This window comes from Juglans microcarpa x Juglans regia, chromosome 1S, assembly GCF_004785595.1.
Source record: "Juglans microcarpa x Juglans regia isolate MS1-56 chromosome 1S, Jm3101_v1.0, whole genome shotgun sequence".
Classification (NCBI taxonomy): domain Eukaryota; kingdom Viridiplantae; phylum Streptophyta; class Magnoliopsida; order Fagales; family Juglandaceae; genus Juglans; species Juglans microcarpa x Juglans regia.
The window spans coordinates 20175617-20229140 of NC_054595.1; the positions used below are offsets into that span (position 1 = coordinate 20175617).

The 53524-nt window shown below is 37.0% G+C and overlaps 2 protein-coding genes across 3 annotated transcripts; both read left to right on the forward strand.

Annotated features, from left to right (window-relative positions):
- Window positions 1-20569: 20569 nt before the first annotated feature.
- LOC121245936 (cyclin-T1-3-like) lies at window positions 20570-29543 on the forward strand. 2 transcript variants are annotated; one of them, XM_041143862.1, is made up of 7 exons: window positions 20570-20879; window positions 21607-22173; window positions 22343-22424; window positions 23152-23286; window positions 23634-23809; window positions 28839-28984; window positions 29266-29543. In XM_041143862.1, exons 2-7 carry the CDS (start codon window positions 21992-21994, stop codon window positions 29295-29297), a joined length of 753 nt encoding a protein of 250 aa, XP_040999796.1. In that variant the 5' UTR covers window positions 20570-20879; window positions 21607-21991; the 3' UTR covers window positions 29298-29543. The 2 variants fall into 2 exon arrangements, with proteins under 2 accessions (XP_040999796.1, XP_040999797.1); XM_041143863.1 differs by lacking the exons at window positions 28839-28984; window positions 29266-29543 and adding an exon at window positions 24301-25242.
- Window positions 29544-32469: 2926 nt separating this feature from the next.
- Window positions 32470-42985, forward strand: LOC121246668 (long chain acyl-CoA synthetase 6, peroxisomal-like). The gene is made up of 23 exons (XM_041144901.1): window positions 32470-32910; window positions 34846-34906; window positions 35000-35077; window positions 35323-35394; window positions 35489-35570; window positions 35724-35829; window positions 35920-35996; window positions 36506-36550; window positions 36632-36718; window positions 37349-37438; window positions 37555-37634; window positions 37751-37844; window positions 38460-38548; window positions 38640-38728; window positions 39097-39226; window positions 39345-39463; window positions 40253-40376; window positions 40465-40551; window positions 41458-41561; window positions 41689-41774; window positions 42340-42426; window positions 42527-42613; window positions 42700-42985. The coding sequence occupies exons 1-23, from the start codon at window positions 32796-32798 to the stop codon at window positions 42793-42795; spliced, it is 2085 nt and encodes a 694-aa protein (XP_041000835.1). The 5' UTR covers window positions 32470-32795; the 3' UTR covers window positions 42796-42985.
- The last annotated feature ends 10539 nt before the right edge of the window (window positions 42986-53524 follow it).

The window sequence follows — 53524 nt, forward strand, 5'->3', positions numbered from 1 at the left end:
CCTGTTAATCTCTTTGTAGGTGCACACAAAAGGAGATCCTTGAACCCAATATAAAATGACTACAAACCAAAGAAAGAAAGACAAAAAGAAGAAGAAAATATTTCTCTTTTAGAGAATTTGGAGTCAATAAATTTGTGGGTGGGGTTCCCTATTTATAGAGAATGGAAGGACACTTGTGAAAAGTTACAACTGAAATGAAATGACATTTGTGAAAAGTCACAACTTATTTAAATGAAATCGTACTTGTGAAAAGTTACATCATAGAAATGAAATGATACTTATGAAAAGTCACAACTTATACATTGAAAATGTTTCTAATTCACCAAAGGACACAACCCTTTGTTTGGTTGGCAATCAGTTAAGACTCCTATCCCCAAAAAGTATACATTTGTTCAAATTACTATGACACATTTTCATTTAAATCTAGACAACCGAACTGATACATTGAACAATAGTAATGATTCACATTATTTTTTACTTTACATTAAATATTTTAATCATTTCTAAATTTTAAAAACCAACAATCCCCACCTGATTAAAATATTTTAAAAGATAGAATAAAATAAAATTTTCTTTGGAATAAATACTATGCATCAATAGAGCTAGCTTGCGGCTTTGAACGTCTACCTAGTGTTAGCGTGTTTCTATCTGAAGATCCATGGTGAACCAAGTCTTGAACTAGAATCTTTTAGCTCAGGTTTATCCACATACACACATAGTACGACATATATTAAGTTCCTTTCAAGGTGGTGCATAAAGGTCGTGCACCGTATCTTGGATTCATGAACGCTTTAGGGAATATCCCAATTACCATTGACTACGGCCCCACAGTCACACTCATATATGTGAGTCCTCCAAGAGTATTTGCAATTCAATACCTCGCCTTAGCCTTGGTCTCATTCAAACTATTTTGCTTTTCCTTTGCCATTGCATTTGTAGCACTTACACCCTAGGCATAGACCTATTATAGTACTTTAATAGTACTATCCAATCACTCAAATAGTTTGTTCTTCCTATTGAACCTTCTTCTTGGGATCTCCAGTCAGTAAGGTTGGGTTGCCGCTACCAGTGACCTAATTAATGGGCTTCAGTCCCATCCCCCTTGATGTACGTATAACCTTCGACTTTGCCAGTCCATTCGTCAAAGGATCCGCTAGGTTATCTTCTGACTTTATATATTTCAAAGTCAGATATCCATTTTTTATCAGGTATCTTATCGTAGAATGTCTAATACTCAAATGTCTCTTCTTATGATTAAAGTGTTTATTATTACAAACAATAATCACAGCTTGATTGTCACAAAGAACAAAAATAGCTGGCATTAGTTTTTTAACTAGTGGAATTTCTGATAATAAATTCTTAAGCCACTCTACCTCATGTCCGGTAGTATCTAAAGCTATTAATTCAACCTCCATAGTAGATCGTGAAATCACGGTTTGCTTGAAAGATCTCCAAGCCACAACTGCTCCACTGAGAGTGAAAATATATCCACTCGTTCCCTTACGATCTATTGTGTCAGTTATCCAACTAGCATCACTGTATGCTTCTAATATTGTAAGATACCTAGAATAATGGATACCATATATCATGGTTCCTCTCAAATATTTAAGAATTATGTCCAATGCCTTCCAATGAGAATCATCAGGTCTACTACTATATCTGTTAAGTCTACTCACTACATATGAAATATCAGGTCTAGTAGAATTAATAATATATAGTAACGTACCAATAATCTACGAATATCTAGTTGTGACACACGATCTCCAAGATTCTTACTTAAATGCAAACAAGGATCAAGAGGAGTACTGACAAGTTTGCATTTGAATCTCTCAAACTTTTTAAGAATCTTTTCAATATAATGAGATTGATTTATATTAATACCATCACAAGATTTCATTAATTTAATACCAAGAATTACCTGTACCTTTTCCTTGTCTTTCATGTCAAAATTCTTAGATAAAAGTTTTTTAACATCAAGAACAATATCTATATTGGTACCAAAGATGAAAATATCATCAACGTAAAGACATAGCATTGCGCATGCACCACCAACTATTTTAGTGTATAAACACTTATTAGATTCATTTATCTTGAAATCATGAGATAAAATTATTTCATCAAACTTTTGGTGCCATTGTTTAGGGGCTTGTTTTAAACCATAGAGAGATTTAATAAGTTTACAAACTTTCTTTTCCTGTCCTGGAACCACAAACCCCTCTAGTTGATCCATGCATATCTCTTTTTTTAGATCGCCATTAAAAAATACGGTCTTTACGTCCATTTTGTAGACCTCAAGTTTATGGATCGTTGCTAGAGCAATTAGAACACGAATTGTGGTTATTTTAGTAACAGGAGAATACGTATCAAAATAATCGATAGCCTCTCTTTGTGTAAAGCCTTTTGCAACCAACCTAGCCTTAAATTTATCAATAGTACCATCAGGTCTCAATTTTTTTTTTTAAATCCACTTAGATCCAATGGTTTTGCATCCAGGAGGAAGATCACATTAGTTCCAAATGCCGTTAGTCTTAAGAGATTCCATCTTATTATTTACTGATTCTTTCCAGAAAGTAGAATCAATGGAAAGCATAGCATCCTTGAAAGTCAATAGGTCTTCCTCCATAAAATAAGTATAAAAATCATGTCTAAAATCCTTTTCCTTTCAAACTTGTTTTCCTCTTCCAAATTCATTTTCTAATCCAGATGCACTATTAGGATTAGAGATAATGGTACGTTGACTACTAGTGGAATGAAAGCTTACTATAGGTAAAGATTTTTCTAACTTATTTTTGAAAAGAAATAGATCTTCAAAGAATGTTGCATCCCTAGACTCCATGATGGTGTTAGGATCAATACTTTGGACTTCTGATTTGATAATAAAAACCTAGCATACCCAACGAATACTGCATCTATTGTGTTGGGACCTAATTTCCTTTTCTTAATTTTTGAAATATTAACTTTTGCAAGACAATCCCAAACTCTAAATAAATTAATATTGGGTATTCTATCATTCTAGAGTTCATACGATGTCTTGTCAGATCCTTTAAATAGTACTCTATTCAAGATAAAACAAGATGTAAGTATTGCTTCCCCCCACCATTGCTCAGGTAGGCCGAAACTAGAAAGCATGCATTTGACCATATCTACCAAGGTTCTAATTTTTCTTTCAAAAAATACCATTGGATTGAGGAGAATATGGAGCGGTTTCCTAATGTATAATATCATTCTCCTCATAGTATTGAACCAATTGATTAGAGGAGTATTCGCCTCCTCTATCAGACCTGATAATTTTAATCTTTCTCTCCAATTGGTTTTAAACTTTAGTTTTGTAGACGACAAATTTACTAAATGATTTATCTTTTGTTTTCATAAAGTAAATATAACAAAATTTGGACATATCATCTATAAAAGTAATTAAGTATTTATTACCATCTTTAGAGGAGACACCGTTTAAATAAAAACTATCACTATGAATTAATTCAAGTAGCGACAAATTTCTTATAACAGATTTAAATGGCTTTCTAGGTTGTTTTGATTGAATACAGATTAAACATTTTTCATCCAAATCAACATAAATTCTAGGAATAATCTCTAAATCCATCATTCTTTTAACATTATAATAATTAATATGGCCTAATCTAGCATGCCATATTGAAGATGAACATGTAGAAAAAATAAATTTATTATTAAAATCAAATTTGTCTTCTATATTATTATGAATATTTATTACAAACAAACCACAATTCACATAACTTTTCCCCACAAATGATCCATATTTAGTTACAATAACTTTATTAGATTGAAATAATAATGTGTAGCCTGCTCCATTAAGTAAAGATCCACTAATTAGGTTTCTCCACGTCTCTGGTATGTAAAATACTTCTTCTAAAGGAAGAGTATTCCAGACATTAATTTGAGTTTAATTTTTCCTACTCCAAATACTTTTGTAGAGGTGGAGTTACCCATAGTCACTTTCATCCCGCATGTATCCTGATATGTTGAAAAAATATTACGGTTATAAGTGACTTGTACATTGGCTCATGTGTCTACTATCCACTCAATAGCACTACAAGCAAGATAAACTTGGGGACTTATGGTTACATACCGTTCATTAGTTCCAATAGAGTCGGTCCCGTAAAGCATCATATGAGCCTGTGGGTTAAGCGATCTTGGTTTTTCATTGCCTTGATTTTTTCTCTTCTTATAGCGATAATTTTTGGCCAAATGATCCGGTTTGTTACAACTAAAACAAATGGGTCTTTTATCATATTTGTTGATATAAGATTTTGGTTTCAAATTATTCCCATAATTACTTTTACCCTTATTGAATTTAGACTTCTGATGTAATGGGTTCTTATGTGTTTTATGACCTTCTACAATATTTGCTTTAGACTGAAAATCAGAAACCAATGGTGGGACATGATCATTTTCTAAGTGTTGTTCTTGGATCCTAATAGTAGAGATCAAGGCTTCCATGGTCATATCTTCAGTCTTATGTTTAAGAGATAGACCAAAATTCTTCCATGAAAGAGGCAACTTGTCTATTGTACAAGCAACTTGGAGATGCTCAGTAATATCCATTCCCTGTTGGCCCAATTCATGATAAATGATAGTTAACTCATGGGCTTGGTCTATCACAGATTTGGAATCATCCATCTTAAAGCCAAGAAATTGGCTTGCGGTGTAATTATCCATTCTAACATCTTGTACACCATATTTATCATTAAAAGCATTCCAAATATCTTTACCAGATTTAATGTGTAGGTAAACATAAAAAAGTGTATCACTTAAATAATTTAAAATTCTACATCTACACAAATTATTATTTTTTGTATATGTTTGCAATTCAATAGTAAGTGCGGGCTCATGTAAATTATCAGAAGGAGTATCATTTTCAATAACAAAATATAATCCAAGCATTGTAAGAAATATTTTCATATTTTCTTGCCAACGCTTAAAATTCATTCCTCCAAATTTCTCGGGTGCAATAGGTTCGTTTGAAGTCATGGTGGCAACTAATAAATTAAAACACACCTCTACTTAAAAAAAAAAAAAAAAGAATTCTACTCTAAGATTATTGTGAAATATTCTAAAATGGTTTGTAAACTAGAGTATATATAAAATAACAAGAATAAATTAGAAAGAGAGAACCCAGTGTTGAAGCACATTGTGATGAACGCTTTCCTTAGAGTAGATTCTGCCTCCTCCAAATTTAAACATACACTAGGCTTCTTGATAGTCTACTTCCAAGATACAACAACGTCGGTTCCCGTTAATCTCCTTGTCGATGCACACAAAAGGAGATCCTTGAACCCGATATAAAATAGCCAAAGCCTAAAGAAAGAAAGACAAAAAGAAAATGAAAATGTTTCTCTAATTTTTATAGAGAAATTGGAGTCAATGAATTTATGAGTAGGGTTCCTTATTTATAGAGAATGAAAAGACACTTGTGAAAAGTCACAACTGGAATGAAATGACACTTGTTAAAAGTTACAACTTATTTAAATAAAATGATACTTGTGAAAAGTCATATCATATAAAGGAAATGATATTTATGAAAAGTTACAACTTATATAAATGAAAGGGTATTTGTGAAAAGTCACAACTAAAATGAATGAGGACTTTTGAGAAGTCACAACTTCTCAAATATTAGAGAAGTAATTTTAACATTCATCTAGGTCACCATTTAAAAAAGTAATTTTAACATTTATTTGGTGAACTAATAGATGATTGAGAAATGCAAGAGAAATTAATATTCTAATAGTAGATATTCTAGCAAAAGGAGCATATGAATCAAAATAATCTATACAGTCATGTTGTCTATATCCCTTAGCCACTAAATGAGTTTTATTAATAAAGCCATCGACATTAACCTTTTTTCTAACAATCCACTTAGATCCTATTATTTTTGAACTAGGAGGTAAATCAACTAGTTTCCAAGTTTGATTTGAAACTATTCATTCCATTTCATCATTTATAACCTTTTTCCAGAAGGTTACATCTTGTGATAACATAGTTTCTTAGTAAGATGAATGATCACTTTCAACGTTAAAAATGAATTTAGCTTCCTTTTTCACCTCATTTCTATCTCCTTCTACAAGATAGATAAGGAAATCAGGGCCAAATGATGTTTCTTTACTAGGCCTTTTGCTCCTCCTTAGTTCAAATTCACTAGGATGCTCAATTTCATTTTCAGAAGTGCTAGGGACATCAACACGAGTAGTATTCTTTTGAGAATCAGATTTAGTCAAATTTTCAAAAAAAAAATCAACATCTCTAGATTCATATATCTCATTTGAACCTAGGTAAAAAATGCAAGTCCTGCTATTTTGAGAATATCCAATAAAAATACACCTATAGGTTTTAGAACCTAATTTTTGTCTTTTAAGATCCGATTTTCTAACATAGGCGAAACACCCACACACTTTTAATCTTTTCAAATATGGAGGATATATATGCCATAATTCGAAATGAGTTTTTAAAACTTTCTTATGGGGGCACTCTATTCAAAATATAACAAGCGGATAAAATTGCTTCACCCCATAAGCTAAGAGGAAGACCGGATCTTAAAAGCATAACATTTGCCATCTCAACAAGAATTCTATTTTTTCTTTCGGCAATACTGTTTTGTTGAGGTGTGTAAGGGGTCGTGACATGGTATTTTTTCCATGAGTTTCAGAGAATTTAGGAAACTCATTTGATAAATATTCACCACCACGACCAGACCGTAAGGCCTTAATGTTTTTGCCCAATTGATTTTCTACTTCGGCTTTATAAATCAAAAACCTAGAAAAAGCTTCATCATTACTTTTGAGCAAATAAACCGATGAATATCTAGTACAATCATGAATAAATGTAGAAAAGTACTTATTACCACCACAAGATTCCACATTTTTAAGATCACAAACATCACTATGAATAAGTTCAAGAATTTCACATTTACGCTTAACATTTTGAAAATATTTTCTGGTTATTTTTGATTAAGCACAAGTCTAATATTTTTTAACATTATCATCAAAATTAAAAATGAAACTAAGATTAGATATATATTTTGTGGAACCATAATTTACATGTCCTAATCTATCATCTCATAAATTTAAAGAATACACAATATAAGCTAAATTTTCATCCATTATATTCAATTTAGGAAAATACTTATTACCACCACAAGATCCACATTTTTAAGATCACAAATATCACTATAAATAAGTTCAAGAATTTCATATTTATGCTTAAAATTTTGAAAATATTTTCTGGTTATTTTTTATTGAGCACAAGTCTAATATTTTCAAATTTAAAAAATTAAACTAAGATTAGATATATATTTTATAGAACCATAATTTACATGTCCTAATCCATCATCCCATAAATTTAAAGAATACACAATATAAACTGAAATTTCATCCATTATATTCAATTTAGTCATTCCATTACAAGAATAACATTTTTTTACAAATATCCCATTATTGGATAAATAAATTTATCCGATTCATTCACAAGCTTGAAACCCCTCTTATTTAAAAGCTCACTAGAAATTAGTTTATTTGCCATATCTGGAACATGATGTATATTGAAAAGAGTCAATATTTTTTCGGAGGTGAACTTCATAACGACGGTTACCTTTCCGACAACTTTGGTTCGAATGTTGCTACCCATTTTCACCTCAATTTCATCATCAACCATTTCATAAGTCTTAAAAGACTTCTATCCTTCATGATATGAATAGTAGCTCTAGTATCAAGCCATCATTCATTCTCGGATGTCATATGGTTGGCTTTACAAACCATCGCAACGAGGTCTTCAGTCACAATATTCGCTTCTTCTTTCCTATACTGACATTGATAGGAGCAATGCCCATGCTTGCCAGTAACAAAACATTGATCTTTCTTCTTATTGTTTTGATATTTGGGTTTGGGCCATTTTTTATGAACTTTTTTTCATTCTTGGCCTGTAACTTTTCTTCTACTTGGTTTTGTTAACATTAATGACGTTAACTTTTATTTTCATCTTGGATGATCATCTTTTCTATCTTTATTCCAAGAATCTTCTTCAATACATAAATGATGTTGAGGAGTAGGGGTGTAACTAGTCCAGTTTTGAATATATTTTAGAACTAAATCGATATATACCGGTTTTGAGATTTGAAGAACCGATACCACACCGGTTATACCCATAAACTGGTAACTGTTTTACCTGTTCCGATCCGATTAGGTCCAATTTTTTCGGTATATTATATAGGATATATAATAAATTGTAGTATATTATAATATATAGTGATATAGTATTAGTATAACTATTAATACAATAGACTATAGTGATAATATATAGTTATTTATATAGTATTTTAAAATTTAATATAATATTAATGAATAATTTATCATATAATACAAAATTATTTTATATATAATTATATATTATATATAAAAATTATATAAAAAATATTTTATACAATGCAAAAAATAAATATATAGATTTGAACCGGTCTGGTGTTAGAAAAAGGAAAACCGGAACTGAACTGATTTTGACCAGTTTTGAGAAAAATAAAATCGGTACTGGACCGAACCAAACCTGATATCAGACCAAACCCACTGGTTTGGTTCAATCCGGTCCGGTTTACTAGTTTTTTTTCACCCCTTATCGAGGAGATTCTAAGGAATATTTTCTTTCATCATGTTTGAGCTTTCTGTTGTAATCATTCCATGATGAAAGCAATGTATTAACAATTGCTCCTACCATGAAATTTTCAACAATGTTAATTCCCATTGAGAAAGGGATTTACCTCCCTGCTTGGGCCATGTGGGATTTGGCCCCCACTCAGGGCCCAAATCGGCCAGAAGATAGCCCAGTACGAAACTAATGAAGGGAAGAGGACTAGACTAGGCTTGAGAAGGCCCTTCAAATACGGTTACTGGTCACGTCACCCGCTCAGACCACAAACCACATCGTCGAATAGCAGGCACGTAGTATTAAATGTTCTGGGAAACAACACGCAATGACAAAGCCAAACGTCCACTCACCTCTGTGAACAAGGAAGTGCACCCCCCACCCTTTACCTGCCAAAGGGGACAAATTGGCAACCCATGCATGATGTGGCAAGGTGAAGAATTACATGGCAGAGGAGGAAACCTGCCACCAGTGTAGTGTCTCATACACCATTCCACGATCTGCTAGTAGTGTGGCGGAGACCACCATGAACGGGTATATAAATACATCTCGGGCTCAGGTAGAACTCTCTGAACATTTTCTCCTTACATTCCAACACAAAGAGATAATTCTAACTTAGGCATTAAAGATGTTCCTCACCACACCGAGCCCTAATCTTCTTAGGTCTTGCAGGTTGAACGGAAGAATTGCTGAATTGCCTAGGTTACAAAATACGACATCAATAGTGACGCCGTCTGTGAGATCTTTTTTTTTTTTATTAGCGTGTCATTAATATATTGGCAACGACACGTTCACAAACCATGCGTGGATAGAAAGAATTGTTGAGGAACATGGAAGCAAGGTTGGTCGAGATGAAGTATGTGATAAGGAAGTTGATTGCGGAGGTGCGAAGCCTTCGGTAGGAAAACGAAGTATTGTGGAGGGTGAATGATGAGTTCATAGAAAATGTAGGGCCAAGTCAAAATGAGCACGCTGAGTCGCGAAGTGCGGCGGAGGTAGACGCAACGGGAGAGGAAAGGAGGTAGATGCACCATGAATTGCGGGAGCTCATGGACAAGTACGTGGAAATGGCCAAAAGGATGGATGCGTGATCATCTGTGGACCAACTGCTCACTAGCACTGACTTACCATACAATGCGGAAGTCATGGTGGCACCGCTCCCGCCCAAGTTTGAAGTCCCTCAGATGGAGATGTACAAAGGGTCTAAGGACTCTCTTGAGCATTTGGAAACGCTTAATGCCCATATGACTCTACACGGGTTCCTAGGTGAGATTGTATGTAGGGCCTTTCCCTTGATGTTGAAGGGTGCAGCAAAACGGTAGTTCGGGTCGCTGCCCCCAGGGTCCTTCGACAGATTCGGAGTGTTGGACGCCTGTTCCTGACACAATTTATGAAAAGGACGAAAATGAGAAGGTCTGTGGCGTACCTCTCTACCGTCAAACAGCGAGACGACGAGAGTCTAAAGGCGTACCTATCCCAATTCAACAAGGAATGAATGAAGACGGACGACCATGACAAGAAATTCACCCTGGTCGCTCTACTAGGAGGCATCTGGCTAAGGAACTCGTTCATGCAAGAGTTGGCGCGAAAAACCTCCACGAAGTTGTGGGAAATCATGGACCGTGCAAACAGCTTCATCAATGCAGAGGACACCCTGGGGGCCCTTACGCCTCCCAAGGAAACTAAGCTGGAGCAAGCCAACAAGAAGGCTAGCGGGTCGACAAAAGTGAAGGCCCATGAAAGAGTTGGGAAAGACTCACAAGATGTCAGGCGGGAAGGCAATAAGTCAACTTGGGCGCATGGTGGGAAACACATGCACACCAGCCTTGTTATGCAGGAAGAGTATGAGCTCATCCCTAGAGAAACCGCCTCACAAGGCCAGAGGTACCACCGATAATGTTAGTGCCACAAGACAGATATATACCAGGCCGAAGACTGCTACATCCTGAAGCGAATGGTAGAGCATTTGACGACCCAACACCCCATAAGGGATCAGGGTCCCGCGTACCTGGAAAATGGGTGTATAGGGCAGTGACAAAGTGAGAGTCTTAAAAGAAGCAGGGCCGAGATGGAAGCACCACATAACCCCCTATGTTGAACCCCATCCCAGATTCCCAACCACGAAGTCCCTTGGACGAAATTCGTACAATAGCAAGGGTACACGGGTGGTGGCCCCACCTCGTCAAGACAAAAGGCCCACGCCCGCAGAGCCTGGGACAAGGAAGTGCTCACAACGAGGGGGCCCCCGATTGATCAGGAACGACGCAAGGGAGGAGCTGTTATTACATTCAACAAGGAGGATGAGGAAGGCATCATACACCCCTTTGATGATTCCTTAGTTGTGACCATGCGCATTGCAAAATTTTTAACATGGAGGATCCTGCTTGATAATGGTAGTTTTGTTGATATCTTGTTCTGGGATGCATTCGCCAAGATGGGGATCATCCCCAACCATTTATGCCTGGCCCCAATGCCGCTCAAAGGATTCTCCTGGGATATAGTCCAGCCGGTCGGAGTAATCATCCTGTTGGTATTGGCTAGGAAGTCACCTAGAACCTCGGTGACCATGATAGACTTCTTGGTGGTAAAGGCCTTATCATTGTACAATGCGATACTAGAGCAACCGATATTGAACAACCTCAAGGCAATCACATCGACTTATCACCTGAAGATGAAGTTCTCCACCCTTCAGGAGTTAAAAAAGTCAAGGGCGAGCAAGTCTTTGCTCGGGAGTTACGCCCAGGAGTTGAAAGGTAGAGGACATGAGGTGCAGGCTCTCAGTGAGGTGCTCAGCCCTACAACCCCCACCGCCACCCAGTCTAAACGATCTAGATGAAGAAGTCTGAGCTGAATAGACCCTTCGGTAAGTAGAGCCGAATGAGCCCCTAGAGTTAATTCTCGTGGATCCTACAAAACCAAAAAACACGGTGCAGATCGGGACCAGGATGAGTTTTGAGGTGAGGTAGTCCATGAGGCAACTCCTGGTTGAACACCGAGACATGTTCTCCTGAAGGCACGACGTAATGCCCGGGATCGACAACAGGGTCATCGAGCACTGACTGTGTGTGGACCTTAAGGCCAAGAAGGTCCAACAGAAGTGGAGGAGCTTCAGTGTTAAGAAGTACGCCGTAATAGCCAAGGAAGTTGATTGCCTCCTTGTGGCGGGGTTTATTCGAGAGGCTCACTACCCCGAGTGACTGTCAAACATCATGTTGGTAAATAAACCAAACGACAAATGTAGAATGTGCGTCGACTTCACCGACTTAAACAAGGCTTGCCTGAAGGATGGCTTCCCACTACCTCGCATCAACTTGATTGTTGATTCCACCTCGGGTCATGGCCTACTCAATTTCATGAATGCCTACTCAGGATACAATTAGATTCGAATGAGTTCGGACGATGAAGCAAAAACTATGTTCATCATTGACCAAGAGCTCTATTGTTACCGAGCCATGCCGTTCGGCCTGAAGAATGCGGGAGCGACTTACCAGTGGTTGGTTAACCGAATGTTCAAAAACCAAATAGGCCGCAACATGGAGATGTATGATGACATGCTAGTCAAGAGCAAAGAACCAGAGCAACACCTATCCGATTTACGAGAAGCCTTCACAGTCCTCCAGTGGCAAGATGAAGCTCAACCCGCTAAAATGCGCATTTGGAGTAGAGTTGGGAAAGTTCTTGGATTTCTTGGTATCCAAACTGGGAATTGAAACTAGCTCGAAAAAGGTTGCGGCTATAATGAACATGCCTCGTCCTCGGAACATCAACAAGGTGCAAAAGTTGGTCGAGCGAGTGGCTGCACTGAACCGATTCATCTCCTGCTCGATGGATAAATGTCTGCCGCTCTTCAAGGTCCTAAGAAAAGTGCAAGACTGGAACACGAATCCAACCAGGCATTCGAGAAGTTAAAGGAGTACGTAGCTTGTCCACCATTCCTCAGCCAGGTAGAACCAGGAGAAGATTTGTTGGCATACCTGTCGGTGTCGCCACACCCCATGTCGGCAGTCCTAGTTCAAGAAAGTGAGGGTCGACAACAGCCTGTTTACCATACGAGTCGCACATTCAGAGGAGTTGGGGCGAGGTACCCGCAGATGGACATGATGGTTTTTTCCCTGGTAATTGCTGTCAAACAGTTGAGGCCCTACTTACAAGCTCACCCAGTGAAAGTACTCACAAATACTTCCCTCAAAAAGGCCTTGCAGAGATCGGACACCTTGGGCTGTCTGATGAACTGGGTCGTCGAACTGAATGAGTTTGACATAGAATATTTCCCTCATACGGAGATAAAAGGACAAGTGTTGGTGGACTTTGTGTTTGAGTTCACCAGCTTCCCAGAAGAAATATCGATAGCACCTGTAGGAAAGCCCTGGCAGGGGTGTAGCAGTGTACATCATCACGGGAACTGGCGAAGAACACAACTACGCGATTAGGCTCGCCTTTATGATGACTAACAATGAAGTCAAGTATGAAGTATTAATAGCCGGATTGGCGATGGCTAGAGCATTGGGAGTGACGGAAGTGGAAGTCAAGGAGGACTCTCAAATAGTCGTCAGCCAAGTGCAAGGTGAGTTCGACACCAAAGGTGAAATTGTGAAAAAATACCTTCAGTTAGTGGGAGAGGAGCGCGACTTCTTTCGCTACTTCCACATCTGACAGATACTGAGAGGAGAGAACCATGAGGCAGATAAGCTGGCACGAATGGCCTCGGGGAAAGAAGACTTGCTCCTACCAGAAAACACGGTATCTTGGACAGTAGACTTCTCGGCTATAGGGATCAAGGTCTCAATCATTGGTCCAGAAACACCGGAGTGGGCATCAGATGTAATGAAGTATCTTAACACCAACGAGTTGCCAAGTGATAGGGAAGAAGCTCGGAAGGTTAGAAATAGAGCATCACGCTTCACGGTAATAAATGCCTATACAAAAGGGATTTCTTTGAACCACTCTTGAGGTACGTCTCATAGGTTGAGGCCAATATATACTGAGCGAGGTACACGAAGGAGTCTACATTAACCACTGGGGGGTAAAGCGCTAGCCTCAAAAGTAATAAGGGTGGGGTATTACTGACCCTACGCCCTCAAAGACGCCGGGGAGTTCATAAAAAGATGCTTGAAGTGCCAAGTACATGCACAGGTCCCATATTGCCCGCTAGAGGATTTGACATCAATTAAGTCCCTATGGCCATTTACGCAGTGGGGATTACCACTTCCTCCGGGAAAAGGCAGAGTAAAATTTGTAGTCGTCGCAATCGACTATTTTACCAAATAGCTATAAGTGGAAACTATGGCAACTATCACCGCAGCTACTATCACAAGGTTCCTATGGAAATTCGTGGTCTGCCGATTCGGCATCATCCTCAAAGCATCATATCGGATAACGGCCGACAATTTGACTCCTCTCATTACCGAGAGTGGTGTGAAGAACTCGGGATTAAGTTCAAATATTCTTCCCCGGGCCATCCACAATCCAACGGACAAGTCGAGGCACCAGGGGTCCCATGGAAACGCCTTTCGCTTTAACTTATGGCAACAAGGCAGTGATACCAGTGGAAGTGGGCATGTTGCCTTACCGAGTGCAACATTTTGATCTGGATGCCAACGACAAAAGACTAAAAGAGCAATTGGACTTACTGGAAGAAAAAAGGTTGGAGGCAGAGACGAAGACAACGAGTTACAAGAGAAAAGTTGAGTTGTACTTCAACAGGCGGGTCAAACCCAAATCCTTCAGAGAGGGTGATTTGGTGTTAAAATAAACTAGAGTCACAACACAAGAAGAAGAGAAGTTGGGACCACGCTGGGAGGGGCCCTACATTGTGATAGTTAGCAACAGGCTGGGGTTGTATCGACTAAAAGACGGTAGAGGAAAAGAACTCCCCCACCCGTGGAATGCCGAGCACCAAAAGAAGTATTTCTCCTAAAAATTGTAATTCGCCAATGTATATGTAAATGCCAAGTTATGGAAATGAATGCACATTTCTCTGAAGATATCTCCCTCAAGAAAAACAACCAAGCCGAGTCTCTAAACTCACCGCGAAATCAGGCGAGGCACAAGTCCCAAGACTTATCCAAATGGCTCATTGGACACAAGTCCCTTAACTTGCCGACCTTCATGCACCAAGCCAAGTCCCTTAGACTTGCCACAAAGTCAGGCAGGGCACTAGTTCCAAGACTTGCCCAAATGACCCTTCAGACACAAGTCCCTTGACCTGCCGACCTTCGTGTACTAAGCCGAATCCTTGGACTCACCGTGAAGTTAGGCTGGCCACCATTCCCAAGACTTGCCTAGATGGCCTGTAGGACACAAGTCGCTTGACTTGCCGACTTTCGTGTACCAAGCCGAGTCCCTTGACTCGCCACGAGGTTAGGCTGGGCACCTGTCTCAAGACTTGCCCAAATTAGGGGTGTCAAATCATGTTAACAGATTGTGTTCGTGTCATATCAATGCATTTATATTATGCTATATGGGTCAACCCAAACATGATTTGTTAAACTTATCATGTCAAATTTTCAAACCCTAACACGACACTTTAACATAACGGGTTGACACGACACGACCCGTTAGTGAATACTACGAAATAGATTAACACGACACAACTCGACCCGTTTCAACCTGTTTATGTAAATGGGTTGAACAGACCCGAAATTAACCTATTTGATCTAATTAAGTTTAGCATAATTTTATATAAATGTTAAAATTACAGTATCTATAAAAAATATAAAACTAACTACAAGTCCAAAATTACAATCCAAATAAAAAATATCAAAATCAAAATCCCAACAATTTTACTTTTAGGTATAAAGATATAATTGTAACATTAATTTTCTTAACAGGTCATAACAGGTTATAATAGGTCAAAATGGATTGACTCGTTGTCAATCCATTAAGCAATCGTGTCTTAACGGGTTAACTCGTTTTGACCCAAACCCATTAAGACTAAACCCAAACCTGTTATTATCGTGTTGTTTTCGTGTTGGGTTAACGAGTTTGAACACAAATCCCTTCATGCACCAAGTCGCGTCCCTTGACTCGCCACGAAGTTAAGCCGAGCACCAATCCCAAGACTTGCCCACATAGCCAGTTGGACACAAGTCTCTTGACTCACCGTGAAGTCAAGTTCAGGGATCCGCCCATAGGATCAATAGGGTTCATTTCGGGAGCAAGTCACATAACTTCCTGGTCCTCACTTCCGTAAACCAAATCAACAACCCAATCCCAAGCAAAAAATTAAGGAAAGCTTAAAACCAAGCAATCTTCATATTATTCAATACAAACGTTATTTACAAAGAGAATTACAAGCATTCACAAATTGAAAGGAGAAAGATTACAAGAAGTTCCTGAGGATGAGGATGAGGATGAGGAGGGGGATCAGGAAAAGCGGCGGTTACTAAGTCCTTGCTAGAGTCCTGGTATAGCAGAACACCTTTGAGTCGGGCTCGAGAGACGCCAAGTTGAAAGCCACCAGGTCGACCCCTGGGTTCTGAATGAGGTGGTCTTTTAACCTCTCAAGACCCCTTTTATAGCTGTTACACCAAGCCAAGTCTTGTACATCCCAGACCTTCTTCAACTGGGAAGCGATGTCCTACCAATGGGACTCCTGGCCTGGATCTGAAGGTTGCAGGACTGCACCACGTCCCGTATTGAAGACAGCTCAGATTCCAGGTCTTTGATCTTGGCATCGTGCCGATTGATGGCTTCCTTCTTATTTTGAACCAACTTGGTCAGCTCAGCGTACTTGTCTGTCATCCACTTGGTCTTTAGGAAATCAGCATTGTGTTGCTCGACCAATCACGCCTTGTCCTTGTGAAGAACATCAAGAGAACCTTTGACCTCCCTCAACTCCCCTTTGCATTCGTCCAACTTGCTTCATAACCAGTCCATCTCCTCTTCCCAAAGCTAGGCTTCCAGGCGGAAACATCCTACCTCCTTCTGCGTCTTGGCCAAGTTGCCTTTCAGGAAGGCAACCTCCTAACGAGCCTTCTCCAACTTGCACTTGTGCCGCTTGCAGCAGGTCTCCAGCTCAGCTACATTCTCCACCACGGCATCTCTTTCGTGGGAAGCCTATTGTTTCGCCTTGCAAACCTCCAAACGAGCTAGTAGGACCAGAGACCTGAGCCTTCGAACCTCCATCTCGAGCTCCTCCCTCTCCTCCACGATCAAGATGGCCAATTGGTCAACTCCCTGGAAAACGCACAAGGTTAAGAAAAAAAGCAAAGGAAATCAATCGAGAAAATTCAAACTGAGTCCTGCACTGGTACCTTAAAAAATAGTCCCCTTAACTTTTGGCCTTGTGTTCAATTGCCTTTGCCCACACATAGTCAAAACTCGGACCTGTTCTCTCGGAACGGCTCTCCCCGGTGGATGTCGATGGTCCAACTCCACCCAACTTCCAGGAAGAGTCAAAGACCCGTGGGGTGGATGCTTGGGAAGGGTTGACACCACTGGGACCTCCTATAACCTCCTAACCTTCGTCCAAAGTAGGTCTACACTCTGGTGTATTCTCGAATGCGGTTGTTGTCTCCTCCAAGCGAGTCCCGGGCTCGGTCCCCTTGTCCCCGAGTTGCACAAGCTATCCCCTGTGAGCCAAGAGACTCTCGCGCCATCTCTTACTCAGGCATGGCATTTTCTCCCGCTCCAGGTTGGACTCCCTTTCTCCTTGGTCGAGAGGCACCTCGAATGTGGACTCCTCGGAGGCGAAGAATAAGGCAACCTTGGGCTCCTAGGTCAAGTTGAAAGGGGGCAAGGATATGGAGACCTAGTCATCATTGAGATCGACAACAAGGGGATCTCTTGGGCTACCTTCATTATGGTCGGGACTTGCACCTGCCACAGCAGAGGTGGCAACAAAAACATCAGCCAAGAACTTGGTGGGAACACCTTGTGACTCCCATCGTCGAAACCCCTCTCAGGGTAGGCTTAAGAAAGACCTTGAAGAAAGCCATATGGAAATCGGTCTCCTCTTCATCTAGTTCCTCCCCGAAAGTGACTGTCAGGGTAGGAACCAAGGCGGTCACCTAAGCCAATGAAGCTCGACCAGTCGGCGGGGTGGGAATAGTGGCAGCCACGACCCACTGCTCTACGTCTTTGAGTGTGGGACTGGGATCCCTAGTCGGGAAGCCCGCATATAGAGCCTTGAAGACACCCCGATAGCATTGCTGTCAACCTGGGCTCTCCTTTCCTTGCCACGAGCTAAAGATGGGCATGAAGGCTTCTTTTGGCCTCGGGAAGCGGAAGGCTCTCTCAAGAAGCACCGACCCAGGACATAGGAAAGATCCAGGCTGGAAAGGTGGTGATGGATATTGAAGTCGGTCAACACGACATCTGACATCGAGTTGTCAGGATGGGCCTTGACCCAAGACAAGACTGCCTTCCAACCTAGCCTCCTCACAATCATAGGAAAATGGAGATGGACTTATCATCCGGCACGACTCCCCAAACAACTTGAACTGGGAGCTCCTGGTGGATAGCCTCCCCCTCAAGATATTCCCAGACCAAGCTCCCCAAATCGCTTGGTCCAATCCTTGATGTGAGAAAAGCCTGCTTTCGACCACGAGCATTGAAACAACATAGATTACCATTAAGGCGCATCACCCTATACACAAAAAGGAATTCCCTCACGGTTAGATTGGGATACTCCTCGGTCTCGGGGTTCAACACCAAGTGAAAGATCACACAGCTCGTGACAAGGAGTCGCCATGCATTCGGTTGGAGTTGAGCGGGCGCCAAGCCAAGGAGGTCCACGACATCGTGAATGGGGCAGCAGAATGGTAGTTGAAGCCTATTCGCGAATATTATAGGAAAGAGGGCCACCTTTGTCCCCAGGCCAGAATCGTCGACGACCGCAGCACGACAACCTGGAACCTCCAAAACGACTGAGCGGGGAACACCAAACGCTCCCCGTAGTGCACAAAGGTCAGTCGGAGAGGCTATTGACATCTAGACTTGACCACTGAAGCGTGGTGGCTTCTCTCCAGTGGCGAACTTCGCCCCTCCTTGAGGACCACCAGAAGTCCCCTCAGGGCATACGGAATGGCCATTCTTAGGGTTAGATCGAGGAACACTCTTGAGAGCAATCTGAGATGAGCAAAAGGTGGAAGTTGAGGACGGTTAAAGAAGAAGAAGGAAAGGACTCGAAGAAGAAGACAAGATGAGCACAGAGATGACGAATTCTTGAGAAGAAAGCAAAGGGAAATGGAAAATGAGGGGGAGATGGGATTTAAATAGGGGCTCGCACCAGTTGGGGTACCCAACGCATGAAGTGACAGGAGTCTTCAAAAACAAAACGACCAGAGCGAATCCCGAGATTCACGTTGCACACAATAATGACGGAGATAAACTGTCACGCACACCCTAGGCGCAGAAAAATGAGGTATCGTGCATGTGGGGGCACTGGCCAATTGGTAATCGCGTGGGAGGATAATCGCCATCCCACGCGTGGCAACGTGGCCATAGCCCGTGGTAATGGGCAGAGTCACATCGACCATGTTGAGCAACTTTTAAATTCTCGCCGCACGTGTGCGATGAGAATTCACGGGGAACTGAGAAATAGCCCAGTATAAAACCAATGAAGGGGAGAGGAATGGGCTGGGCCAAAGGAGGCCCTTCAGATATGGTGACTAGTCACGTCACCACTCAGATCACAACCTACATCATCGGACAGCAGGCAGGCAGCATTAAATGGTCTGGGAAACCAGCATGCAACAATAAAGTTAGAAGTCCACTCACCTCTGTGGACAAGGTAGTGTGCGTGCCCCCCACCCTTTATCTGCCATAGGGGACAGACAGGCGACCCACGCGTGATGTGGCAGGGCAACCATTGACATGATAAGGGAGGAAACCTGCCACCAGTGCAGTGTCTCGTACACCCTTCCATGATCTGCTAGCAGTGGGCAGGGACCACTATGACCGAGTATATAAACACGTCCCAAGCTCAGGTGTAGCTCTCTGAACATTTTTTCCTTACATTCCCACAAAAATAGATAATTCTGACTTAGGCATCAAATGCATCCCTCACCACCCTGAGCCCTAATCTCCTTGGGTCTTACAGGTCGAACGGAGGAATCGCTGAGTTGCCCAGGCTACGAAACACGACATCAACATCCATCATTTTAAGATCACCAACGATAAACAATAATTCATTTAGTTGGGTTAAAACCGACTTATCGTTAGTAATCTTAAAATCCATAAAATTTGAAAAAATAGACATTTCGATACCTGCTTCCTCGATTTTATATTTTATTTCCAAACTCTTCCATAAATATGTTGCCGAAGGAGTAGACCGATAGACATTATATATCGAATTGGACAATTCGTTGAGGATGTGGCCTTTGCTTAGAAAGTCGTCCTCTTTTCGCTTCCTCCGCTTCTCGTCCAACTCGGCACTTTGTTATGGAGTAGGATCGAGAATCGCCTCCGAGTCATCTTCCAAAATGTGTACGAGCTTCAAAGTGGTGATGAAGAACATCATCTTTTGCCACCAATGAATGAAGTTTTGACCATCGAAATGATCAAGACGAATGAAATTTTAGTTCATCACTTAAATGGACTGCATCGCTCCATGATATAAAACATGTTTTAAAATTGTTAGAAATGTTTAATAAAATAATAGAATTGCAAAGGTAGAAAAATAAAAATCTGGACTCGAAGACTAGATTGTAACAACAATTTTTTTATAATATAGTTTGCCATTTTCAGCGTGTTATAAAGTATTAATAAAATTATTTCTAGTATATAATGAAGTTCTTTATTTTCTCGTCGTTCTTAGCATTTCTGTAGAACAACTCATAAAAGAGATCTTCTGCTCATCAGCTGCACTCTCTCCACACACTTCATGTGAGATTTTTTTTTTTTTTAACTCAACACATGGCTGCAGCACACAATAGGCTGCAATAAAATTTTTTCCCTCATAAAATATCATTTTTTGAGAACTATAAAAGGGGAAGATATTTTTTAAAAGGAAAACTCCTCTTTTTTTTTTTTTTATCTGTTCTGAAATTTAAACGGATTATCTTAGAACTTATAAATCTCACACCATTTTCATCTGTATCACTTTCCTGTAAAAGTTTCACTATTTATTATATCCACGCTTCGGTTTTCTCCTCATCTGGATCCCTATTCTTTTCAACCAAACCCTAATCTCATCGAGATTCTGATCTTGATCTCGCCCCTAACTTGATCTAAAATCAAGCAACTTTCAGATCAATTTTCCTGCTAGCCAGGTAAATATTGCTATTTTCCTCTTCGTTTTTTCTAATAGTGGCTGTTCTTCGTTTCTAGGGGCTTGATTTGATTTGTTTCTTTTTAAAATGTTCTCTGCTCGGTTAGACCTGTTTCACTTTTTTATTTATTAATTTTTAAAACTTAGCGATCTGTTCTTTCTATGGGATAGGTGTCGTTTATGGTATGTTTTTGTTAATTATCATGATTGTTATTGATGAGAATGTTAGGTTTATCTATTATTGGTGACAGGGCAGTTGAGTTTTCAGGGTCCAGGTTAATCAGTTTTTAGTGTGAAGATGTACGTATGCATGTATATGTGTAATAATATGTTTATAGTTCTTTGTGAATACCACTGGTTTGCCACATATGTTCTTAATACGACATATACATATTTTTTCTTTTTTCTTTTTTCTTTTTCCCAGGAAATGGATAAAGTTAACAGAAATTTAATGTAGAACTGGAAAGATAAACAGAAATTGTCAGAAAATTACTTTTGTCACTATAATATACAATTGAGCTTTATAATTTTGTAAATCTAAGAAATGTAGGATGTACTTTCTGAGAATAAGAAGATCACAATAAGAACATAAATGTAACAAAAATGTGAAGGTTTTAACGATAGCTAGTCATTTGTTGCACTTTGGTCTGTAACTGTTGACTTGCTAAAGCAAAATATAACTGCGTTTAATTTTTCTTACATTGTGTATTTTTTCTGTCACGTATCAGGAACAGAAATGCCTTTTCCGCGTAATTTCACCTCACAGGTAGGCACTACCAATGATGACTATCGGTCCTCCTTCCATAGGAACAACTTCGGCAACAACAACAGGAACAGAACCAGGAACTATTATAACAACAGAAATTATAGCAATATAAGTGACTTCTCTGGGAAAATTTGGCAGCATAATGACAATCTCAGCCATGCTAAGCCTGATAATTTCAGTCATGCTAATCCTAATGGTTTAGGATTGCCATCTTTGAAAAGGAGAAAACTCTCAGCTTGTGCTTGGGGAGGCAGTGGGAGACAGTACGTGCCACCTGGGGCATATAACTTGGCCCTCCAACCTGCAATTATGCAGTCTCTCGGACAAGATCCCATGCTGAGGCCTCTATGTCCAGTAGCTGTAAACGTGACTTCTCACAATTGGAAGATGATGAACCAGTCTTCATGTCAAGGGATGAGATTGAGAGGTACTCCCCATCAAGAAAAGATGGTATTGATGCTCTTCGCGAAGCTCATTTGCGGTACTCATACTGCACTTTCCTTCATAATCTTGGACTGCGACTCGAGCTGTAAGCTCTTCTTTCCAAATTTGGTTTCAATTATGATGTTCACTTTCTCATTTACGTCATATGAACATTGTGTATTTAGTCTCAAATTAGGTTATAAAAGCCTGAAATTGTTTTATATTATTTTTGGTATGGAAGGTTGATTTAATTTTATGTGACATCCATCTTTCAGGCCCCAAACCACTATTGGTACTGCTACGGTTCTGTGCCACCGGTTTTTTGTTCGACAATCACATGCTTCTTATGATAGATTTGTAAGTTCTTGTTTTTTTTTTTTTTTTTTTTTTTTTTTTTTTTTTTTTAATCAGTATTTGTAAGCTCTTGTTATGAGTAAAATTCCAGTGCATCTTTTAAATTTTTGTGGATTTGATGACCAATAACTCAATAAGATCTTGGTAGGAATCTTGTTCCACTTTTGTGATCTGTAGCTGATGCTAAGATACCAATTCACAGAGTTTCCGGGTCAGGATCACATGAAAGAGTGTTGACAATTAGGAGGTTCTCCTTTGATTAGTTTGGATGTGGATTCTTCCAACTGATCAAAATTGAGTGGGTTCCTTCACCTTGGATTCAGTAGAGAGCATTGACTGAGGGAAGGAACCGATTAGTAGTACAGGAACGTACTCCTCTTCATAAATCAATAGGATCTTCCTGTTAAATTGTGCTTCCAACATCAGAAATTATAATTTCTTGGAATCTGTGTTGTTTATCTTTTGTGTGGAAATTTTTCTTCAGTTGAAATAGTACATATGATCTTGATCTGAGTTCTTGGTAATCCATATGTGATTTTTTTTATAAGTGGTTATTCATATGAGATTGAACATGTCATGTCAGTCCCTACTCCTTAACTGGAGAGGGGAGTAGATGTCTTATTGTCCATTGTTCGAGTTATTTACTGCTATACAATGACATTTTCTTTGAAGTGCGATCTATTAATCTCATGGAAAATCAAGTATTGATTCTGGTCTGGCTATGCTGCAGTTGATTGCTACTGCTGCTCTTTTTCTTGCTGCAAAGGCTGAGGAGACTCCATGCTCTTTGAACAATGTGCTGAGAGTATCTTGTGAAATTACCCATAAGCAGGATTTTTCTTTCTTGTCCTATCTGCTTCCTGCTGTAAGTATATTTATTGAGGAAAAAATTTGTTAGCATTTTAAGTGTGAATTCAAAGGGCTGATATGTCTCTGTTTTAGCTTAACAGTATATTACATTGAAAGTGGTTTCCAATTGCTCAGGAAGTCTTAAATGTTGTTAGGCACCCCATTGTAGGTATTTGAATTTTAAAATAAGTGTTGTTTGTATAGTACATTTAGTTTCAATTTAATGCATTATGTTTAAAGAATATCAGTTCCTACAACTGCATGTTTATTGTATTCCTTAATGTGCTTTTAAAACGGATTTTTGTTATTAAAAATATTCTGCAACTTTTACTTATGTCAACATGATATGTACCATGTAAACAGGACTGGTTTGAGCTGTATCGGGAACGAGTGATTGAGGCTGAGAATATGATACTGACTACTCTAAATTTTGAGCTAAATGTGCAACATCCATATGCTCCACTTGCATCCGTTCTTAACAAACTAGGTCTTTCGCAAACTGTTTTGGTCAATCTGGCATTAAACTTGGTCAGTGAAGGGTAAGTTTATTACTTCCAATATTTTTCATTTTCTTTAATTGCATGTTGTATTTTTAACTGGTGCAATATATTTTGCATTGGCTTTTTCTTAAGTTTGGTACACCTTATTAGCTCATGTAGAACTTCACTTGAAGATTTGGCACCTTCAACCTGTTGGTCTTAGTCTGGCAATGATCTGACCTTGTGTCTTTTGTTTGTGGTTTGGGCCTTCACATTATGGCAATTCTGTACCCTTGCAACACAGTTTTGCTGAAAAAATAGTGTAGGAAACAGAATTTTGACAGTGGGTCCTAGAAGAAGCTCAGCCATGTTGCAGACTTTTTGAGGTTCTGGTGGTTGCTCTGGCTGACAAGATGGCTACACCAGTTTTCTTCCCTTTCTTGGGACAGTCCAAAATTGAGTTTTTCATGTGTCAATAATTTCTTTGAGCAACTACTCTGTAGTTATTCTGGTATGGGATATTGATACTTTTGACATGCATATAATTGCAGGATCTGCACAAGATTAGCGTGCTCGCATGTATGATTTTCTTAGCGGGCTGGTTGATATGCTGTTCATGGAAAGTTTTGTTTTACATCTGAAGTTGAACTGCTGATGGGTGTTGATGACTTTCATCACGAAAACACCCAATGAACTTGGTCATTGGCTATTAAAGATAGCCACAGGACCTGCAAAGCCAGTTTGCTGTACTATAAATTGTTTTAGTCCTCCAACACTTCTTTTGAATCTGTTTGGAATGGGTCCTCTAGACTTACACAAACTTATGATTTGTGAGATATGGCAAGTTGCACTTGCTGTCAATTTGCTGACCTGGAGGTCAACCATTGACTAGGCAAGGATTTGCTTACCTTCTTGGAGAGTATTCTTTTTCTTTGTTGCCTATGAGTTTTCTTACCACCTGGGTGAGGGTATTTTCAGTTAGCTAGGGGATTTTTGGGTTTAGCAGACAAGTTGCCAAGTTGTTTTTGTCTGCTGTGAAAGTTTGAAACATCGGTTTAAGTTTTCCTTTTTTCTCCAACTAGTTTGGATTTTGTTTAAAACTCATCTCATGCATTATTTTTAACCCCTATCACTTTGTACTGTAAATGATCTTCTCTAAATATAAATGAACATGAATTTGATTTCAGTTTTATCCAAGTATTATCAAGTGAAAACCTTACTGCTACAGTTTCAGTTCAAGTAGAATTCTTACATCCAATGTATTTTTTCACCTGGTTGTGTGGTGTTCGGGACTGACTTGTTTCCTATTGTTTAAGTACTCTTGCTGATGAAAAAAGTGGCAGACACCAGAATATGCTTTAGTACCACTCACTTGGGATGGATAGGTGCTTACCAATTAAAAAAAAAAGTTTGGGATGTATAGGTGTTGAAAATATTAGCCAATGCAATAGGCATGAAAAGGGAAATTGGAATGAAAACTGCTTAAAATCATTGAATTTGATGTGTGGCAAGCCTTACCTTCTGTTTTTATTTTGTTAATAATTTTTTATAGTTTGCGGAATATCGTAGATTGAGTATTGGAAGGTGGTAAATGAGCTCTCACATTACTTGGAATGGAGTAGTTCTTGCTATTTATAATGATTCCAAGGGGGACTTCAATCTCTTCTTTCTCTCTTTTTTTTTTTTTTTTTTTCAAATAAGGAAAAAAAAAAAAAAAAAGGATTTGGGCAGCGGCTGACAGAAGAAAACGAGAAGAAAAGAAGAGGAAGAAAAATAAAAGAAGAGAAAAAAAGAATGAAAGAAAAGAAAGAAGAGAAGAAGTGGGTGAAAAAAAAAGAAAGAAGAAAAGAAGAAGCAAGTGAAAGAAAAGAAAGAAGAAAAGAAGACACTAGCAAGTGTGGGGGGCGGCAGTAAGCGATTAGAGTTTAGAACAAATATGTATATATATGTGTAGGGTTATATGGGCAAGCAGTTTTTAACCTGCCAGCCACCCACCTGTTTTAAGTAATGTTATGAATCTATTCACCCACCCGCCTGCCCGGCCTAATGGGTGGGTGGAAAATCTGCCTTTACCCTTATGGGCGGGTGGATTAGCCTGGGTGGGCTGCGGGACGGCTCCCTATGTCTAGCCCTAACTATATCTAAAGAACATGTTACATACACTCAATATACATGATTTATATATGATTTCAATGAAATATATGTAAGATATTAGATAATATCAATCATTTCATGTTGCTAAACTATACTTTTCTAATTCTCAGAAATCTTATGATAAACTTCATCATTATTGTCATATTTTTATTTGTTAATGTTGTTACTTTTCTATAACTGCTGCCTTTTTTGTGGCTATTTTACTTTATGGGGAATCATTTTTTATAAATGACTCGATAAGTTTTTGAAGTTGTCAATATTGGAAATTAAATAAATAATGCTTTTTTTGGATATATTGCCAACATTATTATTAATGTGCTCTTGATGTTTTGGACTCGCAAAAACATTTGTTTTTCTAATATAATTTTCAATGTTATAATGATTTCAATTATTGACACTTTAACCCCTAGGGTTGGCTCAAGTGGTGAAAGACTTGGTCTTGGTGGTATGCTCCCTTCAAGTCTAAGGTTTAAATCCTCTTGGGTGCAAACGATTTCTAAGGGCCATCGGACTGGGGGAACTTCCCCTTGAATTGTCTAAGGTGCATTTGCGGGAAACTCCTTGCCGAGAGTCTATGCACCTCCGGGATTAGTCGGGACTTTGTTCTTGGACACCCGGTGCCAATAAAAGAAAAAAAATATAATTGACACTGTTATTATTGTTGTTATTATTGCTATTTTATGCTATTACTATTGTTATTAATATTATAATTATGGCTATACTGATAAAAAAAAAAAAATTATGGCTATTAGTACATAATAATTAAGGAAAATTACACTGTCCATTCTCCGACTAACATTCATTTTACAATGTGCATCCAAAAGTGTCAAAATAGATATACATTAACTACCAAAAAGTTAGAATGTGCATCCTTGATTTCCCTCTGACCGTAAGATTGATTCTCGTAACTTATATTTCATCACTTTTAATGGTTGGACAAGGATGCTATTTGACAGAAAGTGGTAGTTGAAGGTGCAGTTTGCCAATTTTTGCAGTTTAGGGTGCACGCTACAAAGGTGTATTGGTTTTAGAGGGTGGAAAGTGATTTTTACTACTGCTACCACTGAAATTATTTAATGGTACATTACTACCACAATGTCACCTCCTCTTTTCCTTTCTTAAAATTTTCATAACTGTGAAGGCTTACAATTTGAAGGAGTTGAATGTCCCGATATTTAATCATCCATACGTTTTTCAAACTGAGACACTATTTTTAGGCTTTAAATATGTCAAGGGATTCTCATTCTGGTTTGGGGGGGGGGGGGGGGGGGGGGTTTCCAATTTTCCCTCACACCCCCTCGGGTGGCCCACCCAGGAACCAAAAAGGGAAATGAAATCACTGAAGAACTTCTTTTAATTTTGTCCCTGGTCACATGAAGTTGCATTTCAAAATGTTGATCAATTCCTCAATTTTCCACTCCTTTTGTGTGTCCAAATTCTTCTATCGATTTCATTTTATGCACATGTTTTATCTGTTGATTCTGTTGGTCTTTACCAGTGCAGTTAAGTTTTTACATTGACATTAAAAAAAAAAAAAAAAAAAAAGACTTGTGAAGAAACCTTTCTACTTTTCAAGTTGGTGTTAAGATTTTTAGAGAAGATCCGCTCCCACATAGTCTTCTGGAAGGTAACTTTTGTACATGCCTTTTTTCGCCTTGTCTCTCTCCACATGCAACAAAAACCCTTGTAACTGTCTACAAAATCAACTATAATTGAGAACCATGGTTCTCAATTATGTTGATCAATTTTCCCTAAAAGAATTCCCCCCGCTCCAATCAGGAGCTGAAAAAGAAAAGAAATCATCTAAGAACATTTTTTTAATTTTCTCCCTGGTCACACATGTATGTTGTGTTTCAAAATGTGGATCAATTTTGTCCTCAATTTCCCCTCGATTCAGTCTGTCCAAATTCTTCTACCGATTTCATCATGTATACACATGCATTATCTGTTGATTCTGTAGGGTCTTTACTATTGCAGCTTATTTTTTGGTTAATATGAAGAAACCTTACTACTTTTAAGTTGGTATCTAAACTTTTAGAGAAGACTCCCTCACACAGTCTTCCTGAAGGTAACTCTTGTACATGCCTTTTCTCTATCCTTTTCTCTCCTCACACGTTACAAACACCCTTGTCTACAAAAGCAGCTACAGTTGAGAACTGCTGTTGCATGTACCGCAGCAATCTTTTGTTCTTTTTCTAAAAGGTCATCAACAGGCCTTGCTATACATCTATTATTTTTACAGATTGGTTCAATATATTTGTTTGTTAAATAAAAAAGATACATAGAACTTGTGCCTGATGTTTTATTCAATTTGATATAAACGATGCTTCTTTTGTTATATTATGCCTGCTATACTCGCTCCAATAGAAGATTTTGGGTGGTATTCTGTAGTTGTTGTTAAATGTATGCTCTATTAGCATGAAAGCATGCGTGTCAACCAGCCTGTCCAGAAGCAGAGGATGTTGGTATTTGCTTTCTTTTTTGAATTGCATGTCTCTGGAATTGAAAGCCCGCAGCAGAATTTTTCCTGGGAGTTTGTTGTGTTCACTAGATGAGTACAACTTGTATGTTATAGTTTTGGTACTCTATCAGCAGTCCTGCAGGGATTCTTGGATACTATTCTACCTGAGTTGCTGCATTTTTAGTTGGTAAGGAAAATAACTTTGACTTGAAACTAATTGCTAATTACATTGTCTTATTTTTTTAGCATTTTCGATAGATAACTGTTATATATTTGTAGCTGACATAATTTTGGCAATGTGGAAATGTATGTTTCATTGTTCGAGGGAATGAATGTTCTTTTGTGTTGCCTCGGATGGTTGGTTTGACTATTCATGTCTCTTCATGTTCTGATTTATGGTGGTTGTGCTGCTGCTTTTCTATCACCTTCTAAAGTTGAATGTTTTTTTTTTTTTTTTTTTTTTTTTTTTTGTAGGCTTCGAAGCTCGCTGTGGCTTCAATTCAAACCTCATCATATTGCTGCTGGAGCTGTCTACCTTGCTGCTAAGTTTCTGAATTTAGATCTTGCTTCTTATCAAAATATCTGGCTGGAGTTCAAAGCAACACCATCAATTATTCAAGGTATTACCATTCTAGTAATTGTTTTCAGACTTGTGTTTGATGTTCTCTCTTATGGACATGGGGTTGGGCGACCTTCTACCATCTTATCTACCAAACTAAGATTACCATGGCTGCATTAAATCTCCATGAACTTGACTGCTTGCTAGCATGCTACTTTCCACAATCTCTTTTTGTCTCTGACTGATACTGAAGTTGATCGGCACATTAAATATATGTGACAACATTAACAGCTAATTTGGATGAAAACTTATAGTTAGCGTTATCATGCTTGCGTGATGCAGATGTGTCGCAGCAGTTGATGGAGCTTTTCTGAGAAGGCTAGCTGAAAACAAGTTGCAGGCTGCATGTGACGGGTGCTCTCCAGGTTTTGTAGGTAAATATTCTTGTAATTTGGGTCATTTGAGTTGTGAAATGATGATGATAACAGTCATCAGTATAGTTTACGTTTTAGTGTAAGAGATCGACAGAAAAACAAAGAGCAGTATGCAAAATTAGAGATGAACAATGTGTTTGGGGGTCTGGTTCTAATACTACTACACATCATTCAAACGAGTTAAAAGAAAGATTCCTCTAAGTATTCCCCAAAATATATGATTCCAAAAAAAAAAAAAAACGATCGTGTCACGGATATCTGCGAGGGCCACATTTTTAAGAGGCCCAATGTACGTGACCTGCGATCTTGCTACTTGCTGGTTGTGTTGTTGAACACGTAAACCGGAGTTGATTTAAGTCTTCATTTGTTTTTAGAAAACTTCTCAACTCATCTCATTTAATTATTATAATTTTTTAAAATTCTTATACAAAATAAAATAAACAATTCAATTTTTTCTAATCTTAAAATACAAATAATATTAAAAATATATATTTTAATAATATTTTATTCAATGTTTAACTTAAATCTGAATTCATTTCATATAATCTGCAAAAACAGACGACGAGGCTAAGGTGGTGCCAAAAGAGCCTTTCCTACAGAATTTGAATAAACTAGGGCCGATTTGCTTTGTTTAATACTTTCCTGTACAAATTTTATCCTCGTTAACCCAAAAATCTTCCTAACCCCAAAGAAAGAAGACAACAAATGAGATCCTGGTGTAAGGGGGTTCTTTGCTGTTTTCCATGGATTCCCGGTCGGTTAAGGAAGGTAACTTTGCGACGTAGGTGAACCAATTCCGCATGACTAACTGATACGATCTGTCCTGGTTTCAATCTGTGCAATCCTTTGTAACGGGCCTTACCTTGATGATTGTGATTACAACCAGCGGATTTATTGTCATTTTTATCATAATTTTTTGCTGTTATAAATTATGTATTGGTAGATAGGTAGAATGTAAACGGACGTTTGACGTCATTTTAGAAGATGGACGGAGGATGACAATTAAAAGTAAAGAATGATTGAAGGATGAAAAGGACTGAATTTTTTAATTTATTTATTTTTATAATTAATGCGTTTTATGTATTTTCTTTTCAACTACATCGTCTTTCGAATTGGTGAAGACTGAAAAGGAAAAGCAAAGTGGAAAAAGACAGATTCGATTCAAGCCGAATGAATTATTTCGCCTAAAAAGATAAAGGGCCTACCACCACCAACTTCAACCCTAATAAATTAGATCCCTTATCTAATAAGAGTACTAGCATAGATGCTGTCCTTATCTAGATGAATTATAGGGAAAAAATCTGGAGAGGGAAGAAAAGTGGGCTATATCCGGTTTCCTATACTAACTTTTGATTTTTTTTTTTTTTTCAAATTTAATAACACATTTAGATATATTTATTATTCCTACTCTTTTTTCAAAATTAGAAACAATATCATAAAAATCAAAATTTCTTATTTTTGTTAATATGAGGCTGATTATATTTTTACATCTTACAATAATATTAAATAAAATCATTTTTACTAAACATTTAACTAATTTTTATTAACAAACACACATTTTTACAGTGTTATTTATGATTTCAATTCATTACTAATTTTAAAATTTAGCCGTAACAAAATATTACTGTTCAAACAAGTGAATTTTAACAAAAAAATTATATTATTCTTAAAAATATAATAATTTTGAAAATATTATCGTACCCTCAAAAAGGTAATTTAAATTTTTGTTTAAAATATTTGCTAGAGTAATATTTCAAAAAAGAAGAAAGAAAAAAAATAAAAGAGTGAGTAGTTAATATTGTAAAAGGAAGTGAAAAAAAATAATAAAAAAATAGAGAAAAAATAGGGGGTGAAATGTAAAAAGTTTTGGAAAGATGTGTAAAATAAAAAAAATAGAAAAATATAACTTTTAGCTAAAAATTAAAATTTTAAAATAATTTTGCTCATCCGAACGTGGATGCTATGAAGAAGTCAAATTTGAACATTAGTGCTCGGACGAGACAATTCAAACTCCAAACATAATAAAAATAGGACTTCGTATTCTGCCTAAATTTTGAAAAACGAAATAGAAAAAGATATGAATGATGGATTCATCTATATAGAATTATATACGCTTTTTTTTAATTATTTTAAATAAACACATCATAATTCTACAAAATGAATAATAAAAAGGAAAAGAAAAGGAAAAAACATACACATAATCTCCAACTACATAGTCAATTTTGATTGCTTCAGAAGCAGCCGTGAGTGGCTTCCACCCGTTTAAACTCTAGAGGACGAGGTCGGCAGAGATTGCTAGCCTGTAATGGAGAGACGAAAATAAAATAGTGAAAGCGGAAATTTGGAGACTGTTATCAATGTGGGGGAATTGTTTAACATTCAAAGAACGGGTATTATTAACTAAGACTTATATTAAATACAGTTATAAAACATAAATATTCTGTACACATTTAAAAAATAGAAAGTTTATTATAATATTTATTTTTTATACACTTAATACATCGCTGATGTGAAAGCTTTTTAAATCGATTATACAAAAAAATGACCGATATTTTGAATTTTATAAAATTATAATAAGTCGTGTCTTAATAGACTGACTTATATGTAGCAAAACTCAATATAATAGAGTTTGGATGCTCAGAACTTTATAAATAATTTTCTATATATTAATCAAAGTTGTCACGTAAATTTAGCATTCACACATGGAGAAAAATCATCAGCGTCGCTTTCTGCTGTTCATAGTTGACCATCTCTCCAAGCCAGCCATCAAGATCTGTAACCCAGCAAACTACTTTTATATTTTGATAATACCTCTATTACCCCCAGCTTTATTATATTAAAAAAAATAAAGCTTTTATTCTTAATATTCTAAACGTAATATCTGTGAATTATGTGAGAATAGTAAATATAGTAAGTTATTTATAATTAATCTTCTTAATAATTAATGGAGTGATATGTTGGGGCCGGGATGGTACGAGCATGAAGAAAAATCAAAACTGAGTTATTGAAGCTTGTACGTTCATCTGGAAAAGGATATAAAATCACAACAGCAAGAGTTAAGCGCCCGCAAAGCGGAAAGAAGCGAATTTTACTGGGAAGAGAGAGACACCGACTCCAATCCAAAACAGCAGCAGAAGCACCACCCGTGACGCGTGCGTTTATATATACATATATATTATATATAATAATAATAAATAGGTAATCATCGCAAACATGGAGGATACTAGCATATGTTGATCGTAAGCGTCGTCATCAGAGAGTTATCAGCGAAGTCATTCTTATCGGGACTGTTGTTATGCCTTTAATGCGTTCCATCATAATCCCGTGAACCAAACAGAAGTTTGCACGTCGAACTGCCGTTGCATGACCTCGGACCGAGCCGCATAAACTTTCGTCCTTCGCATTTAAGGATAATAACTATATATTACAGAAGTTGCCATGGATTCGGCCGCGGCTCAGCGTCGTCTTAATGCTATTCATGGCCATCTCCTCGCTGACGGCGACTCTCATTCTCAGCTCCGTCCCCATCCCACCGCCGGGGAGTTCGCTCTCGGTAATCTCTCTCTCCCTCTCCATCTCTCTCTCTCTAGGTGGGAAAAATATGTTAAATAAAGTAATTGCTTTTTCTTTGGAAAAGTAGTCGGGGAGCTTTTGGTGTTGGTGGTGGTGGCCCGGTTGGAGGGTCCCAAATTCCAATTCTCTCTCTCTCTCTCTAATAGATTGTCGAGGTACCGGTACTGGAAAAGGTTGATATGGATGAATTTAATGATATTCCGGCTTTGGTGATTAATATATTTTTTGAGCTTCAGATTTTGTACAACTTTCTTATTATTAATTCACCGAATGTTGGTTGTATTGGACGGTTCACGTATGTCCGTGTTCTATTGTGGAATCTGGAAAGCAAAGATTTCAAATCGTGTCCACAAAATACCTGTTTCTAGGTGCGCAGTAATCATACTGTCGGATAGAGATAGACCAACCCCTTCGGTTTATTCCAATTCGTTGATCTAGGAACCCAGTTGACCTCAAGTATTACTTCTGGTTTTGATTTGGGTTTTATCTTTTTAAATCAAATTAGCTCGTTGATGATGATGTTTCTCTGCAACTTTTCTGGCCGAAGAGGCACTTCTGTGGGATTTCTGTCATGGTCATTTCTTTTTTCTTTTTAAATATGAGTAATCGAAAATTCTATTAAAAGAATTTCTGTGATAGTCATCGAAAATTCTGCTAAAACGATTTCTGCGATGGTCATTGATCCTATAGTAACGTTTCTTACGTTTTCAAGGGGATCATAATTTCATAAACAATAGCAAAATTCTGAAACCAATAAAATATTAACGAAAGGGTGATGGTTAATATGAAATATGTGAAAGATATGCAAAAATTTTAACTGATTTGCTCTGAGACAGGGGGTAGGTGTCTCATGTTTTGACCATCTGCTCTAAGGAGCCCATACGTCTTTCAGGGTTAGCAGGGCCATCGGACGAAAACCTTCGATGACATGAAAGTTTTTCAACTGGTGTTTCTTTATATGTCTCTTCGTTTCAGTAATCACAAATAAATATATAAACAAACAATAACAATAAAGATTTTGGTCTCTCTTTCTCACCCTCTCCCACTTGTGAGGGAAGGTAGTTGGAAATTTTGCATATCAGGTTTTGTCGGAACTCAGTCAAGGATGAAGAATATTAAGGGAAAGAATAGAAAACATATATTGCAACTGGAAAAGTTTATTTTTGGGGAGATTTTGAGCTGGTGGTAGGGATGATGAGTGGGATAAGATGTGAGGACACTTTTTCTTCTCTGGCTCTTAATTACTTGATTAGATATAGTATTCTAAATTAGTGGGTTTAAATTTTACAGTTTATTGTCTATAAGGTTAGTTTAAGCTTTGGGCATGGGATGGTGGTTTAGGGGCTGAGTTAAGAAGAAATCGTAAGATTTGCCACCACCACAATTTAACGTTTCCAGGAATAGTATGTTTATTACAGGCAAGTTTATTGTTACTTATCAAAAATTTAAAATGAAAAATTAAAGGTAAGATTTTGGGACTAGATTGATGTTAAAGATAGGTGGTTTTCCTATAACCTTTACATACAAATGAAAAGAAGTAAATTAAAATAAAATAAAATGAAGCCTCATAATCTAGGTCTTGGAGGAGTCTCACAGTCTCACGTCACCAATAAAAGTGGTGCAAAAATCTGCAAAGAATTATTGTCAATCAAAGCTCACTAATTGGAGGACTTGTTGATATAAATGAAAAATAACCAATTCATAAAAAAACGTTGGTGTAACTGTAAACTATGCAATCTGAAGTATACCTCAATTTAATTCCCAATGGCCTCTTGCTAATTGTTTTCTGCATACATATATATGGAAATAAAGTTTATAGAAATTTCCAAGTTCAACTATTTTTTATCATGTTTCTGTTGTATTCTTGTTTGAATACATTGTTGATGCATCAATGCTGCAATTAAATCCTGAACAGAGCAAGGGTACAGTGTTGTGCTTCCAGAGAAATTGCAGTTAGGGAAGTGGAATGTATACAGGTAGGGGTTTTCCACTTTCTTGGATTTAATTTCTCTAGATTGTCATTTTGTCCCATAACTATTTGCCATTTCTTTTCTTTTTCTTTATGGCAGATCGACACGTTCTCCTTTGAAGCTTGTGAGTAGATTCCAAGATCATCCAGAAATTGGTACACTTCATGATAATTTTGTGTGAGCATCTCCAACGATGATAGCTAAATTACTCCTCAGACCTTTTCAGTTTCACGGAAATGTTTCCATGATAAAACCTTTTCCCCTATTATATGTGTCAGTAGAATTACTTTTTTGCATATTGTAAAAGTTCTAACGGTAAAAGTTAGAACTTGTTTTCCATATTATACAAGCCATTGGAAATACAATTTCTCTAGAATTTACTTTCAATATGTTAGCTGAAAGGTTTCCTTCTGCGAAAATAGGCATTCGGTTGACACTTTTCGAGATTACAAGTATCTGGGAACACGAATTCGGGTTGATGGCACAGTTGGAGAGTATGTATTTCTTTTGTTGGGCATGTAAACTAAGTTCTCAACTTTACTAATACTGTTTACTCAATTCATTTGTACTCCTTTTGCACTTGTCCAGGTACAAATGGATGACATATGGAGAAGCAGGTACTGCTCGATCAGCTATAGGTTCTGGCCTAATTTATCATGGGATATCAAAGGTAAACGTCTGAAAAAGTAATTTTATGTTCAAAGATGTTTATGCTTCATTAAAATTTGATTAGATTACCCATGAGTATTTTCATGTTTTACAAAACAGTCAAAGTGCTTGATGTTTTCTTTTAGCATCTAACTACTGTTGCTTTATTTTACAGGGATCTTGCATTGGGTTATACTTCATCAACAGACCCGAGTGGCTCATTGTTGACCACGCTTGCTCTGCTTATTCTTACATATCAGTTCCTTTATACGACACTCTTGGTTTGTTACATCACTCCATAGAACTTAAATAAAATCTTCCTAGCTTCGCCTAGCTGCAGATGTTATTGTAAATTATTGCTTACTTTTCAGGTCCAGATGCTGTCAAGTATATTGTAAATCATGCTGCCGTACAAGTTATATTTTGTGTGCCTCAAACCTTGAATTCTGTGAGTTTAATCCAAACAGTACTAAGCTGTGACTTACCAAATCAGTTTCAGTTGATATGGGCTGTTAGACATCAGTTGAGATTCAAGAACAGTAGTGGATAGCAGAAATTTTTTTTTTCCTTAATTTCTTTCATAAATAGCCAAGAGGAAAAAGAAAAATGTCACGAACAATTGAAAACTCAGCTCAACCTATTTCAATAAAATATTCGATTTCAATTACCTAGCATTTTCGTAATTTTGATTTCAAATATGGTATATTTTGCCAACCAACCCTTTTAGATATATGCATATTTTTTTCTCTGAAAATATGGGGAGTGGTCATAAAAAGCTTGATGCCTGTTGCCCTATTCTTAATGTAATAGTTGCTTTATTTGTTGACAATTTTTATATCAGTTCTACTTGTCTCTTAGTTTATCTCATTCATGGTTTATGACACTTATAAAAAAGGTGGTTTATGATTCTCCTTTTTCTTATGCAATATTTCTTATCTTGTCGCTTGGAATTTGCAGTTATTGAGCTTCTTGTTTGATATTCCAACAATTCGCCTAATTGTGGTATGAATATACACCTCGTATCCCTCATTATATCCTTCTTTTTTATTGCTAGTTTATCTCATCTCCTTACCTACTACACAGGTCATTGGAGGAATAGATGATCAAATTCCAAAGCTTCCATCATCAACAGGAGTTGAGGTTGTGACATATTCAAAATTGCTTAGTCAGGTAATCATGTGTTCTTTCCTATCAACAAATTAAGGTTTTGGGCCACATTCTTCAATGGAGGTTTGTTGCATTGATTTTTCTCCTTGTCTTTGCATGAATAGTGTATTAGCCAATTATTTTTAATTTGTTATCTATCAATGAAGTCGGGTTGCTCTGAAGTCATTGATCATGCATCTCTGGTTTATAAGTTACTTTACAGATCTGTGAATGGGCTGTTATCCTTTCAATTATAGATCTTAAATGATTCTTGAGATCGCACCCTTGAGATTTGTTATTTTGTTTGTTAATCTATGTGCACCCACGTGCATGCACACACATAAAAGAAACATGGATGTGCACAAAGATATTCACTCACCCATGCAGCCATATATTCAAGGCTATAATTTGGAGGGCTAATGTGTCCAGAACCCTTTTCTTTAATCACGTGGCAGAATTTACATCTTCTATCTGGTAGCTGATGCTTAATCCTTATACATATAATAAACAACTTGCTCTTAGCTGCACACTTTGTTACCTGTTCTTAAAATTTTTTTTGAGGTCCTGCTGCTTAAATACATGATATATGACAACATTACTTTGTTTGATTGCTAGATATTTACTTATCGCCTCATGTGAATGGTTTCATTTTAGGGCCACAGTAACCTTCAGCCTTTTTGCCCTCCAAAACCTGATGACATTGCTACCATTTGCTACACAAGTGGTACTACTGGGACCCCAAAGGTACAACTCAGTGTAGTATGACTTTTTGCTTTGATTTATTGACTTCTTATAGACATGATTTGATGAAGTGCTATCAAACCACCCATTTTTTTCTCCCTTGTTTTGAATCTTGACAGGGAGCTGTTTTGACACATGGAAACTTGATTGCAAATGTTGCTGGAACCTCCCTTTCTAACAAATTCTACCCCTCAGATGTGTGAGTATCAATGGTTTTGTATATCACATGGTATACATCAGTCTTTGGCAACTTAGATTATGAAAATTTTAATGAACTCCCTTAGTGGGTGCTAAAAGTACCTTTTATCTTGCCAGTTACATATCATACCTTCCTTTGGCACACATATATGAACGAGCTAACCAGGTCTCGATGGCATATCATGGAGTTGCTGTTGGATTTTACCAGGGGGTATGAATCCATCCTTTTCTTTTTCCTGAGATGTAATATAACTGTGTACCAATGTAATTAGGTATGCACATATGTACGTTTTGCACACTTCTATATACTTATGTATTTGTCTATGTGTATCAGAAATCATGGCAGGTATTATTTATTTAGATGGTTTGAATTTTTTGAGTTCCTATTTTTGTTAAAGGAGTTGAAATATTCATCAGAATGTAATACATGCTGCGTTATGCTTAATATGCTATGCAGGATTATTAGTTCTGAGAAAATATGTATACCTATGATTTAAGGGTGGTGCATCATGGTTTAGCGAATTTTTGTTGACTTGCAGTCATTCTAAATTTCAAATTTGATTGTAACTGTTGTTGTAGTCATCAACTTCAGATCAGGCAAAAACGATGCAATGGTAGCTACCATCTGAGAATGGCAATCTTATTGTTTAACATAAATTATCATCCAAATTTAATTTAGTAGTCAATGCATACAAGTAAACTGGAGGCCGACCTTTTGGTTATATCAATGCATATCATCCGGTAGTCAATGCATACATTCCTTCTAAGACAAGCCTTAACCTTTTCCTTTTCCTTTTTTTTTTTTTTTTGTAATTGTTGTATGCAGGATAATATGAAACTAATGGATGATATGGCTGCTCTAAGACCTACTATCTTCTGCAGTGTTCCTAGACTTTATAATAGAATATATGCTGGGTAAAATCAATGTCTGTTGCTTCTGGAATTTGTTATTCAATGTCAACTAGCACATCCTTTCACTCATTCAGTTGAATGTTTTGATTTGCAGTATTATAAATGCTGTAAAGACATCCGGTGTGCTGCGGGAGAGGTTGTTTAATGCTGCATACAATGCTAAGAAGCAAGCAATATTGAGCGGTAAAGCATATTATCAATTAGACCTGTCACTTTGTAGCATCAGATTCATTCTTGTTTTCAGACTTTCTAGCTTCCCTTTTTCTTTTTGGTTTGGAAAATTTGAATTCCTTTATCAACTTTTTTTATTTACCTTGAATTTGAACTAGATCTGCAATGCTTTTGGCGTTCCTGCAATTTCACATAGCTCCTTTATCCTACAATTTTCTCTGAAACATACTTTCATGAGTTCCTTGGCATTAGACGCTGAGGATGAACCTCTGATCAATTTTTTTTTTTTTAACTTTTTTCTTTCCTTTTCTTTTTCTTTCACACTAATTAATTTTTACCCTTATGGTGTCTATTGATGATGATATATCTGGTTATTTCAGGAAAGAACCCATCCCCCATCTGGGACAAATTGGTATTCAATAAGATAAGGGGAAAGCTTGGAGGACGAGTTCGTTTCATGGCATCAGGTGCCTCACCGTTGTCTCCCGATGTCATGGACTTTCTAAAGATGTAATTTCTTTTCCATGGTGCATTGAATCCTAGTAAATAAATTGTTTTTCTTCCCCTCCCCCCGATCCCCTTTTCGTGTAAAATAAAATCATGCTCAATCCTATGTTATACTTTGCAGCTGCTTTGGTGGCCAAGTAACTGAAGGATATGGTATGACTGAAACTTCTTGTGTTATAAGTGGTATTGAAGAGGGTGACAATCTATCTGGCCATGTCGGTGCCCCTAATCCAGCTTGTGGTGAGTCCTTCACACGAGTTTTGCATAATTTTGCATTCTTATCGTTCAGTGTTACCTTGTGGATGCATAAGCGTGCATAATTGAGGGTGTAATGAGTATATGTTATTTGTTAAAGATAGTACATGTATATTTTACTTACAGAAGGTTTTGGCTTGAGGCTTGAGCATCATTAAGCTTGCTATAGTTGCTGGTTGGGTTTGGTCTTGGGTTTTTCTCATAGGAGATTCACTTGTTCAAGCCAGGCTAACTTTTTAATTGCATTAGGTCATACAAGATCAGCAATCAGAGTAATTTAGACAATAGAGGCCTATAATGTGTAACTGGTTTGATTACTAGTTCTGAAAATATACCTGTTTTTTTCACTGTGTATCTGTCGGTGGGTCTGTGGGAGCCATGCATATGTATTTTCCTTGATATATGTTCCCGTGCTTCTTCGCCCTTGGTCATTTCTTTGTCACTATATCCAAATGATCTGCTGGGTGCTAGTACACTAGGCAAGTTGGACATTAGAATTCACCATAGCAGGGTATAGATCTTGTAAGGATGTCATGTTAGAACAACGGTTGAATGGATATGAGGAATATCAGACTGTTCTAATTTGTAAAGGTTGAAAAGAACATAATGCTAACTAGAAATCTTACTAGGATGTGTACAGTGATTGTATGTATATGTGCTGCTATTTGCATCGACTAAAAATTGGGGCCTCTTGACTTGTGACTTCCTCTTATGCTTTTTCCACGTCTTGCTTTTACTTTGGGCTAAGATTTAATCTCATTTTTCCTGTTTCAGAAATAAAGCTTGTAGATGTTCCACAAATGAACTATACATCTGATGATAAGCCACATCCTCGTGGAGAAATCTGTGTTCGGGGTCCCATTATTTTCAAATGTTATTACAAAGATGAAGTACAGACGTATGAAACCTATGTATTTGCTGTTTCTTTTGGAAATTATTATGTCCATCAAATACGAAAACATCTCATGTTTAATCAAATTGCACAGGAAAGAAGTGATTGATGAAGATGGATGGCTTCATACCGGAGACATAGGGTTGTGGCTACCTGGGGGTCGTTTAAAAATCATTGATAGGTAAGATCATACCAGCCTAAGTATTTGGCTCTACTTGAGTCAGGATTAGGGAAATTATCCATGTTTCTCATCTTCCTAATTGTGATGGGCTTAATGGATTGTCATTGTGTGATATGCTTGATATACATTGTTGGACCCATCCTATGCACTTATGCTATTGGAGTTAATGTTCGACTAACATGGTAGACGTTTGTTTTCTCTAAGATTGTTTCCTCTTAAGGTTTTTGGCTTTAGCTTGGTTCCTTAATTTTATTATTCACTTAAACAACCTTCCACTTCACTCATTATGATCATTTACTTACTTGTCTTTTACTCCCCCTATTATTTGAATGATCATTTATTGCATAAAAGACTTCCGGTTTTCAATTTCCAAAAGACCTTTCAATTTTCACTTTCCAAGGGACTCTTCAGGTTCCACTTCAATGGTAGTTACCCCAGAAAAATCAGGGGTTTTTATTTTTTATTTTCTTATAATGAATTCAGGGTCTCTTTCCTGCACATAGTGCTGGCGTGCAACTAGTTAGTTCTATTTTAAAGAAAAATCGTTTATAAATCCAGTGGCTGCAGTTATACATTGGCTGTTCACCTTAACGGAGAAAGTTTGCTCATTGAGCAACAATGCACATGCTATAGTGAGTCTTTTATGCTATTTCTTCAAAGCAAGTGAAGGAATTGAAGAGCCTTAAGGCTATGTTTAGAAGGTTTTTACTAGACAAGATGGTCGTATTACTTATTGCTCCCTACCCCTTATATCTGGTCAGAATTGTACAGAAAATACATTCTACTGAGCTCATTAATGAAGTAAGATCAATTTATTTTGGTTGTGACTACACTTACAAAAAAAAAAAAAAAAAAAAAAATTGGTTGTGACTACAAGTACTTACCGAGTTTTTCCAATTAAATTAGGAAGAAAAACATTTTCAAGCTGGCACAGGGAGAGTACATAGCTCCAGAAAAAATTGAGAATGTATATGCAAAGTGCAAGTTTATTTCCCAGTGCTTTGTATATGGTAAGAAAGTGGGATTTTGCTGCTGGCTTCTCCCCCCCCTTCTTTCCCCCTCCTCTCTCTCACTCGCACACATACACACTCATTTGAGCTACTGAGTCACTGACTGCTTATTTGTTGCTCTTGGTAGGTGACAGCCTGAATTCCTCTTTGGTAGCTGTTATCTCGGTGGACCAAGATGTTTTAAAAGCATGGGCTGCTTCTGAAGGCGTTAAGGTTTTGATTTGGTCTTTTTAATCTGGAAAAAGAAAAAACAGAGATGATAAACCTACATACTTGCGAACTTAGTGTTTGACCTAGTTTCATGTTGTATATAGAAATGTTGAATTGCCTCGAGTTATAGTCAACAGGGAACGGATGGATCTTCACGCTAATAAAAGTGGTGAAAAATCTTAGTATTTTTTTGAGCCTGCATATCTGCACTTGGTAAAATCTTATTCATCAACTGAGATTGATTACTTGAGTCTAAAATCTCATGATTGAGTAGGACATCCACCTATCGGTTCTGAAGCCCTAGGAAGTTAGTTGTTCGAAAGTTAGTTTGTAATCTATTTAGGAAGAGAGTCCTCGAGAATGAATCAAGGCTGATGTTTCTTACCCTTCCAAGAGTCTTATCTCTTTTGGTAATAGAAGGATGGTGTCATTTTTTCTGTAAAAAGCAAGACTCTAAGCTTTTGTTTTGTTTTAGAAGTAAAATTCTGGTGCTTTGATTGAGTTGAAAAAGGAAAAATATATGAAAATATGCATATCTTAAATGCGGTTCTCTGGATGTGTAATGCAGTATCAAGATCTAGGGAAGCTGTGTAATGATCCAAGAGCAAGGGCTGCCGTCTTGGCTGACATGGATGCTGTTGGGAGGGAAGCTCAGGCAAGTTATCTCAGATTCTCAACACCATGCCGCTCTGGCTGTCTGATTCCTCCTTTAGATTTCTGCCTTAAAATTTTCTTCTTACAAATTTCATCTGCAGCTGAGAGGTTTTGAATTTGCAAAAGCTGTGACCTTGGTGCTTGAGCCGTTTACACTGGAGAATGACCTGCTTACTCCAACATTTAAGGCAAGTATTCGGTTTCAAATTCCTGAGAGGAATTACACGGCTCGATTAAAAATGACTTTCTTGACTATTTTCTTGTGTTCCACCAGATCAAGAGACCTCAAGCAAAGGAATACTTTGGAAAAGCAATATCTGAAATGTATGCCGAGCTCTCAACCTCGGACCCCTCCCAGAAATCACTGTGAAATAGAGAGCTTGTGAGAAGCAGAGCAAGTATGCCCCCCACAGAGCTTCTTGGAGCTTTCATCATCTAGTGCTAACCATCCTGCATCATAAATTTTTCTCAAAATAAAATTGAAATTAATTTATTATGGTGTTCCTCAGATCAGAGGATTGTACATTTTTGCCCCACAATAAGAAGCAATCATTTTGAAAGCTACAGTTTCAATGTCCCAATGCACTGTCCATAAATTTAGAAGTAATAAGTGGACATACTGCACGCAAGATAGTTGATAGTTGATCAACTTGATAGCTAGATAGCTAGCTAGTTAGTTTTTATTTATTTATTTAGTTAGTCATATAAGGGCTAGCTCTTCTTATTCAATTCAGGATGCCATAACGCGTGCGTTATTCAAACTGTATGTGATTTTACAACTGATTTCGTTCCCCGAGCTGTTCACGGCTGATTCGTAGCACACATGATCTTTTTTTATTTATTTATTTAAATCCAAAACCGATTTCCTCTCTCTCTCCCCACCCGATTCCCTCTCTTAGCCCACCCAGTCCCGTCGTGCGCCACCTGCAATCACCGGCCACCACCATTGTCAGCCTCCAACCCCACCGTCAGTATCGCTGATGCTCGTGTACTCCTCCCTCGCCACGCTGCGCCGCATACTCCTTCCTCGCCAAGCAACCGAATCGCGTTCGGCCTCTCTCCGCCGCTGTCGGCAACCTAGCAGCGCCACCGACCACCTCACTGGCTCTCCCTTACACCGGCGACCCTCTAGCCACCTTCGAGCCTCCACGCGCAGTCTCCGAGTGTAGCGTCCTCTCCACTCCCGAAATGGGTCTCACACAAATGTAGACCCGAAATGTCGCCGCCCGCCGCCGTAAGCCAGCTCAGCCACCACCACCGAGCCGCACAACCTCCCAGCAACCCCCCACCGCCAAACCCAAGTCACAGAAACCCCTCATCGTAGCTCAGATCAGTCTAACTCGAAATGGGTCTCCCCCTCTCTCGCCACCACCGTACACCAGCCCAGCCACCACTACCGAGCCTCACAACCTCGCAGCAACCCCCATCGTCGAACTCCAGTCACGGCAACTCCCTCCTCCCTCTCCATCGCAGCTCAGATCAACCCCAGTCACGGCAACCCGAAATGGAGTGTTTTCAACTTGAATTCGAGAGGGGGGAAGGGGACTTCGTGGGACTTGTCAACTTGAATGCGTGAACAGGGCTGCTCTCGAGACTTTTTCATGTGGAATATTTATTATGTGAATATAGGATGAGAATTTAGATCACTTCATGTCTCAGTACCAACACTAGAAATGAAAAGGAAATAGATAAGAGAATTTTTCATCATCATCAAGTGAACTCAAACATAATAGAATTCTAAAAAAATAAATTCCAATATTAACATATTTCTTTAGAAATATAATCATAATAATAATAAATAAATAAATAACTCATGCGAATGTGCACGTTTTTGGCAATTAGGAACATTGCTGACATCTTTATAAATTAATGACCTAATATGAGAAATAAATTTTTGATGGTGAGCTAAAATATTCCAAGCGAAAGAAAACTGTAAACTACGAAAAGTTCAATAAAAGTTGAGTTTTCAGAAGAAAAGAGAAATACAATAATTCAAAGAATAACCAATTACATAAGTTCTATTTGATACTTTTGATATTTTCTTTTCTTTTCTTTTTTTTCCTTAAGAAGATTCTACTTTAGATTTTTTTGGGGATCTTCTTCCACTAGAGACCTTAGGCAACTGACTAAGTCGTCTAATGAAAAAGACGACCTTGGGATGAAATGATAAATTTATGAATAATAGTTAGATAGTTCGTGAATAGTAATATAATGATTTGAGTTAAGATGTTTTATGAGGTTTTGGAAAAAAAGAGAGAACAAGTTCAATAAAATATTTTAAAATTAAAATATTGTTAGAATATAATTTTTTAATATAATTTTTATTTTAAAATTTGAGTTGAATTGTTTTTTGTTTTTTGTTTGAAAGTTTAAGAAAATTGTAATGATTAGGTAATAATTAGATGAAAAAGTTAGAAATTGAAAAGTGTTTATATTTGAATGGTGTTTAGATGTTGAGATGAGATGGGATAAGATGAGTTGAGACTATCTATGAAACCAAATAGGACCTTAATATTAATATGGCTTTAATATATTCGACGAAATATTTAGAGGATCTCACCTCACTACGTGTAGATAGTGTGGTAAACTCGGATGATATGTGGCTAGTAGTTAAAAAATGATGAAAAAATAATGATAAAATATTGAATAGTAGTAAAAAGTAATGAAAAGTATATAAACAGTAATAATAAAATATTAAATAGTAGTAAAATCACTCCACTAAGGGGTGTATAATTATTTATTAAAGTGAATCACTATTATAAGCTGAAATTATTAAGAAAAATAATTCCAATTTACAACTTTATTCTACCCAACAACCATGTTAAAAAAAGAAATAACAGCTAATGTCACTACCATTTGTTCTTTTTCTTTTTATATAACTGTTGTGTAAAATCATTTATTTTTATAAGCTCTCGGTTGTAAAAGAATTTGTGTGGTGACACCTTAGTCATTAATTTATAACCCAAGACTAGTGAAACAAGACTCATGGGAGATTTGGATAGTGAGTTGAGATGAGATGAGACTTTGGTTTCGTTTGGTTCCTGAACTCGTCTCAACTTATCATTACAACTTTTTCAAATTCCAATACAAAATATAATAAACAATTCAACTTTTTCAGATCTCAAAATAATAATAAGAATATTAAAAAATAATATTATAACAATATTTTATTTAACTTTCATTTCAGGCTGCATTTGAATGATGAACTGAGTTGAGTTGAGTTGAGATGATAAAATATTGTTAGAATATAATTTTTTAATATAATTTTTATTTTGAGATTTGAAAATTTTGAATTGTTTATTATATTTTGTGTGAAAATTTAAAAAAATTATAATTATAAAATGAGATGAGTTGAGAGATTTCTTGTATCCAGACAACTCTTAATTTGGTGGATATTTGTGAAAGAACCGTCTAGCTTGGGTTTTTTAGGAATGTTGGTATTGGTTTTTATATTTTTAATTTGATTTCTTCCTTTTTATCTTATTTGTTTTTCGATTCACGTGATTGATAATGAATAGAGGAAAGTAAAATGACAAGTAAATCCCACACAGGTCTTTCGAAAAATATGAATCTCACTTTTTAATCAATCACGTGCAAAAATGTTTTTAGTCAGGATGATCATGTTTACTATAATGTCAATAATCCTTTTTTTTTTTTTTTTTTTTTGAAGATGAGCATGAAAAAGAGAGTATTATTTTTCTGTAACATGCTCGGTGGACCGTGGAATGTGTTTGGATGAATAAAAATTGTAAGAAAATTTAGTCAAATTTGATGATGACCTTCCTCCAAGAGGAGAGAAAACCAAGAGTCTACTTTATATTAGGCTTCCGAATGAATTTCTTACCCAACCAATATGGGGCGAAGCCCAGAAATTAGACTTGGTTCCACTCATTTTATATTTCTTGTTTGGTTATGCAATTTAAATAAAATGAAATGAAATATTTTATTAAAAGTTAAATAAAATATTATTATAATATTATTTTTATTTTGAGATTTAAAAATAATTGAATTGTTTTTTATATTTTATGTGAGAATTTGATAAAATTGTAATGATTATATAAGAAAAGATGAGATGAGATAGTTTGATTTTGTGTAACCAAACCAACCCGGCGTCTGACATTTTCCCTGAGAGCTCAACCCTCATAAACCATAAGCCCTACAAGAGCAAAACTCATACTTCGTTCCATCAATACATTGTTCTCTTATTGCTTTTAAGGTTCCATTTAGGCCTCGTTTGTTTTCATAAAACATCTCATCTCATCATATCTCATTATTACAACTTTTCCAAATCTCCATACAAAATAAAATAAACAATTCAACTTTTTCAAATCCCAAAACAAAAATAATACTAAAAAATATATTCTAACAATATTTTATTCAATTTTTTAACTTTAATCTCATCTCATCTCATCTCTGAAAACAAACTAGCCTTAGTTTCACAAATCTTTGAGATTATCTCATCTCAACATCCAAATGTTAAAAATACAAACACTTTTCAATTTTAAATGTTCAACTTTTTCATCTAATCATTATAATTTTTCCAAACTTTTAAACAAAATGCAAAAAATAATTTAACTTTTTCAAATCTTAAAATAAAAATTATATTAAAAAATTATATTCTAAAATTATTTTAACTTTATAATATTTTTATTCAATTTTTTCTCTTTCCTTGCTCAAAATTCCATAAAACATCTTAACTCAAATATTTCATTATTATTTATAAATTATCTCATTACTATTTACAAATTTATCATCCCATCTTATCTGTGTAACTAAACGATGCCTAAGTCAATTATTAATTGAGAACGTGGTATAAAATCTTCATTAATAATTTGTCTTTGCAAAACGATTATAATTATTTTTAAATATAGATGTAATGTAAAAATTAAAATTAAAATAAATTTATTGAATTTTACTTTCTAAGATTAAAAAAAGGCCTTATTCCAAATTTTCACCTTAGGCCCTACAACCTATTGAGCCGACTCTGTCTCATCTCATTTGTGTAATTCAACGAGACCTAAATATTATTTTACAGATAACTATACACACGTTTTTAAGGTGTTATTTGTTTTTCAATTTTATTAGTCTGCTTTGATGCCAAAAACCACCTGGAGCATCTCTATTGGATTCCCCATAATTTTCCCTATAATTTAACTAAAAAGTACATTCCCTAAAATTTTTTCCTAAATTTTACTTATTTTTTAAAAACTTTCTACATCTCATTCTCCATCCCTATCTCTATTCTATTAAATAATATTTCTCTATTCTTTCTTTATTATTTTTTTCTCACTTCCATTTACAATCTTAACTACTAACTCTTTTGTCTTATTATCTTCTTTTCAAATATCACATTCTCCAAAATACTTATACGATTTTGACTACCGAATATAGTATTATTTTTCAAACCGAAATCCGTATTATAAAAATAGTAATTTTTTTTTAATATGTGCATTTTCTAACAGTAACATTTTGAACTCCTACCTCCAACGGCATCTTCAACTCCTGCTTCCAACGGTAATATTTTTTGTCTTCTCTCAAACGGTAACATTTTTTGTCCTATATGCAACGGTAACTTTTTCCTCTATAAATACGCATTCTGCTTACATTCACATTCTCACAAACTCAAGTCTCATTTGATTTAAAGAATTGAAATTCAATAGTCTCCCATGATATCTCACTCCCTTCATCAAATGGCTCGTACATTCTTTCGCAAATTGTTCACATACTTATCATCTGAAGATGAGTTGGATGTTGTTATTAATGACGAGGCTGATGGACAGTCATCGAGGCATCGTGCCAATCGCCAACGCCGTAAGTTTATTCAGCGTGATCATATTCAATGGCACAAGCGTCTATTTCGAATAGAGATTTCGGATGAGCCGTCCCCTATTTCTCCGTATTCTAAATGAGGTAGAGTCGTACGAGCCGTACTTTGTCCAAAGAAGATATAGTGCCGGAAGACTCGGTTTATCTTCTATGTAAAAGATAACCGCAGCACTTAGAATGCTGACATATAGGGTTACTGGAGATTTTATGAATGAATACTTACGTATTGGTGAAAGCACCGCAATGGAGAGTCTTAAAAAATTCTCTGAGACAATAGTAAGTGTTTTTTCAGATGAATATTTGCAGTCTCTAAATGCCAATGATATTGCTCGATTGCATGCAGTTGGTGAACAACGAGGATTCCCAGAAATGCTGGGAAGCATTGATTGCATGCATTGGAAGTGAAAAAATTGTCCCGCAGGTTGGAAATGAATGTACTCCAACCACATTCGTGAACCAACTATTATTTTAGAAGCAGTTGCTTCATATGACCTCTGGATATGGCATGCATTTTTTGGTATGCCCGGTTCACATAACGACATTAATGTGCTAGAGAGATCTTCTATTTTCACGGAACTTGCCCAAGGGCATGCTCCTCCAGTCAATTACACAATCAATGGCAACCACTACGAGATGGGGTATTACCTTGCGGATGGTATTTATCCCAAGTGGCGAACTTTTGTCAAGACAATTCCATCACCACAAGGGAATAAGAAAAAAAATTTTGTGAAAGTACAAGAATCCTTAAGAAAAGATGTCGAGCGTGCATTCGGGGTACTTCAACAACGATTTGCAATCATTCGTGGACCTTCCCGAATGTGGAAAGTCAAGGAACTAACAAATATAATGAAGGCATGTGTTATTCTACATAATATGATCATTGAAGACGAGCGTGATGATAGTGAGGAATCGAACATTGAGTATGATCAACTTGATGATGAAGTCCCCCAATTCTCCCGCAATCATACAACTGAGCTTACGGACTTCATCCAACGTCATCATAATATTAGAGACACCTTGGCACATTATCAGCTCCAAGCAGATCTAATTGAATATCAGTGGCTATTATATTCCCAATAGTAGACATATCGAATAATTGATTGGTATTTTCTTCATGTTATAGTGACTATATTTGAGTTAATCAAGTTTCAATTCGAATTTCCTTTATGTTAGTAGTGACTATATTTGAGTTAATCAAGTTTTAATTCGTATTTCCTTTATGTTAGTAGTGATTATATTTGAGGAAATCTGTAATAGTTTCTGAAATTGTAATAGACAATTTATTTGTTTCAAAATATCAATTTACACAATCTAAATTAAAAATTAAATTGTCTTAGTATCAATAAATAAAGAAATAAATTGTCTTAATATTGTCATCCATCATTGTCTGAAACAAAAAATAAATAAAGAAATAAACTTTTTTACATAAAAAAATAATCAAAATGTCCTACATCATTGCGTCTCGCCATGATGTCCCTCTACAGTTGCTCGAAATATAACCGTTGCAGTCCTGGCATGGCACTCACGTCCATCATCATAATGCGCTGATCCGCTTCCTTCTTAGCGAGCTCTACTTTCTCCGCCTCCAACCTCAATCTTTTGTCCTCTTAACGGATTTTATTTAACTCTTTTTTCTTCTCATTTTCCATCTTCTAGGCCTCTAATCTCAGTCTTTCATCCTCGAGACGGATGAAATTTAGCTCTTTTTCCTTGTCATACTTCATCTTTTTGGCTTTGAGACGAAAATACTCTTTCTCCTGAGCACGTGACTCCTCCAAAAGCGTATACTTCAGCTTGCTGAGCCCAACAATCTCCTGTGCGAACGAGGCTTGGGCCTTTCGTTTTTCTTTCTCAGCTTTTCTTCCCATTGGTGGTCCAATTCGACCACTTCATTATCTACTACATTATCCGCCGCTAGATCAAAATCGAAATCCACCGTAGCGCCTGAACATCGAGTCGAGGTCGGGGACAGGGACATCGTCTTCCTTCGCTTTCGATCTGGATTTGTGGAACTCCAAATCCATTTAGGTTGGTCCTTTAACAGGTGCCAACAATGCTCGAACTGGAATGAGCATTTCTCTAGCGACGCGTACATAACCTTCGCCTTGTCAAACTTGCATGTGAACAAAAAAGTTTATGTTAAACCAATGTATAAAAAATTAAATATTCATTAAACAATTTGAGTGTGGATATTCTACCTTGTCTTGCTCGGTTATGCCACTTTGATTCAACCCTTCAACTTGCGCTAGTTTCGCACAAAATTTGTTTGTGGCTTTTTGAATAACCGATCACCGATGTATTAAAGACTTGATGGTCCGGTCATTTGTGGTTTCTTTAAATTGCTGGAAGTATTCATAAATTTTTTCCCAAAGTTAAGAATGTTTTTGGTCTGTTCCCTGGACGGCATCAATGCTACAATTAAGCCATGCGGAGACAAGTAACTTGTCTTCCTCGGGGGTGAAGTTCGCACCCCTGACTGATTTCCTAACCCCAATAAGATCGTTATGGGGTAGGGGTGGAGAGTCATCAACAGTCATAGGAGAATTTCCACTTTGCCCAGCGTAAGTGGGGTCTAGTTGAGGATTTTCACTTAGGAGGTTGGTGAAGTACATATGGCCAGGGTCTTGTGAATCCATATCTAAAAATGCATTGAAATGTTAGACCGGTAAGAATGAAGTTTGGGGTTTTTCCATCGTTGGCTCAGGAACCAAATGGTGACATCTATAAAATTTGGCCACCCTCTCATGGCTAAACAACCGGTTGCCACTACTTGTTGGCCTTCCAGGTTACCTAACCATTGAGGAAATGACCATAAATTTCATGTATCCCCATCACGCTTTGTCATTATCACAGCCAAGGGGGTTTAATACATTACTTTTCTATCACAAAATAACACAAAACAATGACACAGCAAAAAGCAACTGCACAGAACTGACCAATTCATATACTCACACAAAATAAAAACCAAACAACATGCAAATCACAATAATGCTAAATAAGAGCATTCTCATTGGATTCCCCATAAAGTTCTGAAAATAAAGAATTAAATGGGGCTCAGAATTGTGAAAATATTGATAGCATGCGTAAGCAAGGAGCCATTCACATCGAATAGCTGCAATACCACACCTAAACGTCGATTGCCTTTTCTAGAAAGTACCACAAAATGTAATATGACAATCCGGGTGAGGATTACCCCGCCATATCGATGGGGCCCTATTAACACTTGTAAATTAACCCGCACTATAACACTATTATCACAGCCTAATAACAGCCCCTCCCCCGAGAGATACGAAATATTGCAAAGAAACCTAACAATATAGAACAAATTACCCACGGAAAGAGCAATGAAATATACTTGGTTTAAGGAACCTAAAATTACATTTTGTAGGATATCATGAAATTTACATAATTGGTTTAAGAAACCCATGAAATTTACCCATCATTTCTTATTCTTTTTCATTCTCCACTTAATATTTTGATTAGGAAATATTAAGTTCTTGGTTGAAGAGAAAAAATTAATACTATTTGTAATTCATTCATGACCTATAACTGCTATAGACACACACACACATACTATAAATATATATAGCTTTGGACACACACACACATATACTATAAGTTCTGGACACACACACACACATATATATATTAACTTATGGACACATAACTGCTATAGACACACACACACATATACTACAATAACTTCCGAAGCACAGAGTGTAATAAGAAAGTTGAACTCAGAAAAAGATCACGAGCACTACATTACCCTCCAAATAGTTCTACATAAACTAACAAGTAGCAAAAATCCATGAAATCAAACACCACAAATAGTCCCCCATGAAATCAAACACCACAAATAATTATACAGTACATGTTGAAAGAAGATAAACCACAAGTTGAATCACACATTAAAAAAGAAATCATTCGAAAACAATAGGTCCCATATTCAATTTCTTCTTCTTTCTGCAATTGGAGATTTTCACAGTAAGCAAACAGCCCATGAAGGAAAATGAGAGCAAAATCAAAACGATCCCACACAAGCACAACATAAAACACAATTTTAATTCAATAAATATAACTTGATTTTCACAGCAACCAAACAGCAGTGAGAAAATATCAACAAAATTGGAAATATCAACTTCCACCGCAACACAATGCAAATTTCACAATCACATAAGTCTGAAATTCACATCTTATAGAAAGTGAAAGAAAAAAATCAATACAGATTAATTTAAAAAAAAAATCTATGAAACATCATCACTTTCGCGGCAGCCAAACACTCAATACAGACAAATCAATAGCAACGCAAGGTTAAAATGATAACCGGTTTCTTCAAACAAAGCCCAAAATGAGAATGACTAAACGAGAGTGACAAAAAAAAAAAAAAAAAATTGAATCTATCTGCAAGCACTGAAAATTCTCGGCAGCCAAACAACGAAGAGATCACCGACACAGAGCATCAAATTGTAGGCTCTTCATTGCATACTTACCTTGACCATGGCCTCGAGATGAAGCAAAAAAGGGAAGAGAGAAATAAGGAAGGAGGGAGGTATGATTTGCATAAAAAATTTTCGAAAATGAGGGGGAGGGGGGGGGGAAATTTGGTGTTGCAAAATCAAACTCACAAAATTTTGGAGAAACCGAAATCAAAACTTACAAAATCTGCCCATGGAGAGGGGCTGCGATCGTTGGTGTTTCAAGGGAGGGGTTGGAGCTGAGAGAGAAGAAGACGCGAGACGGAAGGCCTCTGAATGCGATGGGATCTACAGTCGTTCTCCATATATGGGGAACGATTGTAGAACCCGTAAATGTAAACCGCAAAATGAGGAATCTATTGGGGATAGATTTTTCTTTAAAATCTTAAATTTATCTCCAAATTATAGGAATAAATCTCATATAGAGAGTCCAATGGGATGCTCTAAGTTTGTATCTGAAAGTGGAAGGAGGCTTAGGTTGATGGGAACCAAAATTGTTAGGTACATGGTCCTCCTCGTTGTTCAAAACAACTTGCTTGTTCCATCTAATTAATTAAAGATATTAACAAATCAAAATTAAAATTTTATAAACGATTGAAATTATTGCATTTTTAGCAATGAGCTAACAAAGTTCAAACATTTATCGTCTATCTTTTTGCATGTTACAAATTTTTTTTTTTCGAAGAGGTATATGTAGTATAGATATAAAAAATTATATAAAATAAATTTATAAACCGAATGTTTTTATGTGATTTATTAAATATATTTTACAATTTAATATACACTGCTAAGATAAAA

Bases quoted from the DNA above. Each gene is read 5' to 3' on its own strand.
- LOC121245936 (XM_041143862.1), top strand. From the start codon at position 21,992: ATGTCCAGTAGCTGTAAACGTGACTTCTCACAATTGGAAGATGATGAA. The intron at 23,287-23,633 runs GTAAGTATATTT...CCATGTAAACAG, and splicing joins TGTCCTATCTGCTTCCTGCT to GACTGGTTTGAGCTGTATCG. The intron at 23,810-28,838 runs GTAAGTTTATTA...TTTTTTTTGTAG, and splicing joins TTAAACTTGGTCAGTGAAGG to GCTTCGAAGCTCGCTGTGGC.
- LOC121246668 (XM_041144901.1), top strand. From the start codon at position 32,796: ATGGATTCGGCCGCGGCTCAGCGTCGTCTTAATGCTATTCATGGCCAT. The intron at 32,911-34,845 runs GTAATCTCTCTC...AATCCTGAACAG, and splicing joins CGCCGGGGAGTTCGCTCTCG to AGCAAGGGTACAGTGTTGTG. The intron at 36,551-36,631 runs GTATGAATATAC...CCTACTACACAG, and splicing joins CAACAATTCGCCTAATTGTG to GTCATTGGAGGAATAGATGA.